The sequence below is a fragment of the Delphinus delphis genome, chromosome 17 (genome assembly GCF_949987515.2).
Source record: "Delphinus delphis chromosome 17, mDelDel1.2, whole genome shotgun sequence".
NCBI lineage: Eukaryota > Metazoa > Chordata > Mammalia > Artiodactyla > Delphinidae > Delphinus > Delphinus delphis.
Window position 1 is genome coordinate 39,697,714 of NC_082699.1, and position 72,089 is coordinate 39,769,802.

At 40.0% G+C, this 72,089-nt stretch overlaps 1 protein-coding gene and 1 non-coding gene across 2 annotated transcripts; both read left to right on the forward strand.

The window, feature by feature from the left end:
• Positions 1-3,256: 3,256 nt before the first annotated feature.
• On the forward strand, positions 3,257-43,346 carry NDUFAF6 (NADH:ubiquinone oxidoreductase complex assembly factor 6). Its single transcript, XM_059994926.1, has 9 exons — positions 3,257-3,464; positions 8,042-8,141; positions 20,367-20,489; positions 25,253-25,309; positions 29,062-29,164; positions 32,547-32,680; positions 33,734-33,835; positions 36,331-36,387; positions 41,008-43,346. Exons 1-9 carry the CDS (start codon positions 3,268-3,270, stop codon positions 41,134-41,136), a joined length of 1,002 nt encoding a protein of 333 aa, XP_059850909.1. The 5' UTR covers positions 3,257-3,267; the 3' UTR covers positions 41,137-43,346.
• LOC132413444 (small nucleolar RNA SNORA14) lies at positions 34,441-34,544 on the forward strand. The gene has a single exon (XR_009516738.1). It is a non-coding gene; the product is annotated as a small nucleolar RNA SNORA14 (small nucleolar RNA).
• Positions 43,347-72,089: the final 28,743 nt, after the last annotated feature.

The following is a 72,089-nucleotide window of genomic DNA, read 5'->3' on the forward strand; positions in this document are numbered from 1 at the left end:
ATACAACAGCAGTTATCATATTTTGTAATTATATATTGATTTGTGATGATTTTTGTTTGTTTAAATGTCTTTACCAGTAAAGAATAAGTTCTTTGAGGACATGGTAGGTATTTGTTCACTCTGGAATCCTAGCAACTGGTACAGTGTAGGCACAGAGTAGATTCTTAATAAATGTTTCAAAACGAATGAAATAATAGCATAAGAAAATGTGTATGAGCATATTAGGCTAATCAAATAACATTGTACAGGCAGTATGTAAAAACAAGCAAAAAGCCTCTGCATAGAAAAAAGGTTGGAAGAAAATACAAAATGTGAATAGTAACTTTGAATTATAGGTTTTAGCATGATGTTTTCCTACTTTTGCCTATATTTTCCAAATTTCCTTTAATGAGATTTAAGCAAAAGAAAACATATATATAATAAAAAACATATAACAAAACAAAATGGACCGAGGAGAAGTTAGTTGATCCCTGAGGGCCATGGAGAAGTTGGAGGAGGTGTGTGGAGTATTCTTGTCTGGGGAGATTTAACCAGCTGTGGTCTGGTGCAGACCCTCTCAGACCCTTTAGATACTCAAGGTGTCATATAAAAGCCAACAGGCCAGCTTGACTCTTAACATAAAGAATGAAACTCACTTCTTAACAGAGGCCATGGAAAAAGTAAGAGGTGGAGTAATATTCTGGAACAATAATGCATAGCTCTTTACAACGTAGCAACAACCATAGGACAATCTTTATTGGGCTAAAGCTTGGAAATAAATTTTATTATATTTCATTCACATTACACAGATGAATCAGTTATAGTCACCATGAAGAGAGTCATAAACTCAAAGATGACAGAGTAAGCAACTGCCACAGCTAAAGGCCAAGTTAACAAATTGTGCTTCTGTGGGCATTCATTTCTTAATGTTAATTTTTTGGTTAGGCACTGAGCTTCTGCCTTGATTATAACCTTGACTGAAGAAAAGTGTACACATATTTCAAATACACTGATTTTAATACCAAGAAATTACACTAAGGAAGTATTTTCATGTATTCATAATTCTAAACAAAATTAACTTCAAGATTGGCAAATAATAGATGTTCAATAAATGTTAATTGGTGACAGTGTGTTATCCATAGAATAATTTTAAAGGTTCTTAACTTTTCCTCTATTGCCATTAATTGAAATTCTGCCTTCAAGTTTAAATATCTAAAGGCTCATAACATCTTTAGTATGCAGTTATGATTATGTGAATTATTAGAAATGGCTATATTTTTTGATATAGATTGACTGTCCTGGAGACAAGAAAACAAATGAAAGAGGTCCATCAGAAAGATGTGAAATTGGGTACGGGAAATAAAACAAGAGAAGTTAATAATAGCCAATGATAACTGTTAAGAAATAATTTTTAACAAAACTGTATAGTCATGATCTCATACAGCTATAAAGTCCACACATGTTAAAAATTTCATTTAACTCATTAATTAGTGGGGGAACCAGTAAGATTTTGCAACCAATTCAAAGAAGTATTAAAAAAAAAGTATTCAAACTACTAGACATCTATAGGCAGTCAGGAATGCTTAAGTAAATCTGCTTAATAGATATGAAACTGGCAAAAACAGATAATATCCATAGAACAATAATCAACTGAATCTCCTATGGATATAATTTGCATAAGTTATGGACAAGAATTATTTGCATTATTGTCAATATTCTGCAACTTACAGAATTGTAAAATAGTTCAAAGACAATGAAAGGCACAAAAACCCCATAAAATCAGATAAACTGGACAATGTCTAACTTTCTCTTAAGACACCCAACAATCCTTTTGGTCCCTTTAAACAGCCTTTCTTCATGGTTTCCCTACACAGATGACTTGTTTTGAGTGCTATTTATGGGCCAGGCATTGCCCTAGATGCCTTGAAGATATTAACTCATTTAATTCTCACAAGAACTTTATGAGGCAGGTTCTATTACTATTACCATTTCACAGGGGAGGGATCTAAAGCACAAGAAAAGGTAAGTCTGTCACCCAAGGTCACAGTGATAGTAGGAGGTAGAACCAGGATCTGAATCCAGGTAGTTTTGCACAAGTTATGCTGCCATGGATGTGAGTATATGAAGATAAAAAAATTCACAGGACCTGACAAGTTAGATAACATTAGATATAGAAGCAGGAAGAGGTAATGGTGACTCCAAAGTGTTTCCCCTGGTTGTGAGAAGGGGGACGCTGTCCAGATAAAAAGACTAAGAAGAGGAGTTAGTTTAATTTGGTTTTTAGACATACACTTTGAAGTAATGGCAAGATGTGGAGATGGAAAAGTCCAGCTAGGCAGGAGGCCAGAACTAGAGATGTAGATGTGATTTTTTTTAATTGAGCAGGTTTATTAAACTTTGGTATCAGAAACACTAGTGTGTGTCTGTCAGAACTAAAGGACTGAAGCCCAGAGAGAAAAGAGAATATTATGCAGGAGGGACTGAGGTCCTGCATAGGCTGAAGAGAGCCAGTGTCAGGGAGTAAAACCAAAGCAGGGTGAATTGGCTAGAGTTCTTGGGTCCAGACAACAAGAGTACTCTCCCATGGGTTTAAGGAGAAACATTAAAATGGAGTCACAAATGCAGATAGCTAGGGTTGAGGCTGAAAGGTAAAAACAGGCTACTATCGTGGAGGAGCTTTATCCAACACGCAGTAAAACTGGTCAAGCAGGGAGGGGTCATGATCAGAGGCACCCTTTAGAAAGAACAAGTGTGGCTGCAGCGCGAAAAATCTGGTCAAATCTGGAGGCAGGAGGTGTTACTGGGATCCAGATGTAGGCAGCTGCTGGCTTGGACCAAGTCAGGTCGTGGCAACTAGACCCAACGATAATATTCGAGGGGCCTGATGGTAAGAGTGCCAAAGGAGGCTCATATACCATGTGAATAAGGGTTTAAAAGTTATAAATCAAGCTAGTAAACTGTCAAATTATTCTCTTTCCTACTGCCCCTCGATGAATATCAATACATCTTCAGAAGGACCTGGAAGGAAAGGGGAGAACCCGGGCGAGATCCGTCGAATTTAGGCGGGGCTTTCCTGGAACCTATAAGGCCGAGGAGCGAGGCGGCGGCGGCGCAGATGCAGGGGACCACAGCGACACCTGTCTCATCTCCGACGGGAGTCCCGCGGTCTCCTTCCCGCCGCTAAGAGGTGCGCAGACAGAGCTGCCGGGGGCGTGGCGCGGCGTGGCGAGGAGAGGCGTGTCCGCGCGCTAACAGCGCGAGGTCGAAGGGCACGGCGGCGTCCCTGTCATGGCGGCCTCCACGCTGCTGTCGGCGTGGGGCCCTCTACGGCCCGGCGTCCCCGGCCTGTGCCGCTGCCGGCAGCCCAGGGGCCTGTGGGCGAACGCATGGCGGCTTCCGGAGCCCGCGGGGTCCGGGCGGAGCGTGGCCGCGGTCAGCGGACCTGGCACCTCGGGCACTGACCGCTACTGCTTGGAGCTGCTGCGGTGAGCGAGCCGGACTGCCCCCGGCCGGGAGGTCGGGGAGCAGGCCGAAAGGGACCCTGGTGGGCGCGGCGGGCCTCGGGGCGGACCTGCACCTTCCCTGTGTCCCTCAGCGTGTGAGCTCGGGTGTATGGGGGAGTGAGGCAACAGGAGCTTTCACACTGGTCACAAATTTGTGGCAAAATGCCTTCGTCTGTCACCTTGCCCGAGCCTTAACTTTACCTAATTAAACGCTTTGCATGAATAGCTTTTTAAAATTCGAAACATGGCTAGTAACTAATTTTAATTAAGCAGTGGTTAACTTTGAGTTCTTCCTATGTGTCAGGCACTATGCAAAGTAGTTTACAAGTAAATTATCTAATTTTCGTTACAAAGTATGAGGGAACAGTTGTAGACCTACCACTTACAGTTATGTGGATTAGAGCATTTAGAACAACGACAACATTCCCATGCATTTCAGTATTTTGTTTCGTTTTTAATCACTTTTTGAAATAGTGTTCCTACCCCACCTTATTTACTTGTTGATTGCTTGTAGGAGAAACAAGGTAGCATTGGTGGAAATCAGGTCATTAAGAATCGTAAAAGCCAAAAAGATTATATTCATCTATATAATTTTTAAGTTATCATTTTTCGATGATAAGACATTTAAGTTACCAAAACGTATACCATCCATATCCACTCGTTCAGTGCAATTTTTCTTTGACACCAGTAGTATCCTAACTTTCCTATCCAGGGTTGAATCACTCTTACTAATTTCTTATATATTCTTTTAGAAATAGTCTGTGGATATCACATAACAGCTTTTCTCAAATATATATTTATAAATGGCCAGATACTTAATCTGTCCATATTGGTATTTAAGTGGAATGGAGGCTGTTGACTCTAGCGATTTATCGAAAAGCAGGCAGCAGGCAGACCTTATCTGAGTCTATTAATCCTAGCTCTGTCACTTGGGAAAGTTAATTACTTTAAGAGTCAGCTATTTCCTCATATGTAGATTTCTACTTCTACTTTATAACATGGTTGTGAGGATTAAATTACATGATGTATATAAAAATGCTGTTACATAACAAATGCTCAATAAATAGTTTAAAATAAAAACAAAATGAACTTGAAAGGAAGATTAGAACTTTTAGCTTCTAATTGTCCATTAATCTTTGCAAGATTTGGCCTCCGAAATTGTGTGTGCAGGGTTGTTTTGGACATGTATCTTATGCAAGGCCTCCAAATATCAGACAAGATATTAGACTATAACTTCAGATTAGCCAGCCGAGGATCTTCTAGGAATCAAGGTTCCTGGGAAAATCTCAAGCCTAATTTACATAGGCTTCTTGGGGTTTGGTTTGAGGAACACCACCTCAGGCCTTGGGATTAGTGTTATAATAAGATGAGGAGGTGGCAGTGGTGATATCTGGAAGTGCAGTTCTCCAGCCTCACTGAGGAACCACTTCTTCTTTTGTGCTTCAGTGGCACAGGTCCGTGGAATTAGCATAGCAGTCCTAGCACTAGATATGCTTACTTCTCATATGTCTGTCTCTCCCTGCTAGATTGAAGTCTATACCTATCTTCAGTGTCTAGTGCAGTGCCTGGCACGTGCTAGGCACTGAATAAATGTTTGAATGAATGAATGAATGAAAGATTATTGACTCTGCTGCTGTATAAAGCCATCATAGCATAGCATTTCTCATTATCTGGAAGAGTTCTTAGGTAACCGGACCTTGGTTAGCTATTTATAGGTTATCCTTGTATACCAGTAGTCAACGTTGATAACAGTGATCCTGATTGATGAAGAAATGGTTAAATAGTATATCCTATTTAATGTAAAGAAGAGGGTAATATTGTTTAGAAAAATTTCCAAAGTATTTTAAAAATTGTTAACAGGGCAAACCATTAGCTGTGTAGAATATCTTATTTCCCAGAGACTGTTACAGTTCTGTTATGTCTTCATTTCATTTTTCATTTTCATGTAAGAAACTTGAAGTACTTCACATGTTGGTTATTTTTAAGGAGACACGAAACAGGTAGACTATCAAGCCTCATTTTTCAAGTTAGGAAATAGACATGACTGGTATCATTTCTGTCAATAACTAGTTGAATGATGGAAATTAAGATTGTAGTTTGATTCCTGTTCAGTGTTTTCTTACTGTCTCATATTAACTTTCACGTGTTTTAAACACTTTTGAAGTTTAGAGACTGTTTATAATAAAATAAAATTTAGAAATGTTTACATCTATATATATTTACAAGTATAAGCTATAAAGTTTTGTCTGAACTCTCCATATTGTAGCTGAAACCGCATATGGTGAGATTTTTTAGTAGAGCTGTCTTGTGATAACAAGGTTACTGCTATCTATTCATGATCTCTCCCTTTTGTTTATGTGGAAGTTGGGGGAATTGTGAAGGTTTAAGTTCTCTGTTAGCCACAGGAATGAGGTTGGACCCATTTTATACTGAGTACTGTTTTATAGGAAATACTGTTATATTAAGGTTCCAGTGTATTACAGTGAAAGTAGCCTTGTCAATAGGCAGTCTGGTAAGCACTTTATATTTATTTATTTATGTATGTATGTATGTATGTATGGCTGCGCTGGGTCTTCGTTGCTGTGCGCAGGCTTTTCTCTAGTTGTGGTCAGCGGGTGCTACTCTTCGTTGTGGTGCGTGGGCATCTCATTGCAGTGGCCTCTCTTGTTGCGGAGCACCGGCTCTAGGCACGCGGGCTTCAGTAGTTGTGGCACATGGACTTCAGTAGCTGTGGCTCATGGGCTCTAGAGCGCAGGCTCAGTAGTGGTGGCGCACGGGCTTAGTTGCTCCGCGGCATGTGGGATCTTCCTGGACCAGGGCTCGAACCCGTGTCCCCTGCATTGGCAGGCAGATTCTTAACCACTGTGCCACCAGGGAAGCCCTGGTAAGCACTTTATACTTAAGTCATCCTAGAATGAATATAGTTAAGGATTATATATTTTTAACTTTTCATTTTAAAGTAATTTCAAATTCACATAAAAGTTACAGAAATAGTACACAGAGCTCCAATGTACTCTTTACCCAAATTCCCTCACTGTTAACGTTTTGAACCACTTGAGAATAAGATGTAGATGCCCCATTACCCCCCTTATTATTTTGGTTAAAATTGATCCAGTATTACCATCTAATCCACAGACTCCATTGACATTTTTCTAATTAGTCTGTTATGTCTTCCGTGTATCCAGGATCACGTGCTACATTTAGTTGTCACGTGTCTTTAGTCTTCTCCAATCTGGAACAGTTTCTCAGTCCTTATCTTTCATGAACTTGACTTTTTTTTTTTTTTTTTTTTAAGAGAACAGGACAGGCTACTTTGTAGACTTTCAGTTTGGGCTTATTTAATGTTTACTCATGATTTACACAATTTTTGCAGGAATATTACAGAAGTTATGCTGTTCTTTTCTCAGTATCATGTCAGAAAGCACATGGTGTTGATTTATCCTATTACTGTGGAGTGAACTTTTTGTTACTTGGTTCTCAAGTGTCTTTCAGGTTTCTCCCTTGTAAATTAATAAGAATGTTAGCAAATAATATTTATTTTGTGAGAAGATACTTTAATACTATGTAAATATTCTTTTTCTATCAAACTTTCACCTGTTTAACATTTTCAGACATTTAGTGATATTTGCTTGAATCAGTTTTTACTTTGATAGTTATCAAGTGGTGATTTTAAAAATTCAATCATGTCTTCTAGGTTTATCAGTTGGCATTGTACTGGTTGTCAAATTTTTCCTTCTCTTTGCATTTATTCATTCATTTATATTGGTATGAGCTCATGGGGTCCTGTTACAATCTTTTACTGTCATTATTTTTTTGATGCTCAAATTGTCCCAGACTTGGCCAATAGAACTTCATCAAGCCAATTTCTTTGTCCTTTTAACAAGTCACTCCATTCTTTGAACATTTGTTTACTTTCTGCTCAAGAAGATGTTTCAGGCTTATTTGGTATTTTCCTTCCACCAGCCCTGGAGACAGTCATTCCTTCAAGGAGCCTTAGTTTCTTTCAGTGGAGAAATCAAGGTGTGTTCACTGATACTGCAGGTATGAGGGCGGATATCATTGTTTCTAGGCTTTGTCAGCAGATGCTGTAGGGAAATAGAAGTAAGTGTGAGTGTGTGCGCATACACACAGGTGCACCCTCCCACACACCCCCCATATTGTTCTCTGTCTTTGTCTTATGTATGTATCTATCTATGCATTCAAAACCGTGAGTTCATACCAATACTTGCTGGCACTGTTTTCTTGATTTCTACATCTGTAACTCATTTGAATTCTTACTAAAACCAAAGTGATTCTGAAACAGTTAAAATTATATATATATATATATATATATATATATATGTCAAAATAAATTAATAGAGATTGATTATTCATTTTAACTGGTCTGGGATTGGAAGCAGATAAATTTTTTATAATTGTAGATAAACAGATATAAAATATAGGAAACTTGGGGGCTATTTTGAGTTGAAGCCTTGTTTTCGGTTCATTTTGGTCAGTATTTTTTTGTGTGCAGTTTGGAAAGTGAAAAGTAATTATCTTGTTTTGCTTATTTATTATAGGAAACGAGATTATGAAGGCTATTTATGCTCCCTGCTACTCCCTGCAGAATCCAGAAGCTCTGCTTGTGCACTGAGAGCTTTCAATGTGGAACTGGCTCAGGCTGGTATTAAAATACCTTAAAAATTATTTGTAAAAATAGTGATGTAATATGTTTAATGCTGAACAATAAAGAAATATAGTAGTAATTTATATGTTAGATGTGTTTAAGGTTTCTGCTGGTGATTTCTTTCTCTTGCTTAACAGTTCAATTCCAACAATAAAACTAGCTAATGAACTTAATGTTTTTGGAAAGACCATCCTGGAATTTCTTTTTTTAAGGATATTATAAAACTATGCAGTTAACATTGCACATTTGTCTGTTAATTGAATAGGTTAATCAGAGTATTACTGCTTATTCTTTACACATTTGCATAATTTACTTGTATATAGCAGTTCTTCAAAGCACTTTTTAAATTGAGTTTTTAGCTTTAAAGTGAAATGGAAATTGAAGCAATTATAGCAAACCCAGACCTTATATCATACTAACTTTTCTAAAGAATTACAAACAAAGGAGCGACTCTTCTTTTTCTTAGACTGGAAAGAATGTGTGCTGATATAAGATAAATTGAAATGGAGAATGTAAATGAGGGAGTTGAGATAGAATTGCATTGATCTTCTCAGTAAATGAAATGGAGAGGTTGGTTATTGAGAGTGAGGGAGCACGGGAGGGTTTGGAGTCTTCAAGAGTATGACAAGTTTTGACACAGCCTCTCTGGTGAATATGATAGGACGGGAAGTAGGAGCACATGAAAGGATGTGAGTATAGAACTGAGGCATAATTGTGGTTAAACACTATAAATCTGCAGAGAGTAATAGAGTCTGGCTGTTTGTCCTCGGTGTATTTCTAGAAGTCATGGGTCTATATTTTTTTACTTCATCCTTTTTCAGGTATAAACTATACTTCAGCATCTTAAGTCAGTCACAATTTAACGATAAATAGTACCCAATGTGATCTTCCATTATAACTGTAAAATAATTAAAATTCCATTTTTAATAAATAAATCTTCCACATTTTCCCTGATTCTCTGTCACCTTATAGGAATGTCTTGCTTTTTTTTTTTTTAATTTAAATAAATTCAACTGTGCAGGTAGCCTTGCACCTGTGTGCCACTCCAGGCAGTGTCCACCTGGCTTCCCCTTGGTCCCACTGCCCTGCACAAGATGCCACTTCCGTCTCCTGATGGCTGTCTGTCTTACTCCTTTTTTGTACACAGTCTTGTTCATTCATTCATTCAACAAGTATTGTCCAAAATATGCTAGGCACTATTTTCGGTACTGGGTTATAGCATTGAATAAAATATACAAAGTCCCTGTATTCAAGGAACAAGTAAATACTGTACAGAAAAATTAAGGAGGATAGGGAAGGCTAGGTATAGCAGGGGTTCCTGTTTTAAGTAGGGTGATCAGGAAAAACCTCACTGAGAGGGTGGCATTTTAGCAAAGATTTGAAGGAGGCAAGGGAGTGAGATATGTGTCTGAAGAGTCTTCTAGACAGAAGGAGCAGCAAGTGCAAAGGCCCTGAGATGTAAGTGTGCCTGACATATTCAAAGACAAGAAGGCCAGTGTGGCACAACAAAGAAAGGAGGGAGAGTGTGGGAGGAGATTAGGTTAGAGGTATCTGGGACAGAAAAGTAAGGTCTTGGAGACCACTTCAGTCACTTTGGCATTTACTCTGAGTGAGATGGAAAACCATTGGAAGGTTCTGAGCAGAGAAAGACATCACATCTTTGTCATGTTTCTAAAGGATTACCCTTAAAAAAATTTTTTTTATTAAAGTATAGTTGATTTACAATACTAGTTTCATGTGTACAACCATGGTTCAATATTTTTGATAGATTATGCTCCATTTAAAATTATTACAAAGTATTGGTTGTATTCCCTGTGCTGTACAGTGTATCCTTGTATCTTATTTATTTTATACATAGTAGTTTGTACTTCTTAATCCCTTATCCCTATCTTGTCTTTCCCCTCATCCCTCTTCCCACTGGTAGCCACTACTTTGTTCTCTATATCTGTGAGTCTGCTTCTCTTTTTTTGTTGTTTTATGTTTATTCGTGTTATTTTTTAGATTCTACATGCAAGTGATAATGTACATTATTTTTGATTAATTTGGATATATATCCAGGATTGGAGTTGCTGAATCATATGGTAGTTCAGTTTTTAGTTTTTTGAGGAACCTCCATACTGCTTTCACAGTGGGTACACCAATTTACATTCCCACCAACAGTGTACTAGAGCTCCGTTTTCTCTACATCCATGCCAACATTTCTTAATGTGTGGTCTTTTCCATGACAGCTATTCTGACAGATGTGAGGTGATATCTCATTGTGGTTTTGATGTGCATTTCCCTGATGCTTAGTGATGTTCAGCATTTTTGCATATACCTCTTGACCGTCTGTATATCTTCTTTGGAAAAGTGTCTATTCAGGTCATCTGCCCATTTTTTAATTGAATTGTTTGTTTTTTTTAATATCGAGTTGTATGAGGTGTTTATATATTTTGGATATTAACCCCTCAACAGACATACCATTTGCAAATATTTGCAAATGTTTTCTCCCATTCAGTAGGTGGTCTTTCCACTTTGTTAATGGTTTCTTTTGCTGTGCAAAAGCTTTTAAGTTTAATTAGGTCCCATTTGTTTATTTTTGCCTTTGTTTTCTTTGCCTGAGGAGAAAGATCCAAAAAAATATTGCTATGACATAGGTCAGAGGGTGATCTGCCTATTTTCTAGGAGTTTTATGGTGTCCAGTCTTACATTTAGGTCTTTAATCCATTTTGAGTTTATTTTCATATATAGTATGAGAAAATGTTCTAATTTCATTCTTTTACATGTAGCTGTCCAGTTTTCTCAGTACCACTTATTGAAGGGACTGTCTTTCCCCATTGTATATTTTTGCCTCTTTTGTCAAAGATTAATTGACCATAAATACATGGGTTTATTTCTGGGCTCTCTATTCTGTTCCATTGATCTATGTGTCTGTTTTAATGCCAGCACCATACTGTTTTGATCACTGTACCTTTGTAGTATAGTCTGAAATCAAGGCATGTGGTATCTCCAGCTTTATGCTTTTTTATCAAGATTGCTTCAGCTGTTCAGGGTCTTTGTGGTTCCATATAAATTTTAGGATTATGTGTTCTAGTTCTGTGAAAAATGTCATGGGTATTTTTATAGGGATTACATTAAATCTGTACATTGCTTTGGGTAGTATTGACATTTTAACAATATTAATTCTTCCAATCCATGGACATGGGATATCTTTCCATTTCTTTGTATTATCTTCAGTTTTCTTCATCAGTAATTTTTAGTTTTCAGAGTATAGGTCTCTCACCTCCTTGGTTAAATTTATTCCTATGATTTTATTCGTTCTGATGTGATTTTAAATGGGATTTTTTTTGCTTTTTATTTCCTATAGTTCATTATTGGTGTATTAGAAAGACAAAAAAATTTCTGTAGATTAATTTTAGATCCTGTAACTTTACTGACTTCATTTCTTAATTCTAATAGCTTTTTGGTGGAGACTTTAGGATTTTCTTTCTTTAGTATCATGTCATCTGCAAATAGTGATAGTTTTACTTCTTACTTTCCAATTTGGATGCCTTTTATTTCTTTTTCTTGTCTAATTGCTGTGACTAGGACTTTCAATACCATATTAAATAGAAGTGGTGAGAGTGGGTATCCTTGTCTTGTTCCTGATTTTAGAGAAGAAACTTCTCACCATTGAGTATGATGTTAGCTATGGGGTTGTCATAATTGGCCTTTATTATGTTGAGATGTTTCCTTTATACCAACTTTGATGAGCGTTTTTATCATGAATGCATGAATGTTGAATTTTGTCGGATGTTTTTTTCTGAGTCTATTGAGATAATCATGTGATTTTTATCCTTTGTTTTATTAATATGGTGTATCACATTAATTGATTTGTGGATATTGAACCATCCTTTCATCATTTTAGTAAATCCCACTTGGCCATGGTGTATGATTCTTTTTACATATTGTTGAATTTGGTTTGCTAATATTTTGTTGAAGATTTTTACATCTACATTCATTAGATATATTGGCCTATAATTTTCTTTTTCTGTAGTGTCTTTGTCTAGTTTTGGTATCAGGGTAATGGTGGCCTCATAATTGGGAATCTTCCCTCTTCTTCAGTACTTTGGAGTAGTTTGAGAAGGATAGGTATTAGTTCCTCTTTGTGTATTTGGTTTAATTCCCCTGTGAAGCTCTCCAGTCCTGGACTTTGATTTGCTGGGAGTTTTTTGGTTACTGATTCAATTTCATTACTAGTGATCTGTCTGTTCAGATTATCTATTTCTTTTGGTCTAGTTTCAGAAGATTGTAGTTTCTAGGAATTTATCCATTTCTTCTAGATTGTCCAATTTATTGGCATATAACTGTTTGTAGTTTTCCCTTCTGATTTTTTTTTGTGTCTGTGATATCAGTTGTAATTTCTTCCCTTTTATTTCTTACTTTGTTTATTTGGGATCTCTCTCTTTTTCTTAATGAGCTTGACTAAGGGCTTATCAATTTTGTTTATCTTTTCAAAAAACCAGCTCTTGGTTTCATTGAACTTTTTTCTTTTTTTTTCCTGGTCTCTATTTTATTTGTTTCTGCTCTGATCTTTATTATTTCTTTCCGTCTGCTGACTTTGGGCTTTGTTTGTTCTTCTTTTTCTAATTCCTTTAGATGGTAGGTTAGGTTGTTTATTTGAGATTTTTCTTGTTTCTTGAGATGGGCCTGTATCACTATAAACTTTCCTCTTAGAACTTCTTTGCTGTGTGTCCTATAGATTTTGGAAAGTTGTGCTTTTATTTTCATTTGTCCTGAGGTATTTTCTGATTTCCTCTTTGATTTCTTCATTGACCCATTGGTTTTTTAGTCTTCATGTGTTAGTGTTTTTCCCATTTTTCTTCCTGTGATAGATCTCTAGTTTCATACTATTGTGGTCAGAAAAGATGCTTGATATAATTTCTATCCTCTTAAATTTTTTCAGACTTGTTTTGTGGCCGAGCATGTGATCTGTCCTAGAGAATGTTCCATGTGCACTTGAAAAGAATTTGTATTCTGTTTTTGTATGGAATGTCTTATAGATATCTATTAATTCTAACTGGTCTAATGTGTCATTTAAGACCATTGTTTACTCATTGATTTTCTTTCTGGATTGTCTGTCCTTTGATGTAAATGGGGTGTTAAAGTCTTCTACTATTACTGTGTGTTTGTCAATTTCTCACTTTATGTCTGTTGATATTTGCTTTATGTATTTAGATGTTCCTATATTACATGCACATATGATAATGAATGTTATATCCTCTTGCTGTATTGGTTCCTTTATCATTATACAATGCTCTTCTTTTTCTTTTGTTATAGCCTTTGTTTTAAAGTCTATTTTGTCTGATATGCGTATTGCTACTCCTGATTTCTGGTCGTTTCTGTTTGCATGAAATATCTTTTTCCATTCCCTCACTTTCACTCTGTGTGTGTCTTTATCCCTGAAGTGAGTCTGTTATAGGCAGCATGTTGAAGGGTCTTGTTTTTTTAATCCAATCAGCCACCCTGTGTCTTTTGACATTTAAAGTAATTGTAGTCCACTGACATTTAAAGTAATTAGTGATAGGTATGTACTTATTGCCATTTTATTACTTGTTTTCCAATTGTTTTTGTAGTTCTTCTCTGTTAATTTCTTCTTCATTTTGTTTCTTCCATTGTGGTTATAGGATTTTCTTTTGTAGTATGCTTGGGTTCGTTTCTTACTGGTTTTCGTGTATCTATTGTAGGGTTTTTGTTGTTGTTTTTTTTGTGTGTGTGGTACGCGGGCCTCTCACTGTTGTGGCCTCTCCCGTTGTGGAGCACAGGCTCCGGACGCGCAGGCTCAGTGGCCATGGCTCACGGGCCCAGCCGCTCTGCGGCACGTGGGATCTTCCCAGACCGGGGCATGAACCCGTGCCCCCTGCATCGGCAGGCGGACTCTCAACCACTGAGCCACCAGGGAAGCCCTCTTATACGTTTTTGATTTGTGGTTACCATGGGGTTCATATATGTTGACCAATAATTATATCTACGTGACTTAAACTGATCGTCTTTTAAGTTAAAACACATTCTAAAAGATCTACGTTTTTTACTCCCCTGCCTCATATTTTGTGTTTTTTATGTCATATTTTACATCTTCATGTCTGTCTCTTTACTGTTTATTATAGTTATGGTTGCTTTTACAGTTTCTTTTTGTTTTATAATCTGCATACTGGCTTTAATATTTAAGTGGTTGATCCACAGCCTTTTCTATATGATTTGTCTTTATTAGTGGGATTTTTTTTTTCACCTATAAATTCTTACTTCTTGTAGCCTTTTCTTTTCCACTTAAAGAAGACCATTTAATACTTCTTGTAAGGTTGGTTTAGTACTGATAATCTTTTAGTTTTTTCCTTATCCAAGAAGTTCTTTATCTCTCTTTCAGTTCTGAAAGATAACCTTCCTGGGTAGAGTATCCTAGGTTGTAGGTTTTTTCCTTTCAGCTGTTTAAGTATATCATGCCACTCACTCCCTTACGGCCTGCAAAGCGTCTGCAGAAAAATCAGCTGATAGCCTTAGGGGGATTCCCTTGTATGTTTTTCTGCTTTTCTCTCTCTCTCTTTTTTTATTTTTCTCTTGCTGCCTCTAAGATTCTCTTTAACTTTTGCCGTTTTAATTATGATGTGTCCTGGGGTGGGTCTCTTTGTGTTCATCTTGCTTGGGACTCTGTGCTTCCTGTACCTGGAAATCTGTTTCCTTCTTCAGCTTCAAGAAGTTTTCAGCCATAATTTCATCAAATACATTTTCTACCCCTTTCTCACTCTCTTCTTCTGGAATCCTTATAATGTGAATGTTCGTACACTTGATGTTGGCTCAGAGGTCCCTTAAACTATCGTCATTTTTTAAAATTTGTTGTTCTTTTTTGCTGTTCTGATTGGGTGATTTCCATTATTCTTTCTTCCAGATCACTTATGTGTTCTTCTCTATCACCTAGTCTGCTGTTCATTCCTTCTAGTGCATTTTTCATTTCATTTATTGTATTTTTCATCTCTGACTGGTTCTTTTTAATATTTTCTAGTTCCTTGTTAAAATTCTCAGTGTGGTCATTCATTCTTTTCCCAAATTTAGTTAGCATTCTTTTTACTATTGCTTTGAATACTTTATGTGGTAAATTATTTATGTCTGTTTCATTAGGGTTTTTTTCAGGGTTTTTTCCTTGTTCTTGCATTTGAAACATATTCCTTTGTTTTCTCATATTGTTTAACTTGCTCTGTCTCTATGAGTTGGGTGATAAGATTGGTTACCTGTCCCAATCTTGAAGGGGTGTCCTTGGGTGGGACTGCCCCTATGCAGTCTGCTTGCCCAGTTACTTTGGTGGGAGGGCTGGATCTGAAGTGAGCATAGGTCATGTCTTCTCCTGGGGTGTGCTGGCAGCTACCACTTTGGTGAGAGGTAGGGCTATAGATGAAGGGGCTATAGCCAGAGCCAGGTGTGAGCTGGAGCTTTTCCTTTGCTCTTCCAGTGGCAGTCACCATCCTGTCTGGGTGGGGTCTGGCGCCCAAGGTGCTGGAGCACAAGCCCTGAGGGTTGGTCTGAACCTCCCATCCTTCTAAGTGTGTGCACTCCTCTAGCAATGGCACCTCAGCCCTAGTCGAGAGCAAGAGGGGCTGGAGCAGGCGCCTGGTGTGGGCTGGGGTGCATGCTGGAATGGTCTGGGAAGCCAGTCAGAGCCCCAGGCAGTTTTCAGCCTGCAGCCTGATGTGCGTGCTGTTAATGGCTGCCTTCACGCTATTCAGAGGCAGAGTCAGGTCCAAGCTGGCTTCCTTTTCTTTAAGTGTGTGTACTCTCCTTAGCAATGACAGGCTTCGCCCTAGTGGAGAGCAGTGCTGGAGCAGGAGAGGCTGGAGCAGGCAGCTGGTCAGAGCCGCAGGCAGTTTTCAGTCTGCAGCCTCCATGCTATTCCCGGGAATAAGTAAGTGTGTGCATACTCTTCACAAGCAGAGTCTTGGTTTCTTACAGCCCTCCAGTAAGTCCCACTGGTTTTCAAACCAGCTAAGGGTAATTGTGTTACCGGTGTCAGACCCTTGGGCTGGGGTGCCTGGTGTGTGGCTCAAACCCCTTGCTTCCCAGGGTGGTTCCCTGAGCCTGTGTGTGATATCCCCCTCCTTTTCTGTGTCCCCTGCTAAGGGCCTGGGTCCTTCTCTTCCTCCCTTCCTCCCCGACTCCATGTGCATCCTTCTTCACAGCCTTGGTTGTAGAAGAGCCTTTTTGCCAGTTTCCAGGTTGTTTTCAGTGATGTAGATGTATTTTTGATGTGTTCATGGGGGCAGGTGGGCTCAGTGTCCTCCTACTCTGCCTTCTTGATCTCCCTCCTAAAGGGATTAACTCTTTTTTAAAAATGTATTTATTTTTTCTTTTCTGTTATGGTTTATTACAAGATACTGAATACAGTTCCCTGTGCTATACAGTAGGACCTTGTTGTTTATCCATTCTGTATATAATAATTTGCATCTGCTAGTCCCAAACTCCCAATCCATCCCTCCCTCTTGGCAACCACAAGTCTGTTCTCTATGTCTGTGAGTTTGTTTCTGTTTCATAGATAAGTTCATTTGTGTCATACTTTAGATTCCACAAATAAATGATATCACTTTGGTAAGTAGTAGTTGTCTTTTCTTCTGACTTACTCTATTTAGTATGATAATCTCTAGGTCCATCCTTATAGCTGCAAATGGCATTGTTTCATTCTTTTTTATGGCTGAGTAATATTCCACTGTGTGTGTGTGTGTGTGTGTGTGTGTGTATGTGTGTGTATATATATATATATACGCCACATCTTCTTTAAAGGATTACTCTTGATGCTGTATTGAGAATAGACCATATGCCATGGGATCTGAACACTAAGCATTGCTAAGAGACCCACCCAGCACCAAGACCATAAAAAAAAAAAAAAAAAAAAAACCCCAACTTTTTATTTGGAAATAATTTCACACACACCAAAGTAAGAATAGTACAAATACCCATATACCCTTTTGTTAATATTTTGCCCTATTTGCTTTATCATATTGTGCCCCTCTCCCCTTCTCCCTCTCTCTCTCCCTCTCTCTCTGGGTACACACACACACACACACACACACACACATACACACACACAAATATGCACACACACACAAATATGCACACACATACATGCACTGGTTTTCTTATGAATCATTTTACAGTAACTTGACTACACCATGGCCCTTATCCCTGTAAACTTGAGCTGTATTTCATTACCATAAGAATATTCTCTTACATAACAGTTATCAGTTTGAGTAAATTTGAGATTGATACAGTACATTTATTTAATCTACCTTCTGGTTTCCACTTTTGTCAGATGATTTCAGTGATGTCCTTTATGGCATTTTTTAACCCTTCTGTACAGGATCCAATCTAGGATAATGTATTGCATTTAGTTTTCATGTCTCTTTGGCCTCCTTTAATCTGGAACATTTCCACAGCCTTTCTTTGTCTTCTATTACATTGACATTTTAAAAACAATATTGTTCCTTTTCAAAAATTGAGTATTTCTCATTTGGAGTTTATTTTTTGTCATGATTATATTTATATATATCTAGTCTAATGCTTAACTACCTAAATGGTATATGTCCTTCTCAGGGAATCACAAGGAGGCATTACATGTCTGTATGCCTCTTACTGGCAATACCAATTTTGGTCACTAGTCAAGATGTTAACATTTTTTTCCTTGTTAAATATAAGGAAACATTTTAAGACCATGGTCCTCATCAAAATTTACCTCACATATGGCAAATAGGTATATGAAAATGTGCTCAGCATCACTAATATCAGAGAAGTGCAAATCAGAACCACAATGACATATCCCCTCACACCTATTAGGATAGCTGTTATCAAAGAGACAAGAAATAACAAGTGTTGTAGAGTGTGTGGAGAAAAGGGAGCCCTTGTGCACTGTTGGTGGAAGTGTAAACAGGTGCAGCCACTGTGGAAAACAGCATGGAGGTGCCTCAAAAAACTAAAACTAGAGCTACCATATAATCCAGTAATTTCATTTCTGGGTATTTATCCAAAGGAAATGAAAATATTAACTTGAAAAGATACATGCACCCCCTTGTTCATTGCAACATTATTTACGATAGCCAAGACATGGAAGCCACCTGAGTGTCCATTAGTGGATGACTGGATAAAGATGTGGTATATCTACACAATGGAATATTACTTAGACATAAAAAAAGAAGGAAATCTTGCCATTTGTGACAACACAGATGGACCTTGAGGGCTTTATGCTAAGTGAAATAAGTTAGAGAAAGGCAAATACCATATCATCTCACGTATATGTGGAATCTAAAACAAAAACAAAAGCAAAACAAAAAAAACCCCAAACTCATAGATACAGAGAACAGATTGCTGGTTGTCAGAGGCAGTGGGTGGGAGATGGGTGAAATGGGTGAGGGTGGTCAAAAGGTAGAAACTTCCTGTTATAAGTAAATAAGTCATGGGAATGTAATGTACAGCTAATACTGTATTATGTGTTTGAAAGTTGCTAATAGAGTAGATCTTGAAAGTTCTCAACATACACAAATTCCTAATTATGTGTGGTGATAGATAGTAACTAGACCTATGGTGATCATTTCACAATATATACATACGTATACAAATCATGTTGTACACTTGAAACTAAGATACTGTTATATGTCAATTATAGCTCAATTAAAAATAAAAAATTTACCTCCTAGATTTAGCATGCATTGGTGATTCTTGCTTGACCCAGTGCCATTCTTAATCAGTAGTAAGTGAGGGAGAGAGTCTAATAATCTTCTTTTAAAAAGTTACTTAGTGAATAAATAAATGAGTTTATTTAAATGCACCACAGTAAAGTTCACTTTTTGTGATGTACAGTCCTAGGTTTTGAGAACTGCTTCGAGTCACGTATTTACCACTAGAGTCATGATACAGAGGAATTCCATCAACCCTTATGTGTCCCTTTGTAGTCAACCCCTCCCCTCTCCCACAATCTTTTACATATCCTTCTGGTTCCATTATAAGAGCTGTGAGTATGCAGAGCATGGGATAAACTTCTACCTTTTTGAGCCATAATTTCTGTGTTTGTAAAATGGGTGTATTCGTAAGGACCCTGTGAGTTTGTTGTGAGGATTGTGATCAGATAACCTCTGGTACAGTACCTGGTACTTGTTGACATTTTTTTTTTTTTTGCGGTACGCGGACCTCTCACTGTTGTGGCCTCTCCCGTTGCGGAGTACAGGCTCCAGACACGCAGGCTCAGCGGCCATGGCGCACGGGCCCAGCCGTTTCGCGGCACGTAGGATCTTCCCAGACCGGGGCATGAACCTGTGTCCCCTGCATTGGCAGGCGGACTCTCAACCACTGTGCCACCAGGGAAGCCCTACTTGTTGACATTTGATAAATAAATATTAGTTCCTTCTCTGCTTCCTCTAAAAAGCCTCTGGTTCTATTTCCTAGGTTTATCTTCAGACTCAAAAATATTTTTACTGTCACTAACCCAGTGAGAATTGTTTTTCTTCTCTTCCACTTATTATTGAAAAACTTTGTTTTGGAAAACTTCAGTCATATACAACATGAAGTATATTCATATGTAGAGAGAGAAGCATAATGAACCCCCATATACCTCATTACCCACCTCCAACTGTTACTAACTCATGGCCAATCTTGTTTTCTCATCTTTACTCCCCACCCTCCTCATCTCCACCTCCAGGTTATTTTGAAGTAAGTCTCAAATTTTTCCATCTGCAGATATTTCAGTTTGCATCTCTAAAAGAACTCACTTAAAAAAATAACCACAATACCATTATTATATATTAAAAATTTAACAATAATTTCTTAATATCATTAAACGTCTGGTGTTCAGATTTTCCTAGTTGTCTCTGTCTCTTTAAACTAGGATTCAAATAGGTCTACATGGGACTGGTTGATCTCTTTCTTAAATTTCTTTTAAACGAAATGATCCCCCTCCCTCTCTTTGTTTTTTCTTGCAATTTTTTTCTAGAAGAATTGCTCCTATTTTTGAATGCAGACCTTGAAAATATTTTTGAATAAGCACCAAATAATTTGTAGCTTTTACTTAGGAAACTCATAATGATGATAATTTAAATGATACATAACTTCAAGGAAAAAATTAAATGTAGAGAAACTTAATTTTTGGCTGAATTATATGATTATGCAGTTACAATGCTGGTTTTTGAGACTGTGAACAGTGCATTTATTAAAGTTTTAAACACTATTTACAGGTTAAGGACTCTGTCTCTGAGAAAACAATTGGACTGATGAGAATGCAGTTTTGGAAAAAAACTGTGGATGATATATACTGTGACAGTCCACCACATCAGCCTGTGGCCATTGAACTATGGAAGGTAAAAAAAAAACAACCCCCCAAAAAGACCCCTACTTTTAATTTGTAAGAATGTTATTTGAGCATACTTTTTGTTACATACAATTTGGATAATGTCAATGGGGAATCTATCCTGAAAATAATTTTAGGCTCATGTAATGTTCAGATATATGTTAGATTTGACAGAATTTAAAATCATCCATGAATAATTTGCACACATCTTCAGTGTATTTCTTTATAAAAGGAGGAAGGAGAAATCTGATCTCTATATGCTATAAGTTATTTTCCACATATTTGATTGCAGAATTTAAGCCCTACAAATTTTGAAGCAGTGGCAGGTACATTTTCTGTCGGCCCTGCAGCTCCTTATTCCAGTGCTTTAATCCGTACTCTGGGCAGTAGAAAATCACGCATTGATCTTTTGTGACAGGAGACGTGCTCTCATCATTGTCCAGACACAAATCTAAAACTGCCTTGTCTAGTTTGATAGAATTGCTTATTTGTTGATGAATTTTAGGTGTCCGAGAATGGAAACCTATGGGCTAGGGTATTATTTGTAAACTAGATGTATTTAGTAATTAGTTTTACATTAAAGCTGTATGGATTCTTCATTCACAAACAGCCATGCACAGTTTAGAAATAACGCTGAACTGTGAACAGAGAAAGGGAATTAGGTACCTTTCATCACTGATCTGTGTCCCTATTGTAATATGATGAATGCCAAAAGATAGTTTCCATCACAGGAGCCACTGACAGACCTGACAGTGGTACGCCTCTTCTCAGGTCTGCGCCCCAGCAGAGGCAGGCCCCATTTGTGGGCCCCAGATTGACTTCACAGAGCCTCAGTAAGGATGGAAAGCCAGGCCCCTCCACTGGGGACTGAGAAGAAAGAGTGGATGGGAAGCTTGTGAGTATTAGACTAGTTGTTTACCTTTATTCATCCCACTTCAAGAATCTCATCCTAGGTGACTCAGTTTAGAAAAAAGTTTCTCTAAAAATCCAGAAACTCTTATTTATTTTATATACAAACCTGACTGCATTAGAGGTTTATGCTAAGACGTGCACTGAAGATTCTGACCTTTGTCAGGAAATAATGTGAAAGGTCAGAGATTTCTTTAACACAAATTTATCTTGCCTTCGCTTCTCTTAAAAAAATTCTGGAAAACATATCTAAATTACACAATGCTTACGTATATGCCAATTTGTCCAGTTTTAATAGCTGCTTAAATTTTGTTGATTAACGTTGACCAGCTTTCTTTTTTTTTTTTAATTTATTAATTTATTTTTGGCTGCATTGGGTCTCTGTTGCTGTGCACGGGCTCCTCTAGTTGTGGTGAGTGGGGGCTACTTTTCGTTGCGGTGCGTGGGCTTTTCATTGCAGTGGCTTCTCTTGTTTTGGAGCACAGGCTCTAGGTGCATGGGCTCAATAGTTGTGGCTTGCGGGCTCTAGAGCGCAGGCTCAGTAGTTGTGGCACATGGGCTTAGTTGCTCTGCAGTATGTGGGATTTTCCCAGACCAGGGATTGAACCCATATCCCTTGCACTGGTAGGCAGATTCTTAACCACTGTGCCACTGGCTGGAAGTCCCTGGCCAGCTTTCTGATATGACAGGTATTGAAGGTTAATATGAGTATTTGAAAGAAGCAGGTAGTGTTCAGACCAGTTGTCCTGATTGCATATTCCCTACCCCTCCCCGTTCTGTTGGAACATACCCTATTGCACCACTGTCCAGTCAAACTTTCAGTTGATTCTTTGAAGAGTTTCAGCTTCTTTAGAAGATTAAATAGGGAAACAGTGACATGTTGTCCAAAGAGTACATTCTTGCCACACTGTTTCATTGGTGCCTTTAGGGTACAAAATAGTTGAGTATCTATAATTTCTAATATTTATAGCCAGGGTTTTTGTTCTATTTGGCTTCTATTTCCAAAGTTTTGATAGTTTTGTTCAGCAGGTTTTCAGCTTCTTATAAATATTTATTTTTTATCTTGATCTCCGATTTCCTTCAGAATCAGACAAGAGAGCTATATTTTGTGGTCAAGGAACTGCAGCTGTTATAGCGTCAGTCTTGAGTAAATAGGAGTCTGACTTTTCAGTGGTTAAGTATTTATTGAGTACTTTTCTATGCCAGGAATGGTGCTTGATGATGTGGTTACAAAGATCAAACAAGTCCTGCCCTACTCAGACATGTGCAAAATAAAACAAGAGCAGAACTCTAATGACTGAGGTATCCCAGGCTGATTCCTGGGACTGGGGAGAGAGGCCTGTAGAGAGTCCTGCTATGTAATTGTAATAATGCTGAGAGCACTTGGAAACCAACTCCATGTAGCCCTTTTAGCTTCTGTTAAGTTCCTGTAGGGCAAAGTGGGCTCATTCTCTACAGATCCACCCTTTGTCACATAAATGTGTATTGATGATCATGTCAGCTTTTAACATTTTAGTATCAGTGACATCTTAGAGTCTCAGTTGAAGTATAGGATATATTCCTAAGACTTTGTTTCACTACTATATTTATTTATTGTGAAAATATATTATACTTAGTGTTGACTTGGTAAGAAAACAATGTTTTAAAAACTTATTTGGAAAAAACTTCAGAATTTCAGAAAGGTTACAAAATTAAAAATAGTATAAGAACATTTCTATATCCTTCGCCTAGAATTACTTGTTGTTAACATTTTATCCCATTTGTTAATCATTTTGTGTGCTCACTCAAGTGTGTGTGTGCTAGCATGCTCTCTCTGTATATATTTTCACACTCATAAGTTTTTAAATCATTTGAGTATAAGTTACATACATCATGTCCCTTTGTCCCGAAATACTTTAGTATTTCCTAATAGAGACATTCTCTTATATAACCAGAATAGTTATTGACTTTAGTAAATTTAACTTTGATATAACACTTTTCATCTAATTTTCCATTCATATTCCAATTTTTTTTTTTTTTTTTTTTGGCGGTACGTGGGCCTCTCACTGTTGTGGCCTCTCCCGTTGTGGAGCACAGGCTCCGGACGCGCAGGCTCAGCAGCCATGGCTCACGGGCCCAGCCGCTCTGCGGCATGTGGGATCTTCCCGGACCGGGGCACAAACCCGTGTCCCCTGCATCAGCAGGCGGTCTCTCAACCACTGCGCCACAAGGGAAGCCCTCATATTCCAATTTTGTCACTTGACCCAATAATATCCACTAATGTATTTTTCCCCTCCAGTGTAGGATCCAGTCAGGTACTTTTTTTTGTTATGTCATTTTAGCTTTAATCTGGAACATTTCCATAGCTTTTCTTTGTTTTCTATGACATTGATATTTTTGAAGAATGTAACCCTTTCTTTTTTTCTTTCTTTTTTTTTTTTTGGTAGTAGAACATTCCTCATTTTGGGTTTGTCTGATGTGTTCTCATGATTAAATGATTCAGGTTATGCATTCTTGGCCAGAATACTGCATAGGTGATGTATTCTCAGGGTATCACATCCAGAGACACATTTTGTCCATCTTTCCTTTATTGGCATTGTTCATTTTCGTTAACAGTCAAGATGTTGCCTGGTTTAATGTGTAATCTACTGTATAATTATAGTTCCCCTTGTAACTAATCAACTTTCAGACAATGCAAATACGCTGTTCCTCATCAACTTCTTGTGAAATTTCCTGCATTCATTGGTGGTTCTTGTCTTATCCAGTCTTTACTATTATGATTGCAGAATGATAATTTCGCAACTCTGATGCTCTGTTCACATTGACCACTTGGCACTCTACTATAGGCAAATGCTCTCGTACTCCTATATTATTTATTTATTAATTATTGGTATAAACTCTACTGTTTTTTTCAGTAGTTTATAACTTATTACTATACTTAATTATTTTGGTGTTCCAATAGTCCCAGATTTGGACAGTGGGAGTCCCTTCAAACTGGCTTCTGTGTCCTGACATGCCTCCCATTGTTCTTTTGAGCACTTTCTATTTTCTGGCGCAATAAAATAGAATCATCTTGAATCTCCCTTGCTCCAGCTCTGGAATCACCCATTTTCTAGACTCTTGTTTCCTTTGCGGGGAGTGGTATTGGAGGCCAAGATCTGAGCACTAGGTGTTCTCTTTCCTACTAGAGTGTCTTTACTTGTAAGATAACACTGTACCCTGCAGATTGTTTTCTTTGGAGCTTTATTACTGTTTTCTTTTTGGAAAGTGTTTATTTTCATTAAATAGAGTCTTCATTTTTATGGAAAAAAGTTTGTGTGTAATAAGTAAGCATAGAAGTTGGGGCATATCACATAGCAGAGAAGCTCTGCTTAATTCTTGTTTTTGTTTTGAAAGTGGAATCACTGAATTACCAATAATATAAGAAAAAAAAGACAAATTAGTGGAAAAGTTTTGGATATATATTATCCTTACTTGGAAATGTTTTGAAATGTTTTCTAGGGACATTCTCTTTTTTTCCCTAGTTCTTTAACATAGCTATCTATCTGGTGATGCGTTATTACGAATGCTCCCTTACCTAGTTTTTTTTTTTTTTTTGCGGTACGCGGGCCTCTCACTGTTGGGGCCTCTCCCGTTGCGGAGCACAGGCTCCGGATGCGCAGGCTCAGCAGCCATGGCTCACGGGCCTAACCACTCCGCGGCATGGGGGATCTTCCCAGACCGGGGCACGAACCCATGTCCCCTGCATCGGCAGGCGTACTCTCAACCACTGCGCCACCAGGGAAACCCCCTTACCTAGTTTTGTATTTGGTTTGTTTATGTTATTCAGGTCTACAGAAGTCATTTCCAGTACTTTCTAAAACTTACAACTCTTGTTTTTTTTAGGCTGTCAAAAGACATAATCTGACTAAAAGATGGCTTATGAAAATCATTGATGAAAGAGTAAGTTGAAATTGCTCAAGTCTTAAGTTTTTTCTTCCTTTTTAATCCTTAAGCTAATCTTCAGGGAGGAAATGTTTTAGTATGTGTATTAATATTTGGAGAAACGAAACTTTTAGAGAACTGTACCATTTTATCCATTCTCCATTACTGCATGCCACCCACCTCAGCCGCCCACCCCCGTACCTAGAGACAGACAAGCAAAGACAGGCACCCAGGCAGAGGTATGCGTGTGCACACCACACTCTACTAGTTTGTTTTTTTAAAACAGAAAGTTTTTACAACAGAAATTTTCAGACTTATATAAAAGTAGAGAGAATAGTGTAATATACTTCCATGTGTATGTCACCCAGCTTTAATAGTTATAAATACATGTCCAATGTTATTTCATCTATATTCTACCAACTTCCCTCCCTATACCCTATTAGATTATTTTAAAGTAAACCCCAGACATGTTATTATTTGATCTGTACATATACATGTATCTTGAAAAGATAAAAACTTGTATAAAATAATCAACAAGAACCTGCTGTATAGCACAGGAAACTCTACTCAATATTCTGTAATAACCTAAAATGGGAAAAGTGTCTGACAATAGATGTATGTATATGTATAACTGAATCACTTTGCTGTATGCCTGAAACTAAACACAACACTGTAAATCAACTATACTCCAGTATAAAATAAAAATTTAAAAAAAAGAGAGAGAAAAAAACTTGTATAAAACATAACTATAATATGATTACCAGACCTTTAAAAAGTATGGATAATTCCTTAATGTCATCAAAACTTGAGTAGTTGTACACATATCATTATGCATACCCAGTGCTTGGATCTCTGTCCAAATAGAGGGAATAAGGAAAGTTCAACAGTTCTAGCAAATGGAATCTTATACTGAGTTCTTAGAACTAAGTTCTAGTTCTAACCAAGCATGCAAATTGCTTGATGACCTGGGCTGATTTGTCTAATCTTTCTGACACATTGTTGGCTAAGTGTCCTTGTTGGCCTGATATTTATTACATATTATTGTCCTGAAAATGTAAGTTTACTTAGTTTATTTGGATACAATCTATTAATAACCATAGGCTATAGTAGTAATAATATAAGCAAAAATGAGATAATGACTTTAACATTTAAAAAATTGCTCAGTTGGCCTATAGAATTAATTAGTACTAAGAAAATGTATTTTTCAGGTGTCTTCAGTTTTCATGAGGTAAAGAAAATTTGAGAACTCAAGACAGAGATAATGGAAAATCTCTTTTTTTCTTAATGAAAAAATAGCAGTTTTTCCATTGTTTAATGGAAAATAACATTTGGCTTTTGTATGGAGGGATATTTAAAAGTAAAGGACTGGGGTCAATCTCCCTGCATTGATCTGAAGATTCAGTATAATCCTTATAAAAATTCCAGCTGCCTTTTTTGGAGAAATTGACAAGCTGATCCTAAAATTCATATGAAAATGCAAGGGACCCAGAATCATCAAAAGAATCTTGAAAAAGAAGAACAAAGTTGGAGGACTCACATTTCCCAATTTTGAGACTTAAGTATAAAGTTACAGTAATCAACTGTGTAGTATTGACCTGCCATAGACATATAGATCAATATATACTGATCATATAGATCATCTATATTGGCATGGAATAGAATTGAGAGTCCAGAAGTAAACCTATATATTGATAGTCAGCTGATTTTTGACAAGGGTATGAAGATAATTCAGTGGGGGAAAGAATAACCTTTTCAACAAGCAATGCTGGGACAACTGGATATCCACATGCGAAAGAAAGAATTTGAACTCCTATCTCATACCATGTACAAAAACTAACTCAAAATGGATCAAAGCCCTAAATGTAAGAGTTAAAGCTGTAAAAGTCTTAGGAGAAAACCTAGGCATAAATCTTTTTAACTTTCTGTTGGGCAGTGACTTCTTAGATATGAGACCAAAAGCACAAGCAATAAAAAAAAAGATAATTGGACTTCATCAAAAGTAAAAACTTCAAGAAAGCAAAAAGACAATCCACAGAATGGGAGAAAATATTTACCAGTTATATATATGATAAGGGACTAGTGTCTAGAATATATAAAGAACTCTTATAATTCAACAATAAAAAGACAAATAACCCAACTTAAACATGGGCAAAGGATTTGAGTAAACATTTCTCTAAGGAAAATATAAGATAAGTAATAAGCACCTTAAAAGATGCTCAGCATCTTTTCATGAGGGAAATGAAAATCCAAACCACAATGAGATACCACTTCATACCAATTAGGATGGCTATTATAAAAAGAATGAACAATAACGAGTGTTGGTGAGGAAGTGGAGAAATTGGAACCCTTCATACGATGCTGACGGAAATGTAAAGTGGTGCAGCTGCTTTGGAAAAACTGTTTGGCAGTTCTTCAGAAAGTTAAACATAGAGTTATCATAGACCTAGCAATTTCACTCCTAGGTTGGTATGAGAAATGAAAACGTATCCACACAAAACTTGTGCACAAATGTTCACTCGTAATAGTCCAAAAGTGGGAACAACTCATAGTTGAATGAATAAACAAAATGTGTGTATCCATACAGTGGAATATTATTCAGATTTTCTTCAATTAAAAGGAATGAGATACTAAAAGATGTGCCAACATGGATGAACCTTGAAAACATGCTAATTGAAAGAAGCCAGATACAAAAAGCCACATATTGTATCATTGCACTTTTATAAAATGTTCACAACAGACAAATCCATGGAGACAAAGTAGGTTAGAGGTTTGTCAGGAGATAAGGAAAGGGAGAACTGGGAAGTGACTGCTTAACAGATACAGGATTCTTTCTGAGGTGATGAAGAGAAAACATTCTGGAATTAGTGGTGATAGTTGCACAACTCTGTGAATATACTACAACCACTGAATTGTATACTTCAAAAGGGTAAATTTTATGGTATATGAATTATGTTCCAGTTTGTTTTTAAATGTAATGGAGCTGGAACATATTTTTTCCCCTGGGATTCATTGTTGGTGCCAGTTTCTCCTGATTGTAAAAAAGGAGGAAGGGGTGGAGGAATAATATTACCTTGGCCATCAAGTCTTTGTAAATGTATTATTATAAAAGTTGCTAGATGTTCTAAGATTTACATTTTTCTGTTTCTTGAATATAGTGTGTTCTGGTAATCAACCGTTGGTTTACTGAGCATAGTTTCTTTTATGGGGAATGGCGTGCAGGGCCTGCTTGTGATCTCCTTTCTTCTTCTAGGCACCTTTTCCCTATTAAGAGCACGGGCTTAATGGTCAAAATATGTGGGTTTGAATCTTTTCCCCACCACTAATTCGCTGTGCGACCTTGGGCGTATTCCTTAACTTGTTGGTAACTCAGTTTCTTCATCTGCGAAATGAAAAAAGTATTAATTCCTTTTGAGGGAGTTGTTAGGATTAAGGAGATAATGTCTGAAGTACTTAAGTAAGAGCTCAGTTGTCAATTTCTCATGCTACCTCAGGCTTTTAGAAGGAAGTAAAAATTAAGCCAACCCCATGTCCGTGGTGATTTGTGCATTGAGGTTATTCCTGAGGTATTATTTTGAGGGGCGATTTGTAAGTATTGAACATGCAGGACTTTAATATTTTAATTTTATTTTAATCTTATTTTATTGTGTAATAAACAACTTATACTAAAAGTTTTTATTCTTTATTACTCAATTCTTTAGGGCAAAAAAATTGTGCCTTTTAAAAATAAAATATTGACAATTCGTCAAGCAAATAAAGCATTTTGTTTGTAGGAAAAAAATTTGGATGACAAAGCATATCGTAACATCCAGGAACTGGAAAATTATGCTGAAAACACACAGAGCTCTCTTCTTTATCTAACACTAGAAATATTGGGTAAGTTTTTTTTTTTAATACTTCTCTTTTTTAAAGAAAACACCTTTTTTTTTTTAAATTGAAGTGTAGTTGGTTTACAGTATTGTGTTAATTTCAGGTGTACAGGAAAGTGATTAATTTCAGATGTACAGGAAAGTGATTCAGTTATACATATATATGTATTTCAGATTCATTTCCATTATAGTTATTAGAATTGTGTTAATTTCAGGTGTACAAGAAAGTGTTAATTTGTGTTAATTTCAGGTGTACGGGAAAGTGATTCAGTTATACATATATATATATGTATTTCAGATTCTTTTCCATTATAGTTATTAGAAGATAATATAGTTCCCTGTGCTACACAGTAAATCCTTGTTGTTTATCTATTTTTTTTTTAACATCTTTATTGGGGTATAATTGCTTTACAATGGTGTGTTAGTTTCTGCTTTATAACAAAGTGAATCAGTCATACATAAACTTATGTTCCCATATGTCTTCCCTCTTGCGTCTCCCTCCCTCCCACCCTCCCTATCCCACCCCTCCAGGCTGTCACAAAGCACCGAGCCAATATCCCTGTGCCATGCGGCTGCTTCCCACTAGCTATCTACCTTACTACGTTTGTTAGTGTGTATATGTCCATGACTCTCTCTCGCCCTGTCACAGCTCACCCTTCCCACTCCCCATAACCTCAAGTCCGTTCTCTAGGAGGTCTGCGTTTTTATTTCTGCCTTACCCCTAGGTTCTTCATGACATTTTTTTTCCTTAAATTCCATATATATGTGTTAGCATACGGTATTTGTCTTTTTCTTTCTGACTTACTTCACTCTGTATGACAGACTCTAGGTCTATCCACCTCATTACAAATAGCTCAATTTCGTTTCTTTTTACGGCTGAGTAATATTCCATTGTATATATGTGCCACATCTTCTTTATCCATTCATCCGATGATGGGCACTTAGGTTGTTTCCATCTCCGGGCTATTGTAAATAGAGCTGCAATGAACATTTTGGTACATGACTCTTTTTGAATTTTGGTTTTCTCAGGGTATATGCCCAGTAGTGGGATTGCTGGGTCATATGGTAGTTCTATTTGTAGTTTTTTAAGGAACCTCCATACTGTTTTCCATAGTGGCTGAACCAATTCACATTCCCACCAGCAGTGCAAGAGTGTTCCCTTTTCTCCACACCCTCTCCAGCATTTATTGTTTCTAGATTTTTTGATGATGGCCATTCTGACTGGTGTGAGATGATATCTCATTGTAGTTTTGATTTGCATTTCTCTAATGATTAATGATGTTGAGCATTCTTTCATGTGTTTGTTGGCAGTCTGTGTATCTTCTTTGGAGAAATGTCTATTTAGGTCTTCTGCCCATTTTTGGATTGGGTTGTTTGTTTTTTTGTTATTGAGCTGCATGAGCTGCTTGTAAATTTTGGAGATTAATCCTTTGTCGGTTGCTTCATTTGCAAATATTTTCTCCCATTCTGAGGGTTGTCTTTTGGTCTTGTTTATGGTTTCCTTTGCTGTGCAAAAGCTTTGAAGTTTCATTAGGTCCCATTTGTTTATTTTTGTTTTTATTTCCATTACTCTAGGAGGTGGGTCAGAAAGGATCTTGCTGTGATTTATGTCATAGAGTGTTCTGCCTATGTTTTCCTCTAAGAGTTTGACAGTTTCTGGCCTTATATTTAGGTCTTTAATCCATTTTGAGCTTATTTTTGTGTATGGTGTTAGAGAGTGATCTAGTCTCATACTTTTACATGTACCTGTTCAGTTTTCCCAGCACCACTTATTGAAGAGGCTGTCCTTTCTCCACTGTACATTCCTGCCACCTTTATCAAAGATAAGGTGTCCATTGTTTATCTATTTTATGTGTAGTGGTGTGTTATCTGTTAATCCTGTACTCCTAATTTATCCCCCTCCCCTTCTTTCCTCTTTGGTAACCATAAGTTTGTTTTCTAAGTCTGTGAGTATGTTTCTGTTTTGTAAATAAGTTCATTTGTATTATTTTTTAGATTCTACATATAAGTGATATTATATAATATTTGTCTTTATCTGATTTACTTCACTCAGTATGATAATCTCTAGGTCCATCTATGTTGCTGCAGATGGTAATATTTCATTCTTTTTTATGGCTGAGTCATATTCCATTGTGTGTGTGTGTGTGTGTGTGTGTATACACACACACACACATGCATGCCCCACATCTTCTTTATTGACTCTTCTGTTGATGGACACTTAGGTTGCTTCCATGTCTTGGCTATTGTAAATAGCACTACTATGAACATTGGAGTGCATGTATCTTTTCGAATTAGTTTTCATCTTTTCCAGATATATATGCCCAGGAGTGGGATTGCTGGATCATGTGGTAACTCTATTTTTGGTTTTTTAAGGAACCTGCATACTGTTAAGAAAACACCTTTTAGACTTCACTCTTTCACAATCTGACAGTCTAACCAGTTTAACACTGAAGTTTTTCTTTGCACCAACTAGAAAGGAATAGCTTTTTTTTTTTTTTTTTTTTTTTGAGTAAGAAGGGGAATATAATATATACCTTTCTTTGGAATGGAATGTAGACTAATCACAATACCCAGGCTCTCATAAAAGGACTTTAGCTGCCTCATGAGAATGCTGTAATTAATAATCTGGTAATTGCAGATGATTCTATTTTTTTATGCATCTCCTACAATTTGGAAGGCCCATGGCCTGACTCCTTCCTTCTCTGTCAATAATACTTCCCCATGTTTAAAAACAAAAGGTAGAAGAAATAAAACTGTATATCTAAAAGTTTTATGAGATTTGTCTTAAAAAAAACCAATTATGCCACTTAGATGGTATTTTTCCTACTTTGATTTTGTTCTAAGTTGGTGAGGTCTTATTGTAATGAGGAAATTATTTGGGACAAGGACAATATCATCCATTTGAGGAAGGTAATATGTCTTTATGTCACCCTAAAAGAACAACCCAAGTCCCTACCAAATTTCCCAGGCCTGTTCTGTCTGCACATTCAGTGACATGTTTGCCAACACAATGAAAGGAGGGAGCAAAGAGCAGAATGTTTGTTAAGCATATACTTAAAATGAGGTCATATGGAAATTGCACTGAGGAGAAGAAATGCAAGACTTGCAGTGTTTTTCCACGATAGCTAATTAAAATTCCAAATGTGCTCTTGGTGTGCTGTACTCTGAGGAAAACTCTTTTATTTAAAAGTTGAAGTTCAGAAACCTGTTTATGGTAAATGGTCAGCTTGTCTTTGTGCCCAGTTTTACTCTCATACATCCTGTTTTTCAGATATAAAACATGGGAGAAACACCTTTTACATGTTTAGGTCATTTCTCTATGCTGCTTCTGTTGACTTGTTATGCATTTAAAGAGAAAAGAGCAGCCCAGTTGATTTCTAAAATCATAGGTATAAAGGATCTTCATGCAGATCATGCCGCAAGTCACATTGGAAAAGCACAAGGCATTGTAACTTGCTTGAGAGCAACGCCGTATCATGGTAGCAGAAGAAGAGTATTCCTTCCCATGGATATTTGTATGCTGGTAAGGCCGTTGTTTGTACCCTCTAATTATTTACCTCAAGAATATGGGGAGGGACGTCCTGTCTTGGTTCTCTGCTTAGTCTATTCAAGTGACCGTTTTGAAACACATGCTTATTGCTTTTTTGCTCCAGAGTTATCAAGTTAGAATTTTATCAGTCAGGCATTTTAGGTCTGTGGTGGAGCTATGAGTAAGAAGGTTCAGAGAACCTCACTTGGTGTACTTACATGTTGATGCCTTACTCCCTTTCAAGCAATTTCAGTAATTATTCCTAGTGGTCACCTTAGCCTGTTCTTTATTTTATTTTAAAGGAGGAAATAATCCATTAAAAAAGAATACTGTTTATGAGAACTTTTGTTTTCTGGAGGAGGTTCATTATTGTCTGTTCTATTAAACTTCTTATCTGTTTGTTTCGTGCTTTATTTTGTTTCACCTACAACTGTCATTAGTTAGCATCTTGTTGCATATTCTTCCAGGAGAGAGAGTGTCTGTGTGTGTGTCTATATACGCACTCACATACATATAGATATATTTTAAAAAGTAAAATAGGGGACTTCCCTCGTGGTCCAGTGGTTAAGAATCCTCCTTCCAATGCAGGGGACGTGGGTTCGATCCCTCGTTAGAGAACTAAGATCCCACATGCCACGGGGTAACTAAGCCTGCATGCTCTAGAGCCTGAGCGCTGTACCTACTGAGCCTGTGCGCTCTGGAGCCCCTGCGCCGCAACTAGAAAGCTCTCGCGCTGCAGCTGCTGAGCCTGCGCACCACAACTAGAGAGAAGCCCGCACACTGCAATGAAAGAGCCTGCATGCCACGTGTGCCACAACTAAGACCTGGTGCAGCCAAACAAAGAAACAAACAAACAAATAAATAAATATTAAAAAAAAAAGAAAGAAAACTGACATCATGCAGGCTGCACGGCGTGGCCAAAAAAAACCAAAAACCAAGAAAACAAAATAGGCATTATACTGTATATACTGTTCTATCACCAGTTTTCTTGAGCTAGTTTTAATTGTGCTTTTTGAATCCTGATGTAATGTACATTTTCCCACACAGCATGGTGTTTCACAAGAGGATTTTCTACGGAAGAGCCAAGATAAAAATGTGAGAGATGTGGTATATGACATGGCCAGCCAGGCACACTTGCACCTAAAGCATGTAAGTAGCCTCTTTTTGCCAAATCATTTAGGAAACTATCATTTCTAGCTGTGGCTACTCCTAGAGCATGGTTGTAGTGTTCTCTGTTTGGCAGTCCATATCCATCGCTCACTGAAATCCCAATAGATTTATCTCAGGGATTATTATAAACTTTTTCTACTTTAAAAAAAATCTCCTTCTCCCTCTCAGCTTCCTCAGTTAGGCTCCTCTCTGATCCATCCGCTCACTATTTCTCTCTCAGGGGACAGTGTGTCTTTCTGCCTTGTTAAGGCTGATGCCTCTTCTACTCTTCCAGGACCTTGCGTCGTCAGCAGTTCCCAGCTGGTATTTTCAGTTGGCCTTTCTGATAACTTGCCCCTTTTATCTTCTGGTTTGTTGCTATTGCCTTCTGAAGTTACAGGCAGCCCATTGGACCCTTCTGTCTCTTATTTTCCCCTCCCAATTAACCTTTTTTGCATAAGTGTTCTACCTTCATTTTACCTCAAGGCCCTCACCACCATGGTACCGTTCACCATACTATAATTTGGCTTTCATCCTGCTTACTCTAATAATAATCTCTAGTATATAATCTCCTTACTGCCACATTTAAAGAAGTGTCTGATTTGTTGCATTCTTAAACCTTCTTGGTAGCTTTATTCTAAATGCTTCCAAGATGTGAGCGAATGTAACTTATCTAGGTTGCTCAGTCAAAATAGCTTTCTGAAACTAAAATTTACATGTAATTTATTAGAGCCCAGAAAGTACAAACAAGTGATTGCCATATTTAATATAACTTAAATATATTAAAGCTATAATACTAAAACTTACCAACTAATTAAGCTATAATAAGTCATTAAAAAATAAAGAGTGATTTAGAGAGGGTAGATGTTTTATATGTATATGTATGTATGTGAATGTGTGTGTGTGTGTGTGCATATATATATATATATATATATACACACACATACATATACGTACACACATATAACAGAGGAAGAATCAGCTGGACCTGATAACTGTTTGGATTGTAGCAGAATCAGGAAGCAGGAAAGTCGCAGGCTGCATGGAGTTCAAATATAGATGGTGATGATGCCAGTCAGAGACTACAATAAAAAAGCAGTGGTGTGCTGGGTGCTGATCAGTAGCTGCTGGACATCATTGAATGTAAGGGGATTAGAGGGCATTTAGGGAGGTGGGCTAAAATGCAGATTGTAGGATTGTGACTTTAAGAGGAGATCAGAACTGGAGGTACAGATTGGGGAGTCATCCAGGTGGAAGGCTTATGTTTAAAGCTCTAAGTGTGGCTATGCTGTTGTCCAAGGAGAATATACATTTAAACCATAAGACCAAAGGCAGAACCTTGAGCCCACCTCCATTTCTCAGGTAGGAGGAGGAAGGGCCATTTAATAGGAAGAAGCAGAAGGAAAGAATGATCAAAAGAAGTGGGAGAACTCAGAGTCAGTGTCTTGGAAACCTAGGGAGGAGCAAGTTCCAAGAATGGGGAATACTGAAATTTTGCATTTCTTGGAGAGATTGAGAGAAAAGATAGGTACGATGATTAGTAAATTGTGGATGGTCTTGAAGAGAGCAATTGTAGTAGGTGGGGTAAGTGAGTCAGGAGTAAGAAGCAGTATCTGACAGTATAAGCAAAGACCTTCAGACAGAAGTGGGCGTGGTGAGGGCTGGATGATGGGCGTCAGCCTAAGTGCATCAGGGCTCTGTAGTCTGGAGTAGTAGGGTGTTAGGTTGGATAGATGAGGTTAGATTCAAGATGTGTAGGCCTTTGAATTCCAAGATGAATATTTGGGACATGATCTATCAGGGAGTTAAGTTAAAGAAAGGAAAAGTAAAACAGTGACTTTAGGACATGAATTTGGCTGGCTCTGGCTCTGGGGCATGAATTAAAGGTTGGGGAACACAGAGGCAGGAAGATCAGCTAGAAGGATCTTATATTCATCAAGACAGGAGGGAGTGACATCCAAGCTGGGAAGGTGCTGGGACTTGTATGTAAGTACAGTTGACCCTTGAACAATCACGGGGGTTAAGGGCTCCAACCTTCCACGCAGTTGGAAATCCATGTATAATTTATAGGTGGTCTTCTGTATCCAAGGTGGAGTCAACCAACCAAGGATCATGTAGTGCTGTAGTATTTACTGTTGAAAAAAATCTGCATGTAAGTGAACCCATGTTATTCTAGGGTCACCTGTATGTCTTCATTTGCCCCTTACCACAGAGCTGGGGGGGGGTCAAAGTTATAAGGCAGTTGGAAATGTCAAAACCAAATGTAAGAAAGAAGAGAATTCTTAATATAGTACCTTTTCCTGATTCCTTTAGGTTTGGCAAATTAATCTCAACCGACAGGAGATGAGAACTATTTTCTTGCTTTCGAGAGCGTCCCTAGCAGTGCTGATAATTTAAACTGCTGGTGTTGCTTTGTGTTCACTTTCAGAGGGAGAGTGTTTATTTCCAGAAATATTTGTATTTCAAACCAGTTTCCTTTTGTCTTCCTTTTTTAGGCTAGGTCCTTCCACAAAAGTGTTCCTGTGAAAGCATTTCCTGCTTTCCTTCAGACGGTAAGTAGATTAACAGAGAAGGTTGTTTAATTAATGAAGCAGATGTGTATAATTTTTTTTTTCTATTTTATAAGGTTCCCAGTGCAGTTCTTTAGTTTGGAATCTTTGTTTTGTTTTCCTCCCTGTGGTATGTTTTGTTAGTTACATTCTGCTTTTGGTGAAGGTCATGCCTCTGTTCCCCAGAGGCAGGTGAGTGGAATTGTCATTAGCACTGGCTGCAGCCATACTGCATCGTTTTGAATCTGTTTTGCCACTTACTAGCTGTGGAACAAGTTCCTTAATCACTATGTACCTCAGTTTATTCATAGGTAAGATGGGAATCATAGGAGAAACCACCTCATAGGAGTGTTAGGCTACTTATGGCTATATAAATATGACTTAATAGTCTATTATATTTTTTCTCCTTAGTGACCATATTGTAGCACTGGTTCCCGAAAGTGGTTCACAGACCAGTGCCGAGCTGGCTGCATCAGAATAATCTGGAAGGCTTCTTCAAAAATACAGATTCCTGGGGTCTTCTTACTAAATAAGACTCTTGAGGTTGGGGAGGGGAGCATTTCTAAGAGGATCTGTGATTTTTAAAAATTCTCCAGGTGATTCTGATGTGTAGCCTGGTTCAGGAACCATTGTGGTAAAATACATAAAGAAATGAGAATAGCTTCCAGTTAGTAGCACCTACTGTGGGACAGGTTCTGAGCTAGGTCATTACATACGTTATTCCTAGGTGTGGTTTACTTCATTTTATAGATAGAAACCAAGGTTCAAAGATCTGTGATGTTTGAAAATGGAAAATTCATGCATTTTCTACGGTACCAAACATACCTTCTACATTTTTCCCTAAAATATATTTAAAGATTCATTTCTATCCTTTCACATCTTCTATCCTGGGTCTCAGTTCTGAGTGTTTGAAATCATTTTCTTTCTTTTCTGGGTTCACTTATTATAAAAGTAATATGTTAACGTTTTAGATGTTCACATAAGAGGAGGCAAAAGAAATTAGAATGCTCTCACAATTCTATCCTTTCCAGAGATAATGTCTGTTCATCTTTCTGGACTTCTTATGTTCATGTAATTATATATGTATTTTTTGTATAAATGAGGTGTCGAGCATCTCTTTCTGTGTCAACACATTGTTCTGTATCACCATTTTTAATTGTTATTTATTTGGTTATTTGGTGATGTACTATCATCTCTTTTGTCTCTCTTTTTTTTTTTCTATTTTTTTCTTTTCTTTTCTTTTCTTTTTTTTTTGGCTGCACCACACAGCATGCAGGATCCTAGTTCCCCAACCAGGGATCAAATCCACACCCCATGCAGTGGAAGTGTGGAGTCCCAACCACTGGACCTCTGGGGAAGTACCCATCACCTGTCTTGACTTATAAGCTCTAAGAAAGTTCAAGACTTTGTCTGTTTTGTTCACTTTTGTGAAATAGGTTGTTCTCAACTCTGCTTGTCCATTAGAATCACTTGGGGAACTTTTAAAGCAAAACAAAGCAATATTGGGCCTGTCCCCAAACCAGTTAAATCATATCAAAGAGGTTGGATCTAGGCACTGATACTTCTTAAAAGTTCCCCCAGTAATAATGAAGTGCAGCTAGGCCTAAGAACCACTATCTTAGGCTAGTGGTGTGGTCCCCGGGCCAGCAATATATGCCTCGGATATTGTTAGAAATGTAGATCTTGGGATCCACCACAGACCTAATGGATCAGAAACTCTAGGGGCTGGAGCCCAGCTCTGTTTCCGTCCTGTGCCAGGAGAAAGTAGAGGGACTACATGGTAATTTCCGAGGAGCTCCTTCTATCCTACACCCTCATTCCAGCTGGGGCACATCTCTTCTCATTTGTTTTATATATGGAGCATCTGTTAATTACTTTGTTCAAAGAAAAGGTTTTGCTGTTTAAAAATGGTTTGAAAATGACTAGTCTAGGGTAGAGTATGTTGTGCTCTATAGATGAGGTTTTAAGAAGCTATATTCAGAAATTGTAACATCTTTTTTTTTTTAAGTGTCGGTTCATTGGTTTATTTATTTATTTTTGGCTGTGTGGGGTCTTAGTTTCTGTGCAAGGGCTTTCTCCAGTTGCAGCAAGCGGGGGCCACTCTTCATCACGGTGCGCGGGCCTCTCACTATCGTGGCCTCTCTTGTTGCGGAGCACAGGCTCCAGATGCGCAGGCTCAGTAGTTGTGGCTCACGGGCCCAGTCGCCCCGTGGCATGTGGGATCCTCCCAGACCAGGGCTCGAACCCGTGTTCCCTGCATCGGCAGGCAGATTCTCAACCACTGCCCCAGGGAAGCCCAGAAATTGTAACGTCTTTGAGAATTTTGCAATGAATTTGTTACTTTGAACAATTTATTTACCATTAACCATGAACCAAATCCTAATTTGTGAATGCCCAGTTGAGCTCTAATTTTGAGGTCATGTTTCATCTGTATTTTAATGGAATTTTCTCCTAATTATAAAAGCATTACATTCTCATAATAGAGATTTGGAAAATATAAAAAGAATATTAGAAGAAAATAACAATCACCTACAATTCCCAGACCCAGAGGTAAATGCTATGTACACTGTTCTTTCTTTTAAATGAATTTCTGTGTATATTTAAAGTCACACTTTATATGGCAGTGTCCTATTTATCAAACATTTAACCACATCATTAGAGATATTAATACAATATTTGATGGCTGTATAATACTCTCGTGCTTGTATCTTAATTTCATTAACTATTCTTTATAATTGGATATTATAAAACTATTAAAATGAACATAATAAAGTTCTTAGAGATGGAAAGTTAATAACAGTATATGAATTAATTTTTTAAAAAAGCAGGTTACAGAACATTATGAATAACATGAGCTCTTTTTTCCAAAAATAAAAGAGAACATGTGAAAGTACACTAAAATATCTTCAAAGTTTTTTCTCTTAACGTGTTTTTTATTTGATATCTACAAATGAATATATATGTATGCATGTATTATAAAGGATAACATAATGAACACCCATGAACTCACCACTTAATCCAGAAACTAGAATGTCACCATTAAATTGCACTCATGTGTTTTCCCAATCTCATCCCCTTGACTCTGCCTTCCTCCTCCAAGTAGCTATCCTGAATTTTGTATTTATTATCTTGCTTTTATTCTAGAAAAGCTTTTCCCTATTTTATGTATTCCTAACCAAAATGTTGCTTCTTTTTGGCTGCATTGGGTCTTCATTGCTGCACGTGGGCTTTCCCTAGTTGCGTAGAGCGGGGGCTACTCTGTTGTGGTGTGCGGGCTTCTCATTGCGGTGGCTTCTCTTGTTGTGGAGCACGGGCTCTAGGCATGCGAGCTTCAGTAGTTGTGGCATGTGGGCTCAGTAGTTGTGGCTTGTGGGCTCTAGAGCACAGGCTCAGTAGTGGCACATGGGCTTAGTTGCCCTGCGGCATGTGGGATCTTCCTGGACCAGGGATCGAACCCATGTCCCCTGCATTGGCAGGAGGATTCTTAACCACTGCACCACGAGGGAAGTCCCTTAGGTTTTTTTTTTTTTTTTTTTTTGAGCTGTTTATGTCTTCTGGGTTACACACACACACACACACACACACACACACAAACAGTGTTTCTAAGATTTATCCATATTATTGCATCTAGCTACATTTATTTCATGGCAGCTTAATATTTCATTGTGTGAACATTTATTTTTTTGTCAAAGAACTTCTGGATTGTTTCCAGAGTTTTTGCATTTGTGCACATTAATGCACATGTTTCTTGCCATACATATATATAAGTGCAGGGTTTCAAAAGTAGAGAGTGAATTTGTATGTACACTCATCCGTTTATAGTGTATAGAAGTCTGGGAGAACACACAGTCCTTTGGACAAGCATATGCTCTCTGTGGGTCACACAGGTTGCGCTGCAGAACTCTAAGGGGAGCTGTACACGTGGGCTGAGAAGGCGGTGGGGCCGCTTCACATTGTGCAGTGCAAAAGTAGGTGGCTTCTCTGTTTAATAAAAATTTACAAATTAATAAGATTGAAAAACATAAAGAGCACTGCCCATCATCAGTGTTTTCCATCGTGGCCCCCGGTCCCAGAGAAAGCTTTGTCAAGTTTTGTGTGATGGGGGGAGCATGGTGTGACGTTTATAGGGACCTGTGATTGTTCTCCCTGGCTGCAAATTGTTTTCCAGCAAGAACATGGACACCCTTTAAACTTTTTCACAAAATAATTTTTTAAAGAAACAACTTGAGCTCCCCCTCATGGCACTGTGTGTTTCTGTGTGTGTGTGTGGGGCGGGGTTCATTTTCCTCAAATGAAACACCCCTTTTGTATTCTACAGAATCTAGTAATAAGACCTGGCAAATAATTTCTCTGTCACATTTTGACCAGAACACTAAATTATGATCAGAATTGGCTTGATGTTTCTAGTACTAGATCTGTGACATAGTTTTACTGGCTTCATAGAAAACTTCTTAGAAGATGTCTTTATTCTCTGTCTCTTTTAAAATTTTCATTTACATTCTTAGTATGTAGAAGACCATCTCAGGAAAACTAAAATAGCCTTAATACCTGCTGGGTTTGTTTTTGTTTCTTTTAAAGACTTAATCATTCTGTGATCTAGTGACCATTATTCTCTTTTTTCAGGTTGCTCTGGAGGATTATTTAAAGAAAATTCAACAAGTGGATTTTGATATATTCCACCCATCTTTACAGCAGAAGAATACTTTACTTCCATTATCTTTGTATATTCAGTCATGGAGAAAAAGATATTAAAATAATTTCGTGGCACTGATATTTACTTTTATTAGTTTTACAAAAGTGTACTAGTTTAGGGTTCTTGTTTACAAACAACAGGAACTGTTTACTGCTTAAGGAGAAAATTCACTTATTGGATGAGTGTGTAGGTCACAGAATTAATGAGAAGTTGCTGTACACTAGTACAAAAGTGTACTAGTTTAGGGTTCTTGTTTACAAACAACAGGAACTGTTTACTGTTTAAGGAGAAAATTCACTTATTGGATGAGTGTGTAGGTCACAGAATTAATGAGAAGTTGCTGTGGGGCCGTGATGCCCAGATTCTGCTGCAGGCACCGCCCTTGTCACCAGCAGCCCAGACAGTGTCTGCTGTGCCATCCTTGCAGAGTCCGAGCCCCAGGAAGGAGTATCGTTTTAGCTGTGTTTAGGCTGCAGGCCATGCTTCAGCCACCAGAGGGCAGGGGGAAGCACGTCTCCTCCCGTCCTCACCCTTGGAGAAGAATGGGGAAGGGGCTCAAGAAGTACTAGGTTTGCATGCTGAGCAGCCAAAACCCAGGCGTCCAGGACAGCTGGGAAATGCGTTTATTTAGGGATCATGAAGAGTGAAGTTAATATTTGAGGAGTGTCAGTCGCTGTGTTGAGGGCCTTGTATCTCTAACATTTAATCTTTACCACCCTGTGAAAATTTGTCCATGATGATAAAATAACTTCTTTCAAGAGCTCGAACCCTAACTTGACTTTAGATCTGGCCGATTTGAAGGCTTTTACTTTTTTGTTTACCCTTTTGCTTCACTCTCTATTACTGAGCATTATCATCATGAACAAAACTGTATTAACAAAATGTGTATTAATGTAGGGCTTCCCTGGTGGCGCAGTGGTTGGGAGTCCGCCTGCCGATGCAGGGGACACGGGTTCGTGCCCCGGTCCGGGAAGATCCCACGTGCCGCGGAGCGTCTGGGCCCGTGAGCCATGGCCGGTAAGCCTGCGCATCCGGAGCCTGTGCTCCGCAACGGGAGAGGCCACAACAGTGAGAGGCCCGCGTACCACAAAAAAAAAAAAAAAAAGTGTATTAATGTAAATTAAATTAACAAAATTGTATTGAACATTCATTAAGGGGATACTACATTTTTAAAAACTACTATACTAGTTGAGCTTCCCACTAAAAAGCTCTGTGCTGTATACTTTACAGTGTTCTCATCTGATCTTCAAAACTGTGAAACAAGGAACATTTTTGGTAATTAAAAATTTTTAATTATAACATACATACTAATTGCAAAAACCAAAATTGTTTACATTGCTGGTAGTTGGCAGATCTGGACTCTGAATGAGTCTCTGACTCCTAAAACCAGAATTATGCCCTAGTTTCCTTTTCCTTTCTTTTTAGTGGTCATGTTTCCTGCGCACTCCCACCTCCGCTGTACCATTTCTCTATGCCATCTCAAGCCTTTGGTTTCAGCTATGGGTTAGTGCCTACTTCAATTGTGAATTAATGATGGCTTAAAGTATTACACTTTTGTAAATAAAATTCAAATGGAGAACTGCCTGAGGGCAAGAATACATAGTTTTATTCATCTTAGGATTCCCCCCAGCACCTCGTATGGCTTCTGATTTAGAGCAAGTGGAGATTAATAAATGTATAAATGAATGAACATACAGTGCTGTTGTTTATGTTAGTGTACTTTTGGTTTATACTGATGCCGAAAGAATATCCTCTTATTTAATCCTGTGGCTTTAGAGAGCTTAAAGCTTATCTAAAAGAGGAAAATCCAGGGAAGTGGGACACATTTCCTCTTGGGATTCTGAATGGTCCAGAGTTGAAAATTCATTAGAGATAGTCTTTATTAGTAAGAATTGTCTGTGGCTCTTAGCAGGTTAAATCTGGCAGCAATCAATCGCTAAGCATCTTAGTTCCTATGTAAGAAGGGTTAAAAAGAGGGGTTTAAACACTCAACTGGATTACTGGATTTTTTACTGGCTCAGAAGCCAATTTACTTTAAGTAAATAATTTCAAAATACTTTCTAAGCTGTTTGAAATTTGATGCTTAGAGAGTTGGATGAACTGACGTTTCCAGTCTCCTAGAGATTAAGATAGGGTCTTATTCGGTGACATTTACTGTACTATTAATTTCCTGGCATAAAAGATACTCCCGTAGATGGTGCCAACATTGTTTTTCATTTTTCAGATCTCTTTTTTAGAGCATTTAAAGGAGTCAGATACATTTTCAAACCATTTAAGATGTATTTTGATATTGAATAGGTAGAGAGCAACAGATAACAAATGTTAAGTATTAATCTCAATGTAGGTAAAGTTGCTTATCATAAAATGCATTTGAGTAGTTCCAAATCAGCTGGCATTATTTTTTCTATTGGTTAAATCTCTCCTTTTGATGAAATTAAATTACTCTTGAGAAATACAACAGCAGTTAACCCTTAGCACGAACTTGGACAGGTGATGTGCTCTTGTGCTCCTAAGCTTTAATATTCACAGAGCAGTAGGTCTTTATTTTCCAAAGGATAAAACTGCCTCAGTTCAAGGTCACACAGCCATTAGAACTAGAGCTGGATGCCAAACCCACATTAGTTCAATGCCAAAGCCCACAACCCATATATTTTTACTATTCTTGAGATTGTAAAATGAACAGCCAAGTTAAAAAGCTCAAGGGCACAACTTTTTTCCAGAAATAAGTGTTACTGCATAAATTTCAGGTACAAATTAGGTTAAGAAGTATAATTACTACATAAATTCCAACTACAAATTAGAGAAATAAGTAAACAACTGAAATAGATATTAAGTGCTGGTCACTGGGTATATATAGGAAGGACATGTAACCACTTTGGAGGTCAAAGTTTTCTCAGAGGAGGGGGCGTGTGAGGAGTTTCAGGAAGGTCTGGTAGGAAGCAGGGTTTGGGAAGGGGGTGCAGATGTTGTGGGGAGGTCCTGGCCGAGGAAGCAGTCGCAACAAAGGCCAGGAGGCCGAACCAATAGCCTCTCTAAGATTTCATGTTTTGGCTTCAACTTACCTAAGTAAAAAGAATATAATGTAACGTCCAGAGTTCTTAGGAAAGTTTGTGAATAAAAAGTGGCTACATCTCCTGGTCTAGTGAAACATTTTGACTTAAGATCACAGACTTGGGAGTTTATATTTTGCCTGTTTCACCAAATGCCTAGGTGTCCTTGGATTTGTTTTAGCTCATATAAATAGGACTTCCCTGAAGACATGGCCTGATTGATTGCCTTGTCCAGAAAGATCCACAGAGTTGTAAACATTATGCTGACAATTATTGAAAACAAAACAAAACATTGTCCTACTGTTTGGAGGACTAATAATCCACATACACCCAGAATTGGGAAGGATGTCGGAGGTAGACTGGAGGGAACAGAGAGGAGATGGGGAGTCATTGTGAAAATACCTTAAATAACACTTAACTCTACCTGCTTTCTCCTATAATGAATATGTATTTCTTGGAGTATAACTGCAAAGTTCTTTCTAAAGAATTAAGATCTTCAAATGAGAAAGATGGTGGTAAGCAAGGACTGTAATGAAATTTATGGAGAGGTGAACAGATAGATGGTCAAATTTTTACATCATGTCTGTTTATACCAATTAAAAAAGTTTGATCCAAAAGAATAATGTTTGGCACATTTTAAAATATGTAATTCATTATGTAGTTTAAGCTGAATAAAGGAATTTTGGAAGTTTAGATACAGAGCAGTATAGTGCTATGAAGTACTTCTTTTAAGAGTGTGGGCTGTGAAGGAGCCTGACTGGGTTCAGTTCCCAGTTTCACGACCCTAATAGATGTGTGACCTCAGCAAGTTATGAGAACCCTCCTGTCCCTAAGTTGTGCCTTTGTAAAATGGGCAAAATCATAATATCCACCTACACAGTTGCTGTGAGGAGTAAGTTAATACTTGCAAAGTGCCTAGAAGAGGGACCTACACGTAGTAAACATTAAACGACGTTGTTAATCTTAGTATACAGAAGTCGCAAACCGGCAGCCTGAACCAAGTCAGGCCTTCAGGCATATTCTGTTATCCGGGCATGGCATTTGAAAAAGAGTGAGAAATTGAATGCCTTTAGACAGGACAGGTACTCTCCATTTGGCTACAGGTCTCAGCATGAGCTACTGTCTCACACCCAACCTGATTCATAAATTCGTGTTCCCTGCTTACTCTGTAAGCACTCGAGTCTGCAAGCAGTGGTTTAGGAGAATTTGTGGATGATGGATTAATAAGTGATCACCAACCAGAGGCTGGTTTCACTAAGCATAGCCGTGCTTTCTCCCTGCAAGCCAAGTGTATTTTAACTATTGTTTACACATCTGTCCCTCACTCAGCCAAAGTTCTTTTGAGTGCAAGACAATGTTCTATTCATCGTTGTGTCCCCAGAACCTATCATAGATCCTGATGCTACTCCACAAACCTTTATGGTCTGAATGGACATACCAGAGTATAAGGTGGGATAGTGGGATCCGAGGAAATGGGTTGGGGCTGATATGTACAGGACAAACTGGAAGTTCATGTCAAAGATGTGGTGGGCAGGGCTTCCCTGGTGACACAGTGGTTAAGAATCCGCCTGCCAATGCAGGGGACAAGGGTTTGAGCCCTCGTCCGGGAAGATCCCACATGCCATGGAGCAACTAAGCCCGTGTGCTACAACTGCTGGGCCTGCGTGCCACAACTACTGAAGCCTGTGCCCCTAGAGCCCATGCTCTGCAACAAAGAGAAGCCACTGCAATGAGAAGCACATGCACCGCAACGAAGAGTAGCCCCCATTTGTCGCAACTACAGGAAGCCCGTGAGCAGCAGCGAAGACCCAATGCAGCCAAAAAAAAAAAAAAATGTGAGTAGACAGTGTATATGGTGTTCAAGCAACTATTATCAGGTATAATTGGAAAGCAGGGTGTGAGGAAAGAAAAGTAAGGCTGGAAAGGTAAATCATAGACATATTACAGTGTTTGGATTTGAATAATGGCATGAGATTTGGAAATAAATCACGAAAGGTCCATAATACATTTTGTGTATATGCTTATGAATATTGTTTGCGTTATTTCTAGTGTAATCGTATCTTTGATAAGCGTACCTTTTGAATCAGATATGAGATAGAATATTTTTATTCTTATTTGATAAGTCTGTGGGTTGACTTTTTATTACCCTGTACAAATACTGTTTTCCTTTGAGTTACCCTTCTCTCATTAAACAAGTCCTGCCTTGGTGTTCTGTGTGTTTTCCTTTTTATTTTTAATCACGATTAATCTTCCCAGCTGCTTAGTTATATAATAATAACCTGTGTGTTTAAACACAGGCCTACAGATCGAATTTCTCGGAGAGCAAGTTTTAGAGCTTTTTAAAACCACAAGATCTCTTTTATGGGTGCTACAAAGATTCTTTAGGACTCAACATTAATGATTTGAGAAGCTATTTTACTATATCTTACATTTGTTTCTTGCTGCAGTGGTTTTAGCCTATGTTAATCTTCTAAGTGGACTAATAAGCTGAGAAAGTTCTCAGGCAGTATAAAGACACCTCCTCCACTCCTTTCTTATAAGCTATTCCATGTGGTCGTTAGAATTAGATCTGTTTGAGTCTTGGTTAGGGAGAGTGTGTAATTCTCTCTTTACTGAGAGATCATTTTCTAAAATTAATGTTTTTTTTTCTTTTTACACAAGTAACTTACATGTGCTCATTGCAGAAATCTTGGGGGAAAAATAAACACAAAAGCATAAAGGAAAACCTTTAAAATCAACTATAATTTTACCAGGTAAGAAATAACCACCATTAACGTTTTAGTCTCTGTCCTTCCAATATTTTCCTTGGCATACATGGAGTATCACAAAAGGTGATAATTGGTATATTTTGTGTAGTTTTTTTTAGTCTGCATTTTAGCTTACTAATACAATTTGAAAAAGATCATATTGGAAAAATATTCTTAATTTTTATCCTAAGAACATTATTTTAATTTAGTGGGAATATGTTATCTTTCTTATTTTGCAATTGTAATCCAAATACAGCTAAGGCCTCCAGCCTTCTGAAGTCAAACCTTCCTTTAATAACTGAAGTCATTTAAGCCACCATTCCATGTAGTGTTCTGTGAAAAGCCAGCATAATAGCCTTTGTCAATATTTATAAGGATTTCCTGGGTAGAATGGAACACAGGATTTATGTACTTACATCACTTCTCAGAATAGTTTACTTTGTCTTATTACGGATGAATTTGAACACCTTTTCATATATGTAAAAGCCATTTGATTATCCTTTGATTTAATTCTTTATATTCTTTGCCTACTTGAAGATTATAAGAAAATCTTTTCTCCCATGATTTCTTTTAGTATTTTTTGTGTTTTGATTTCTTACATGGAATGAATTTGAAGCAAGATGTGAGGTATAGATTCACGTGAACCAATATCATCAGCCATCTTAGGCATATATTCAATTTCCATCTGTATTTGACTCTGAAGTGTATTTTAAATACATTAGAGGAGGTCACTTCTTGAAGAAATGTTCTCATAACCCCCTTTTATTAAAAATAAAAAACTCTTGGAGAAGTGAGTGGTCACACTTGATCATTCTTCATAAATCTTTTTTTTTAAAGTACTGTTTGTCCAAAATGGTATATTCTGAAGCATCAATCCAACTTTAGTCCACCCCATCAGCTTTCTCTTTCACCCTCTTGGTTTCCTTTTTTTTCCCCTCCTCAAACAGTGAAGAGGCAACAGAAGAGAGGAGGAGAATAAATTAGAAGCCAGTAAACCACACTGCAAGTTACCATGCCTCTGAGCAAAAACTTGAAATAGAGTTCTAAATCATCTTGACACTCTTTTAAAATTTTTTTTTCTCTTGGCTTTGGACAGATACGAAGTAAAACAAGATTTCCATTTTGTTTTCTGATTGGTTAGCTCAGATATGAACCATAATAAACAAGAGAAGTGGGCACTTGTAGTCGACCAAGGAATATGAGGCAGACTAATAATTTAGCCCGTCCAAACTCATATTCATTTAAATAAATTTTCAAGATTAAATTTTCTGTGGACGTGGGACCAGTTCACATCTACTGGTTATGTGAGGAATTGCTTGTGGGACCTGAGTTAATAGAAACGCATTTCTGAGTTATTCTAGTGATGTCCTGTGTGCACTGATGCCCCACACAGCTGCTCAGCTCACCTTGTAAACTTGCTTTGGGGAGCTAGTTCTTATTCTCTCTGACTTTTTCATGTCTGTGCCTGTAAGTGAGAGTGAGAAAGGATGGATGAGCAATAGAGGAATTTATGCTGTGTTGCCTGAACGTCAGAGGGAAAATTAAGCCACTGTGTGCCTTGGAGTATGGGCTCTGACGGACCAATCCAGCTAGGTCCTGGTGAAAAACTGGAGGTCAAAGATACCTATTTTGCTCCCACCAGAGAAGATTTACTATTGCAACTAATCCGCCCCCCAAGTCAGCTGCACTGGTCCAGGTTCATAGAATGTTCCTAGAAAATGCATCGAGCAGGATGGAGAAACAGGAGGGAAAAGGAAATTGGGGCAGGCGTGGCTCTGAGGGATGGCTGCTTTGCTGAAAGGCCACTCTCCTGTCTTATCCACAGAGCAGTCCATAGGCCACTGGGAGGCCTGAGCTTGGTTCTGCAGTTGCCCAGAGCTCCTAGATGTGGAGAACTTATTATCTGGGGCAAAGGGCATCTCTCGTCCGTGGTAAATTTTCTCCCACTATTAAAGAAAAAAAAAAATCACTTGGCTCTTCCTTCATCTTTTCCCCTCTTTGTTCAAAGGGGAAAGGGGAAGGGTCCTTTTTGCTTTGTGTGTGTGTGTGTCTTGAGTTTTGAATTTTTTAATCTTGATGCAGACTCCCTAGATGGGAATTTTTTTCAATGACATTTCTGGGATGTAACTGCTTAGATATTTAGTAGTGATTTAAATCACCATTGAGGTTGACATGACACTTTCTGTTTGGAGTTTTATCTCTCCTGAACCAAGGAAACCACACTAGGGAGTAGAGAATGCAAATTAAATGCTAAGTGTGACCCTAGCCTGGGGCAGGCCTTTTCATTCTTCCTGGGTGAACATCAGCGATTTCTTCTGCTACTGTAGTCACTACTTCATGCACATTAGTGAGCACATTGGTGGTTCCAACTACTCATTGTCTACACCTGGAATGAGTTGTGCAATGGGTTTTGTTTAAAAAAAAAAAATCGTCGGCAGTCATTCAGCAAACTAGCTGCCCTGTTAGGGTGGGAAAGCAAAGATGTCTATGATGCCAGGGTGCAGTAGAAAGAGAGCTGTAAACAAATAAGCAAAATAAAGCATCACCGGATCCATGATAGAGGTAAATACATAGAAGGTATGTAGGGATCCAAAGAACAGTGTTAATCTATATTGTAAGGAGAAGACTCTAGAAAGGAATTTCTTAGAGGAAATGATGCTTAAATGGAACCTATAAAGTAAACTAGGTATTCACCATGGGGATTAGGGTTTGAAGAGGTGTTTGTGGCGGATGGAACCGTGAGACTATAGCATACATCTACCACCTGCTGTCTTATGAACCAGGATCTCTCTCATTTCCCGAAATTATTTGAGCTGGAGCTGGGAAAACAGACACATAGATGGCAAGAGATGTGAGTCTCAAGAACCACTGGTGGCCATGCTTTCAGCCACGTGGAAATCTGAGAAATGAAATTCCTATTTAGAAAGAAGTAGAAATAAAGGAAAGAGAGTGGAAGAGAAAGTCCTAAAGACATCTAATTCATGGTTCCATTGTACCTGATTTCCACTGGCACCCCTTGTCCTGCCGACAGTTGGGTTTTATGGGCCTTCCAGGAAGTTCCTCCCTTTCCCTTAAGCAAGTTTGATTTGAATTTCTGTCACTCATAACCAGAGCAGTCTGGTCAGTTGAGGGGCTGAGAGCTTGAAGACATGAAATGTATGTGCATATATCTTTTGCTGAATAACAGGCTCAAATTTCATCTTGCTGCTGTGTGACAATAGTGATCAAATGTGTGCTTATGAGTTTGTGTTCCCAGAGAAGGTAAATGACAAACTTTCATCGGAGTCACTGTACATGTGCTTTAATGTAGGAAACTGTAAACAGTACTATTCAGTTAGGAGAGAGAATTTAGGCTAAAATTGGGGAGCTTCCAATAAAACAATATTTTGGCCAACCTTTTGCGAAAACATCTGGGAATGTGAAAGTATCTTCTCTGTAAATCCAGATTTTCATAACTTTTGTTTATTTAAAGTGAGTGCCTCCCCTGCCTTAACTTGCTGTGCCCTCTCTGGGCAAGAAAGAAAGAAGTTATCAGAGATGGCAGATGCAGTCAACATCATTCCCAATGAACGTGAAATAAATTTCATTTGAAATCTTTGCTTTTGATAAAATAACTCCAAAAAACCCCAGTATTTATATCTAGATATTTAAAGTATCAATAGATCTGATTAGTGGATTTTTTTAAATGTGAAATTTGGATATAATCCTATCTTTGCATATGTTCTATGAGCACTTGAAAAGAATATGTATTCTGCTCTTGTTGGGTGAAATGTTTTATAAACGTCAATTAAATTCTGTTGCTTGATGATCTATATTCTTGCTGACTCTATGTCTAGTTCTATCAATAGTTGAGAGAGGGATGTTGAATTCTCCAACTATAATTGTGTATTTGTCCATTTCTTCTTTTAATTCTATCTTTTGTAGTTTGTAGCTCTTATCGTTTGGTGCTTCCATCATATTTAATATTGATATGTCTCCTTGGTGGATTAATCCTTCTGTCATTATGTCATGTCCCTCTGAATCGCTGGTAAACTTCTTTGCTCTAAAGTGTTCTTTATTGATATTATTATAGCCACTCTGGCTTTCTTTTGATTAATATTTGGATGATATGTCTTTTTCTATCTTTTTACTTTCAACCTACATATATAGTCATATTTAAGTGAGTTTCTTGTAGACAACATTCGATTGGGTCATATTTTCTAATCCATTTTGCCAATTTCTGTCTTTTAGTTGGTATATTTATTTTTAAATTTTTTTTAATGTTTATTTATTTATTTGGTTGTGCTGGGTCTTAGTTGTGGCAGGAGGGCTCCTTAGTTGTGGCTCGAGGGCTCCTTAGTTGTGACTCAACGGCTCCTTAGTTGTGGCATGCAAACTCTTAGTTGCGGCATGCATGTGGGATCTAGTTCCCTGACCAGAGATTGAACCCAGGCCCCCTGCATTGGGAGCATGGAGTCTTAATCACTGTGCCACCAGGGAAGTCCCTCAGTTGGTATATTTGGATCATTTATGCTTAATGTAATTATTGATGTTAGAATTTAAATCTGCCATTTTATTTTCTGTTTGTTCTATTTCTTATTTTTCTGTTTTATTTTCCTTGCTTTTTTATGGATTACTTGAACTTTTTCTTGAATTATGTTTTATTTATACTGTTTTAATTTAATTTCATAATTACGTTAATCTGTACATTTTCCTATGGCTATAGTGTTTTTTTTTTTTTTTTTTTTTTATAAGAGACGGGGTCTCGCTATGTTGCCCAGGCTGGAGTGCAGTGGCTATTCACAGGCGCGATCCCACTACTGATCAGCACGGGAGTTTTGACCTGCTCCGTTTCCGACCTGGGGCGGTTCACCCCTCCTTAGGCAACCTGGTGGTCCCCCGCTCCCGGGAGGTCACCATATTGATGCCGAACTTAGTGCGGACACCCGATCGGCATAGCGCACTACAGCCCAGAACTCCTGGGCTCAAGCGATCCTCCTGCCTCAGCCTCCCGAGTAGCTGGGACTACAGGCACGCGCCACCGCACCCGGCAGCTATAGTGTTTTTGAGTGTATCTCTTTGTAGCTTTTGTAGTAGTTGCTCCAGGTATTACTTTACATATGCATAATTTATTACAACCTAATGGTGTCAATACGTTATCAGTTCAAGTCAAGTGTAGAAACCTTATCTCCCTTTACATTTCTTTGCCTTCCCCTGCTTCTAATTGTCTTAAATATTTCATCTACATAGAAGAACATCATACAGTGTTATAATTTTTGTTTCAATGTTCAAAAGTAATTCAGAAAACCTAGGAGGAGGAGGAAATGTATTTACTCATATTTTTTACTCTTTTTGTGCTATCTTCCTTTTTTATATTCCAAGATTTCTTCCTTTTCCATTTCCTTTCTGTTTAGAGAACTTCTTTTAGCCATTTTCTTAAGATAAGTCTGCTGCTGCTGAACTTTCTTAGTTTTTCTTCAGCTGAGGTCTTGATTTCCCCTTCATTCTTGAAGGATAGTTTCACTAGATATAGAATTCTGGGTTGACAGTTCTTTTATTTCAGCACTTCAAAAATGTTATGCCGGGCTTCCCTGGTGGCGCAGTGGTTGAGAGTCCGCCTGCTGATGCAGGGGACATGGGTTCATGCCCCGGTCCGGGAAGATCCCACATGCCGCAGAGCGGCTGGGCCCGTGAGCCATGGCCGCTGGGCCTGCGCGTCCGGAGCCTGTGCTCCGCGACGGGAGAGGCCACAACAGTGAGAGGCCCGCGTACCGGAAAAAAAAAAAAAATGTTATGCCATTTCCTTCTGGCTTCCATGGTTTCAGATGAGAAATCTACTGTTATTCAAGTTGTTTTTCTTCTTTATGTAAGGTATTGTTTCTCTTAGCTTTCAAGAGTTTTTGTCTTTAGGGGTTTTTGTTGTTGCTGTTGAAATTTTATTATTATATTCAATGGCATAAAATTACATTTAAATAAATATAAGAAGAAATACTGTGTTTAGTTTTGAGAAGTGTAGCTTGGTATGGGGTTTCTTTGGGTTTATCCTGTTCGTGATTTACTTACATCTTGAAACTGTAGGTTTATGTCTTTTGCCAAATTTGGAAAGTTTTCAGCCATTATTTCTTCAAGTGATTTTTCAGCCTTGCTCTCTTTCTTCTCTCCTACTGGGATTTGGACAACATCACTGTTAGAGTTTTGTTATGGGCCCATAGGTCCCTGAGCCTCTGTTCATTTTTTTTTTTCCCAATCTATTTTCTCTGTATTGTTCGAACTGGGCAGTTACTATTGCTCTATATTCCAGTTCACAGATTTTTTTCCCCTTCTGACCCTTCCATTCTGTTGTTGAGCCCATTCACTGACTTTTTAACTTTAGCTGTATTTTTCAGTTCTTAAATTTCCACTTTGTTCTTCTTTACATTTTCTATTTCTGTGCTGAGACGTTACATTTCTTTGCTCAGACTATTTTTTCATGTTTTAAGCATGTTCATAATTGCTTGTTAAAGCATTGTTGAGATGGCTGCCCTAGAATCTTTGTCAGATAACTGTAATATCGCTGTCATTTTAGTGTTGACACCTATTGATGATCTTTTCTCTTTCAAGATTAAATTTTCCTGATTCTTGGTGTGATGAGTAATTTTCAGTTGAAAACTGGACATTTTGGATATTATGTTATGAGACTCTGGATCTTACTTAAACTTTCTGTTTTAACTGGCTCTTCTGATTCCTGGCAGAGGAAGGGAGGGGCACTGCCTTGTTGCTTCCAGGTTGGGGTAGAAGTCCAGATTCACAACTTGATCTCTGTTGACACTGGAGAGGAAAGGGGCTCCTAGTTACTGCTGGGCAGGGGTGGGAGGTTTGGTTACCATGAGGCATCCACCAATATATATTACCCTGGCTGGGAGGGGTAGGACGCCTTGTTATTTTTCCCCATGTGGCCACTACTGACACCAGAGAAAGGTGGCCTCATTACCTCTGGGCAGCAGTGAAAGTTCTGACTCTCTGCTGCCTTTGACACCACGCCAGCAGGGATGGAGAGGGGTGCCTTGTTACTGCTGCTGTGGGTGGAATTCAGATGCCCCATGTGGTCTCTACTGACATCATAGGGGCACAACCCATTACTGTCAGGTGGGGATGAAAGTCTGGCTCCCTATGGGCTTCTCTTATACCATTTCAATGTGTGTGTGTGGCGGGGGGTTGCAGTTGGGGTCTTTTGATATACCCTGCTGGGCAGGAAGTCTAGGCTTCCACTCCCCCTTTGCTGGTGTGGGTGGGAGTGGAGCCACCATTCTTTCTGTGGCTCTTGGCTGGGGTAAGTGGTTACAGTTTAAAAGTTTTTACTCTTGTTAAGTTGCCCCTTTCCTGGTCTTTTGACTTTTGTGGGGGACTTTTTGTTTGTTTGCTCCTTTGGGCATTTCTAGGGGATGCCAGCTTCTTCAGCTCCAGATCTGAGAACCACGAGGCTAAAAGAAAACCCAGGGAACTCATCACCAGGTTGTGCCTCAGATCCCAAAGTCCCTAGCCTGTCTGTCTTTTTCTCTCCACCTTTCAGAGTCTTCTCATGTCTTATATACAATGTCCAGGGTTTTAAGTTTTACTTAGCAACAGGGAAAAGTATATCTACTCCATCTTCCCGGAAACAGAAGTCAAGATACAATTTTAAAATATTAGTTAGTTTCATGTTTTTGGAATAGTACCGAGATCTATTTTTCGCTGGTGTGTTAACTCCCTCACTAGAATTGTGTCGGGCACATGGTAGAAACTTAATAATATTCAGTGACTGAATCTCTACTTTACCAATGAGAAAACTTAGGGACTTAAGTCATTTCTTCTTCTTCAACTGGTAATAGGAAGAACTAGGATCTGAACCTGGATGGTCTGATTCCAAAGCCTGAGCTCTCAGAAGCATCATTGGGGCACTCATGAAATTCAAGGCCCCTTTTGTTCTTTTAGGACAAAGGACAAGTGAGAGGGAGCCCCCACTTGAGACAGTGACAAAGTGGCAACATGACACTTTTCTACTGAATTAACAATGTCCTTGCATTCTGCAAGCAAATGCCCAGTGCTGTCAACTCTCTTTCCTTCTATTCACTGCCAAGCTTCCTGCCTAGTGTCCTAATTATTCCTTAATTCCTGTGCAAATGGGGTTCCACTCCAATTTCTCTTCTGCAGCTGCCTTTTTTTCAGCCCCAAAGACCAAATGCAACAGTGCCTTCCCTTTATCACCCTTTAAATTTTTTCTGCAGTGTTTCCTAATGCTATTCACCACTTCCCAAACTTCTCCCTACTCTTGACTTTCATGATCCTTCACTTTCTTGCTTTGCTCTCCATCCCACTGATTACTTTCTGACTCCAGTTTTTACTCCCATCCTCTGAATGGCAGAATTCCTCGAGATTCTTCCTTTCTTTTCATTGTCCACAGACTCACAGAGTTTATCCAAGCTCACAGCCTCAACAAGGCTGGTAAATACACTCATTCATTCATACATTCAATATTCATTTATTGAGCACCTGCCATGTACCAGGCATTGTTCTACAGCAGGGAACAAGGTAAACAAGGTCTTTATTCTCATGGAGTTTATATTCTAGTGGAAGACACAGAAAGCAACAAACAACAACAACAGATCAGTTAGTTATGGAGCCATATGACATTTTTCAACAATGTGAATCAAACGTGTAAACTTTCATGTACATTATCTCAATTATCTGTTAATTCTAAAATTACTGAGGGTAAAAACTGTGTTACTTCCATAAACCTAATGCTACCACCTTATTTTGATGTATAAGGTTTACTTTAAAGATGTGCTTTAACATAGTTGGTGATTTAAAAAAATCTGTTGATTTTAAAATATTGCTGATTGTCACATATTAATTTTTTCTAAGGACTTTACAAATATCTAAAAGCAGTTTAATATGTTCTTGATGTTACACAATGACTCTGAAACCTGTGCAGCCACGTACCACCCACACAGGCTGGGGCAAGCTACTCAGCATCTCTGCACCTTCATTATTCTTGCCTCCAGGAGCCCGTCAACTCATAAACCTCATATCCAGACAAGGACTCAGCTCGAGTTCAAGGCAGCTCCCCTGAGGGACCACTGTGCCCTAAGGGAAGCTCTTTGTAGTTTTGCAAGTCATAGCATATGGGACAAGAATGTGGCTCTGACACCAGGCAGCTTGAATTTATGTGCTGGCTCCTCTGCTTCCTAGAGTGTGACCCTTAGCAAGTTATCTAACCTCTCTGTGCCTCTATTTTTTCACCCTTAATATGGAGTAATGATAGTGCCTAGTCTGTAGAATCTTTACGATGATGAAATGAGTCAATACCTATGAAGTGCTTAGAACAGTGCCTAGTACTTAATAAGTGCTCCATGAGCGTTTGCTATTTTAATCTATTTATATACATACTTCTGTCACTTTAAGAGAAAACCAGGTCACTGGACTTCATCTGTTGGGATCTCACTGCCATTAAAGTTTGAATCTTGGACTTTTACGTTTTGGATGCTTTAATAAATTGAGGTTATCAAACTAATAAACTTAAGAGAAGAAACACATTTTTATCTCTTGAACTTTAGAGAATGAGCTTCTAAAAATGAATGCTGGGTTTCTTTCCACTTTGAATTTTGAGAAAAAAAAAAGATTTGTATAAACAAAACAAAAGGCACATAAAACTCCATTAATTCAGAGATATGTTTAAAAGAAATAGGCCAGATGGCAGGTAATTAATATACACTAAAACTGTTCATGTCACACATAAGAATTAAAATGTATCAACACCCAGAAGCTGGGCAGAGAATTTCTGGTGGTAATTCACTTCTATAGCACTGTGCTGTGCAGTTCAACTGCAATTAAAAACAGAAAAACCCTCTCTCCCTCACTTCCCCTTTTCCTCAGGTTTGTGGTTTTGAAGCATATCTCCCATGATTCCCCCCTCCCCTTTTTTCCCCCTCTAATCACCTTCCCTATGTTATTTGTCTAAGTCAGAGGGAGAAAATAACTTCAGAAAAGCAACAAGCAGTAAAAAGTAACTTCTGTAACAAGGAAACAACATTGATGATAATCCAGGTCACTTAGAAGTTAAACATACCCTCCTTGCCCAGTCAAACCAACTAGCTTTGCATCTGTTAGTACCATATGGCTGTTTAGCTGAAAGCCTAAGGCTGACGTCATCAGCACAGGGCCCCTAGCCAGCCAGGCTTGCAGGCTAGCATAGCATTCAGGCCTTTCCTGGGGGCTCCTGGGCCTGCAGAGGGTTTAAGACATTGGCCATTTACCAGGCCTGACCCAGTGACCTTTGCAGCTTCTTTGTGAGGGCTTCAGGGAACCTGCATCCTGTCCAGTGGGCACAGGGAGAATGGTTCATGTGCTGGAAATACCTAGCTTGGCTCCGTTTGCCGGTAAGTAGTTCCTGCAGAGATGAGTTTGGATGTGAGACACGTCCTTCCTTCTTTAAGAGGTGGGGACTGAGGGGCCTGCGGGAATCTCGAGAGCATGGGGCTGAAGTCATTCCTGAGCCACGGCTCAGCTCCAGCAGCGCCCCAGGGCACCTCCGAAGCAGCTGCGTCAACAGTGCCAGCCCTACGCCCTGTGCCTTGTTTGAGGCTGAGATCCTATTAAGGGGCTTTTGCTGAGGAAATGAGCTGTGTTGGCAGGGGGTTCAGTGCCAGACAGAGGGGTCTCCTGCTGCTGGCATCCACTTTCTTTCAAGACCTTTTTCACTCTGCACAGATTGGCTTTATTTTATCGGGAGAGGAGTAACAAAAAGTGCCCGTTTCCACCTCCATAGTTTTTAACGCTCTCCTTCCCAGAAGTTAGTCTTTGCATGTATCTCAGCACCAGCATAATGCCTGTCTCGATGTTCAGTAAAATGACAGTTTCCTTTCCTTCCACATCTCCTGCCTCCCCCCATCCTGGCCATTTACTAAGAGCCAGGGCCTTCATGTTAGGGTACCCCCATCTGCAGACACACCCAGACCTGTGCAGGGCTGCTCCCCGTGCCAGAACCCTATCTGCCCCCATCCTTTATTCCATTTCCTGAAAGTCTAGATATTCATGGTTAAGGCAATCAAACTTTATACTAATCTACATTGGGGGTTAACGAGTGCTATCCGGCATCTGTTGGTATCGAGTTAACCTCGTCACAGCGGCCTTAGATGCCAAGCAAAGCAGCGACTGACGCTGAGATTTGGGGATGCCTGGGCAGTTAGAGAAGGGAAACTGATTGACAGTGCTGGTCAGCTCACAGGCTTCCTGCTAGGGCTCAGAAGCCCTGTGTAGCATTTTCCTCTGAAGAGAGACCTTTGTGGCAGACCCAGCCTCTTTCCAGGACTTTCCAAAGCAGAGAAGGACATGTTGCTCCTGGCTCTCCAGCGAGGCTGGCCCAGCCAAATGGGCATTGCTGGGGCACAGGTGGCCAAGTTGGTCTGATCCACTGACCCGAGGCCAGGTGTCTGTGTGGTGGTGCAACCCACTGATTTTGTAGGAGTCCAAAGGTTTTATCATTGAAAGCCTAGCACAAAGGTGACTATAAATACTGCCATAGGCAGCAGTAAGTGGTACACGGCAGTGAGGATACTGCGTAGGGGACACCTTGAAAAAGAGCAGGGTCCCTGAGTAGTGAGGGAAGGCAGGCCAATTGCCAGGATCTCTCTAGCACCTGAAGGAGAAGCCGCTGGAGAAGCAGGAGCCCTCTGCAGGGAGCTGCCAGGCCGGCCAGTGGGCGAGGGTGTAATTGCAAAGGCAGATGCAGGGACTGTTTCAAGAGATGGCCACGCTGAGGGCCAGGAGGACACCGCCTGGCCTCGTCATATGGCGGGCCATCCGGCAGCGAGCCTCCTCCCCTCCCCCACTCCCCCCGGGTGCCGGATCAAAGCCAGGAGCTGTGCGTGTTTGCTTCTTAGCCCTGTCCCCGAGGCTCGTGTTGCCCATGCATCCCGCAGTGTTTCGGCCTGTTTTCTCTCTGGGGCCACCAGAAGCCCCTGCAGAAGAAAGGTTACTTTCTACTGTAGGTAAAGAGGGGTCAGCAGCTCTGCCACTGCCCGGGTCTGGGGTGAAGACACCCGCACACTCTACCACCCGATCTGAGCCTCAAGGTCCTACCTCAGCCTTGGCCCGGCTGCGCCTCTGCCCCTCCTTACCAGAAGTGTCCTCCTCTGCCGGCCCCTTAAATGTCACCCTCCCTAAGGGGCCTCAGGGGTTCTCAGAACCCTTCTGCTTTACACTGTTTCCCGCTGATCCCATCCGCTGCCGTGGCTCCCTCCAACACCTTCACTGGGCATCTTTTTGCATAACATTTGAAATTAAAGTGGGTCTGAATCTGATCAAGGCTTCCAACATATAGACATAGCGAGCCAGAGGAGCATGCCAACATACACCAAGGGAATGCAACCAGCAAAGTCCAGACTGTGGGAAATTCTATGGGCAAACAAATTCATTTCTTCACAAATAAATTGGAAGGGGGGTAGGGAGTGGGGATGGGGTTAGGAATGAGGATGGGGGGAGAGAGAGAATCCATAGAGTAAAAGAGACTTAAGAGCCTATCAACCAATCCCAATCTGTAAACTAATTTGAATCCCAATTGAAATAAACTTTTTTAAAAAATTAAAATTTTAACCTGACTTGGTATTTGGTAATAGAAGAAATCATTGCTAATTTTTAAGGCATGATAATGGTATTGTGCTTATGTTTTTTGTTTTTTTTTTTTAAAGACTCCTTATCTTTTGAAATTCATACTGAAATATTTATTGTGAAAGCTATGATGTCTGGAGCTTGCTTCAAAATAATAATGCAGGGAGAAGTGGGTGAGGGTTGGGATGAAAAAGATTAACCACAATCTGATCATTATGGAGGCTGGGTGATAGAGACATGGCGGTTCATTATATTATTCTTACTTTTGTTTATTTTAAAAGTGTTCCATAATAAGAAGTTAAAAAAAATAAAAGAAGGAGAAAAGGAGAGAAAAAATAGACCTATTCCCACTGATTAATCTCAACATTTCCAGGGCCACGTACAAGTATGTGAAGATCACCTGGGAATCCTTTCTGTCACTGACTTATGTGGCCCCTCTGGTGCCCTCTGACCCCTAACTGGGTTGGTCTTTGACCTGGTGCTGGGGTTTCCACCTCTCTGCACTTCCCCTCCTGAATGTTAACTACAAGTGATGCTGGGTTTCCAACCACCTGAGATGGTTTTCTGTCTCGTCCGATCTCAGTATGTCTAAAACTGTACAGTCCCGTGCTCTCACTCCCAGCTTCTCCATTTCTATTAAAGGTTGAGCATTTCCTTTGCCTCTACCACAGATTAAAGCCGTTTAGCAGTCTCTGACTCTCCCTTCCTCTTCTCTCTGGAAGTCCACTTAGTCACCAAGTTCTACGGATTCTTCTTTCACAGTGTTTCTCAGGCTTGTCTCTTCCTTTCCACTCTCACACCTATTGTCTAATGCCAGGTGTGGTTTTCCCCTGTGTGCATTAACTTCCTTGCCCATTTCCTGCCCTTACTGTCCTCCTTCCAGCCATTCCTCCCTGCCATCAACCATTAGAGATGCCGTTAGATCAAGAGCTTTGTATTTAGTTGCAGCCTAAGAGGGGATATCATGATTTGGACTCTGCGAACCCCAAATTCCTGCCCTCACAATCTCAAGAGAGTCTCATTCAAAGCAGTTTGGAATGATGATTATCAGTCAGCCAGCAAAAAAGCCTCACACACCAAATAGAGTCTAATGTGGAAAACGTTATTTCTCAATTGCTTAGCAAACATATCTTTCACCGATTGTTTGTAGGTCAACAACACCTAGACCTGGACGATCAACAGAATCTAAGGTCATGAGGATCCCATTCAAGTGGGTCAACAGACAGATGAAGAGATCAAATGACAGAAGTAAAGAAAGATCATGGGCTTCCCTGGTGGCACAGTGGTTGAGAGTCTGCCTGCCGATGCAGGGGACATGGGTTCGTGCCCTGGTCCGAGAGGATCCCACATGCCGCGGAGCGGCTGGGCCCGTGAGCCATGGCCGCTGAGCCTGCGCGTCCGGAGCCTGTGCTCCGCAACAGGAGAGGCCACAACAGTGAGAGGCCCGCGTACCGCAAAAAAAAAAAACAAAACAGAAGAACGATCATGAGATTCTTGCTGATTTTGCCAGTGTGCTCAACAGTAGAGCAACCCACCCAGTTTTCTGAAACTAAGGGCACAAGATTTGACAAATGACTTTCAGATTTAGTCACTCACTCATTCATATGAAATTGTACAAAGGTGTACACAAATCATATTTAGTTATACACTTTATTGAGAAAAAAATTACATTAAATGAAGTTGAGGCTGTCTTGGAAAATTTAACCTATCAGGTCACAAGGACCAAACATGTAACCTCAAAATGCTTGAAAATAAAAATAATTTCTTTGAGGCCCCAAAACAGACATTTATTATTTTATCAGTCTAGGTTAGCACCCCCCTTTTTTGAAGAGGGATTTTCTCCTCCCCAGGTCAAATAAGCATCTTTTTGGGCAGGAGTGGGTACATGACCTAATCAGTGTTTCTCTGGAATTTTCCAGTTGGTTCTGGTGAAGAAGGGTCCTCTTTAATCTTGTTTCACCCAACCCTCACCCACTTCTCCCTGCATTATTATTTAGGAGCAAATGCCCAACATCGTAGCTTTCACAATAAACATTTCAGTATGAATTTCAAAAGATAAGGACTCTTTCAAAAAAATAAGCACAATACTATCACCCTGCCTTAAAAATTAACAAAGATTTCTTACATTATCAAATACCAAGTCAGGTGCAAATTTTCATTTTTTAAAACAGTTTATTTGAACTGGGATTCAAATTAGACCAGAGGTTGGGGTTGGTTGATAGACTCTTAAATTTTCCCCTGGTGAGGAAGGGAAGGAAGTTAATGATGTAACCATTGAGGTTGGGAGTCCTGTACAGCCAGGCAGCCTGAGAGAACAAAGCCAGCACAAGAGAGGTTTGAAGGACCAAAGTTCCTGGTTGCAGGCATGCCTGAGGCCAGCTGCACCCCTATCTCACCAGTTACTTAAGCCTAGAAATCTTTCTGCCTTACTAGCTCCAGGGTTTTTTTGGTTAATTACCACGAGAGAATCTTTGTCAAACACAGATCAGTGGTCTTGTGAGGAGGGCGATATAAAATCAAACCAATAAAAGAAGACAGAGCCACTTGCTGGGATCTCCCAGAAGGCCAGTGGAATGAACCCTTTGAAAGCTCTAAACAAGGGTGGTGACCCACCCCTCTAGAAATTGACCTGGTTATATCATAAAAAAGATCAATTTTTAAATGAGGTCTTAATGGTCCTGTTACCTAATGCTTTATTATTAGAAAAATCAACCTTTGACCACAAAGAGTCAGGTTTGGTTTTGTTTTTTCCTTGCACTATTCACGATTTTCTGGAATTCTTAATAAAAATTGCATGTCTCTAGGCAGAAGCTCTCCAATTTCCACTAACATTCAAAGTTCTTCCTCCGCTCATGACCTCTCAGGGCAGCTCTGTTGCTCGCAGTGTAAATTCCAAGTGCCTCATCTGGGCACTCAGGACTTCAAGTATTGGGCCTAACCTTCAGTTTCATTTCCCACAGCTCAACAAAATGAACATTTGTCTTGGTCGTGCCGTTCTCTGTATTGCTTCACACTGGCCGTCTCACTTTTTTCCACGCCTTGAGTTAAGCTGCCAACTCTGAACCATCCCTCCCACATGTGCTCTTTCTCTTCATCTTAGTCTCTTTTCCTGCCTTCAGAAAAATTGAGTGCACACTGTGTGTCAGGTGGTCCTGAGGGCTGGGTATAACATGACTTACAGCATAAGGTTTTGTGTCCTTGAGAGATATTTTGGGCTGAATCACATCCGCCACAAATTCACATGCTGAAGTCCTAACCCCGAGTACCTCAGGATGGGTCTGTATTTGGAGACAGAGCCTCCAGTGAGCTCCTGTGGGTGGGCCTTAATCCGACATAACTGGTGTCCTTATAAGAAGGGGAGGTTAGGACACAGACACTGCACAGAGAGAAGACCATGTGAGGATACCTGAGGATGACAACCACGTATAAGCCAAGGAGAGAGGCCTCAGAGGAGATGCTTCCTGCCCATGCCTTGATCTTGGACTTCTAGCCTCCAAAACTGTGGGAAGATAAATGTGTGTTGTTTAAGTCACCCAGTCTGTGGTACTTTGTTATGGCCACCCTATCAAACTAACACACTCCAGGGAGGGAGACAAATGAGAAAAGAAGCAAATATAATACAGCCTTGTGAGTGCCATGACCCCGATTGTGGGAGGTGAAGGGGAGTTACTTTGGGTTGTGAAGCTCTTGAGAAGTGCGTGCCTCGCCAAAGGAGCAAGAGTGGCCAGAGGCAGGCCCTCAGATGCAAGAGGTCTTGACGCCTGTCTCACTTTTCCTGCTCCCACCGACCTAAATGCAGCGGCTCCAGCCAGGCCATGGGTGCAGACCTGCACCCATGGGAGGGCGCTTATGGACGGTGATCAGCTGAGCCAAGTGCATCTCCCTCAACAGGTGGGGGAGCCAACAGGGCAGAAGCAGCTGAGAGCCTCAGAAAGGTGGCAGCGAACAGCAGCCAGCAGCCAGCAGAGGCCACTCATAAAGCAAAGCCACGCGGCGCAGCAGAGATCAGAACAAGCAGTCAACAGGCCAGAAGCAGCCGCAGAGAGACTGAGAGGTGGAAGCGCAGCCGCAGGCACCCTGGGGCTGCTGGAGCCCAGGGCAGGGCTGTGAGGGCTCCTGCTGGGACCAGTGCCCACGTCTAAGGCTGGCTCTGCTGCTGAGAAGCCTGTTTGGAGTCTTTGCTTCTTTTCCTCAGTGGTAGGGAGAGGACTTCAAGTGTGGCTAGTTAAGTTTGAGACACTTGTCCCTTTCTGTGTCCTTCTTCCCAGACTCAGCGCATTGGACGAACTGGCTAGATGACCGGAGCGGTGAAGGGGAGGCGGAGGCCAGGGCATTTGCTCACCAGGCTCCCTGAGCTCTACCTGGCAGGACTTTCTGTCCCGTCTCGTCCCTTGGATCTCTCCAGAGCCTCACTTCCCCCAGGGCAGCACATCCTGTCCCTTGTACCTTGGTAGTGTGTATTGAAGTTGTGATCATTTTGCTTTTGCTCATAACTTGATTATTAGTAATATTAATTATCGTGGACCATAAACTCCATGGGGGACAGAGGCCATTTTGCACTTGTCTGTCTTCCCATGACTTAGCACAGTGTCTGGTACACAGTGGGTTCTCAGTACATATTCACTGAATGAAGGACTAGATTCCAATCATGCATCTAAGGGAAAGATAGGTAATTTGCTCACATATCTAACAAGTGACCTGAAGGGAAAGTCAGACGAATGCTACTTAACCAGCACTTAGGCAAACACACGGGCACACACACACACAGCCAAACCAAAACCCTCCAATGGGCCTTTTCTCAAGAGAATGGAATATATTATGATTAAAGTAATTAGCTGACAGATGGAGGTGAAGGGGCCCATTTGTGGCAAAAGCAGTACTTAATTTTTAACAAATGACAATGCAAAGCTTTGACAGTTTAAACATATGCCCTAAAAGAAAATGAAATCAATCAAGAGAAAACTGTCCCCAAAAGTCCCTGTGGTAATGAAGTGTACAGGGGTGTTTAGCCTTTTTAATTTTTTTTGGAGGGGAGGGGTAGAAACACACACGCCGTTTTAAAAATAAACTTCTAATTACATTATTATTAACTAAAGTCCATAGTTGATTCAGATTTCCTTAGTTTTTACCTGATGTCTTTTTTCTGTTCCGGGATCCCATCCAGATACCGTATTAAATACATTTAGTTATCACGTCTCCTTAGGCTCCTCTTGGCTGTGACAATTTCTGACTTCCCTTGTCTTTGGTGACCTTCACAGTTTGGAGGAGGGCTGTATTTTGTTGACTTTATCAGTACTTTGTAGAATGTCCCTCAAGTGATATTTGTCTGGTGTTTTTCTCATAGATTAGGGTTATGGGTTTTCTGGAGGAAGATCAAAGGAGTAAAGCGCCATTCTTATCACATCTTATCCAGGGTACCATCAATAAGACTTACCACTGCTGATGTATCTGGATCACTCCGGCTGAGGTAGTTTTGTCAGGTTTCTCCACTGTAAAGTTACTTTCCGCCCCTGTCTTTTCACTGTGTTCTTTGAAAGGAGTCACCGTGTGCAGTTCACATTTCAGGAGGGAGCATTATGTTCCACTTCTTGAGGGAAAGTATCTACATAAATGCTTTGAAATCCTTCTGCATGGGAGATTTGTCTTTTCTCTCCCATTTTTTCATTTATTCAATCATTTATTTATATCAGCATAGACTCATGGATATTTATTTTATACTTTGAGTTATAATCTAACAGTACCTTATTTTCTTGATCAAATTTTTCCAGGGGCTTCCCTGGTGGCGCAGTGGTTGAGAGTCCGCCTGCCGATGCAGCGGACACGGGTTCGTGCCCCGGTCCGGGAAGATCCCACGTGCCGTGGAGCGGCTGGGCCCATGAGCCATGGCCGCTGGGCCTGCGCGTCCGGAGCCTGTGCTCCGCAACGGGAGAGGCCACAACGGTGAGAGGCCCGCGTACCGCAAAAAAAAAAAAAAAAAATTTTTCCAGCTTTGGCCATCGGGAGAGCTGGAACTTTCCCAATGACCAAAGTTTTCAGTTGACCTGTGTCCCTTCATTGTGTGTGCGTGTGTGTTTTCTTTCTCTCTCTCTTCCTCCCTCTCTCCTTCCTTATTTCCTTTTGGAACACCTATTTACTTTCTGGCACTGCAGGCTGTTCCAGGTTTATCTTGTATTTTCTGCCCCAGTCCTAGAATCAGCTATTTCTCCAAAAAGCCCTGATTTCTTTGATTAGAGAATGGTATTAGAAACCCAAATCTGGGCAATAGGTGTACTCATGGTTAGTGGAGTGTTGCTTCTAGGCCTCCCCAGCTGACAGAGCAAAGAAAAATGTGTATAATTAGCCATGTATGTATTATATTTATGTAAATATTTCTACATGTAACCTTCTGTATCTGTATTAAGCTAAACATGAGTCCATACTCAGCTCACTTTAGCTAATACCCCTGTGTTTGGTTCTACAGGCTCTGCAGAATGGGGACGGTACCTGTTCTTGATACAATTCTGAGTCAATCTGGCTCTTGGTTAAGAAATAGATTATACGCCCTGATCATAATGTATTCTGCTAGTGTTGTCTGTGTTGCAGTATTCAAACGTGTGGCCTCTAGAATCCAAAGGCTAACGCACAGCCATTGTCCTATGAGATGACCCACAGTTTATTGGACAACAGAAGGAATGAGAAGCTTTCTTTTACCTGACCATACAGGAGGTTCTCTGAACTGCCTTTAGGTCGACCCAGATTATGAGGAAGATCTGGATTTCACAGATTAATGTCCTAAGGGCTGACATTGGTTACCCTTGGCCAAGACAGGATTGAAAGAGAAAAACCTAACCAATAATGAAAGAATAAAAATCAGCTCAAACTGAGAAAGCAAAAAGCAGCCCTGCCTTTAACCAGGCTGGGGGGACAGAGACGGATAAAAGCATACTGCAATTAGCAGAAAACATCTTTCGTTCTCAAGGATGCAAAATGCCATAATAACCCTCCCTTGGAGTGATTGACTTGTACCAATGACACCCCCAGACCCAGTTTCCTATTTTCACTTATTGCCGTGGATAGCCCATTGCTTAGCCACAAATAGCACTCAATCCTTAGTTAATCCCTGCTTCTCCTAATCCTGCCTGAGAAATGGCAACCAATCCGGAAGTGGTCCCTTCCCTTAGACCCTCCTCAGAATCCTTTGGTGGGAATGCAAGGCTGACAAAAGATGCTTCCCTCTGTACTCAGTACTCAGCTCCTCTGTAGTGCCCTCCCTGCATGCAATCAGCAGGCAGTACATTCTAAAGTCCTCAAATGAAGTCTATGGCTGTGGGGTGGTGGCTGTCATTACCTGAGGGAAGGGTGTACCATCCACTGGGTGTGCCAGCAGCAGATTAGAGGAGTTACCAGGAGCCAAATAAAACTTTTCATTCTTACCTTGGCCCACGCTTGCATTTAAAATTCTGTGCAGCCAGAAATCTATTTACTGTTTAAAAACTTTCTTTGACTTTCTCCTTTTCTTAGCACTTTTATTTTAAAACATTTAAAGAATATTTCTCATCATTCTGTGCCTCCTTGAAAAGAGATCCCTAATTCCTTCCCTTGTCCTTTTATTTTACTTTGCATTTCTAACACGCAGTTGCTAAGTGCTCCATGACGCTGGCCCCTCACCCGGCTTTTGAGACCTTTTATTTCCACTCTTAACACAGAACTGCAGGCAGCGACTTCTGAGTTGTATTTCACAACCTCCAGTCTTTCTCTCACATTCGATTCAGGGCTGGGGAGTGGCACACGCAAGATTACAACAAAACTCACTGTTTCTTAAGATGCCCCTCCCCGCGGTTAACTGGAAACCTCAGCCTTCACCTGCATGGTTGGGAGTGGCTTTGGAAGCAGAGGGTAGTCGATGATCAGCGCTCATCAACTCTCCCTGGCAGTGCTGAGCAGCTAACCCTGCAGGTGCTGCGTGGGCCTGGTGCCTCGGGCCAGCTGCCATCCACCAGCAAGGGGTTTCCACTCAGGTGCCTGCCCTTGGGGCCCTGCCATCTGCAGTGCCACCTGCAGCCCTCATTGCTGCAAGGATGCTAGAGTCCAGGCCGCCCACCTGGGTTGACAGCCTCACAGATGCGACTGCTTCTCCCACCTCTGCTGCACACTCGCCAGTCTTGGACCTCCAGTGCCCTGGCAGGAGAGAGACAGGCATGCCCATCACATGGGGTCCTAACGTGAGGCTGCCCTTGCCCACTCTAGGTTCTTTCCAGATTCCCTCTGGAAACTGGAACTGGTGGAATCAAAGTCGTTACCACCCCCAAGTTGTACAAGAGTGAATATTCTTCCACTGTGCCTCCTCTGGCTGGTGTCTGATCCTTTCTACCCCAACTTCGCTTATTCCCACCCCTGAAACACACCTGCTCCGCAGGCCGTCTCCCACACTTTGTAACCCCACCAGGATGGGCCTGCAGGGGCAGCTCCTCTCCGCCAATTTCCCTTTGATATGGGCCCTGTATTCTCACATAATGACTTAAGGCTTGGCTTCAGAAGTCAGCTTTCGGTTATCTTCAGCCACTTTCCTAATGATCCCTTTGAAATTCCCTTCCGGTATCACTTTCTATAGAAGAAATGTCAATACAATATAAACAGTATTTAGGAGAAAAAGGAAGGGGGGGAGTTATCAGTGTTCTTACTTTTTACATCTCGTAACAGAATCTCTCCCCCCACAATTTTTATCTCCAGCCATTCTCTTAAACCTCAGAGCTTTAGTGCTGTGAGGACTCCCATCGTGGGGAGAACCCCTCAGCTGCCTCTCTGTGTCCTCTTTGTATGGCATCGGAGTTCTCCCCTCTTGAAGCTCCCTCTCTAGAATTTTCCTTTCCTACACGTGGTACTCTTGCTACTTAAGTGTTACAATGTTTATATCTGTGTGATTGTATTTACTTTGTTCTTTAGTTCATGCTCTGGATTTCTCTTCTCCTCCTGTATTTGGCTAATCCTGTTCTGCCTTTATTTCAGGTTCTACTGGTGTCTCCAGCTCTTGGTCTAACACCTCTTTTCTTGGAGACTTGAGATTCCTACAGGGAAGCTGTGACTCTTCTCCTCCCTCACCTCTTCCTATTAATTCCTCCTCTCCTCCCCTTCTCCTTTTCTGCAGGCTTGAGACAAACTTCAGTCACGGTCCTCTCGTTTCCTCTCAAGAGCTATTTTCTCCCACTTACATTTCTTACTGCCACTCCGGTTCATTGCTTAATATTACGAAAGTCATCTGTTCTATCTCCAAATACCCACCACAAGCTGAAATATATCTTATTTTCCCCTGGAAGCTCTTCCAGAAAACCTCCCTTTATCTTACTTACCCCTCCCGCCCCCCAAAAAAACCTCTTCCCTGCATTCTTCAGACAAATGAAAATAACTCCTTGGTTCCTCTTCCACTTTCTTTTGTATGCCCTTAAAGCAAGCCCAACTCTGCCCACCTCCTTCCTATTATGTAATGCTCTTGGGCAGTTTGCCTAACTGCATTTTATCTGTAAACAGATGGTGGCATCACCTTTCACATTTACACCTTTCTTATTTACACCTGGGCCAGTGTTCCCACCTTCATATTGCACTCAAGAGTTTTGAATCACACTGGTGTGTCTTCCACTGTCTCTATCTTTTTTTCATAAATTTGTTTATTTATTTACTTGTTTATTTATTTTTGGCTGTGTTGAGTCTTCGTTGATGCGCGTGGGCTTTCTCTAGTTGCAGCGAGGGGGGCTACTCTTCGTTGTGGTGCACGAACTTCTCATTGCACTGGCTTCTCTTGTTGCCAAGCACAGGCTCTAGGCATGCAGGCTCAGTAGTTGTGGCTCACGGGCTTAGTTGCTCCATAGCATGTGTGATCTTCCCAGACCAGGGATCAAACCCGTGTCCCCTGCATTGGCAGGCAGACTCCCAACCACTGTACCACTAGAGAAGTCCCTTCCACTGTCTCTAAATGGAATTGTCTGGCATGTGGTCAACCCCAAGTTCCCCTTTGACATAATTAGATTCCATACTAATCATCTCCAGGCCAGACCCCAAACTGGTCAGCATCTTTTGTTAGGGTTATTTAATACCTCAGGAAGCCTTTTTAGTAAATAACAAAGTCTCCTGTATCCATTCTTACATGCAGAAATAGTATCCAGAATAAATCCATTTTCTCTGCTAATCTGCAATTTCATGGGAACATTTGCCCTTAAAGAATCTGAATTATAGAAAACATGTTGAGTTTACTGAGTTTCTTCTAAATAAGTTCATGACCACAGTGCCCACCCTGTGCTTCTCACTGGGTAGCTTTCCTTATCCCTGGAACAGCCAACTGGGAAGAGTGGGGAGGGGGGAGTATGGAGGACAGATGTCGCTCAGGTTCTAGTCAGCCTTGGTGGGCTTGCATCCTGACCCCACCGGGACCTTGAACAACTGACTTCATCTATGCCTCCATTTCCTCATCAGCAAAACCCCCAAATAACCTATCTTTTGCAGTTGTTGGGAGGCCTAAATGAGATAAGATGCAAAGTCCTTAAAACAATTCTTAACACAGTAAGTGTTCAGTAAATCTTAGCTAGGTTCTTCCCTCTCTTAATTAGCCTAAGCTATTCTCTTTGGTTTTCCCTTCATCAAGTCTTTTTTTTTTCTTTTGCGGTACGCGGGCCTCTCACTGTTGTGGCCTCTCCCGTTGCAGAGCACAGGCTCCGGACGCGCAGGCTCAGCGGCCATGGCTCACGGGCCCAGCCGCTCTGCGGCATGTGGGATCTTCCTGGACCGGGGCACGAACCCGCGTCCCCTGCATCGGCAGGCGGACTCTCAACCACTGCGCCACCAGGGAAGCCCCATCAAGTCCTTCTTTAGACCTTAAAGAAATACCTTTTTTCTCCCCTTCCCCCTCCACTTCTTTCTGGCCACCCTGTCCCTATTTTTTCCACATCTTTCTACGAGTCCTCTCTTAAGTGTGTTTGCACCTGACAGGTGACAACCACCATCTAATTAGAGTCGGGGGTTGGAGGGGGAAGAAAAAAGAAAAATATGTGACTTCACATGTCTGAGTTTGACCCGTGATTGTAGAGGGTTCTCTCCATCTTGCATGCAGGCATCTATGTTTAATTTACAAAGTATGCCTCAGTGGGTGAATGAGGAGAGGAAGGTGATTTGGGCAAACCCAGAGACTTAGGGCAGAGATCCATGAGAAGACTGTCACCTTTGTGCTGCCAGAGGAAGAAGGATATCAAGGTTGGGTGGGACATGGGTCATCCTAATGGGGAAAGGGATCAGGGTCAGTAACCCACAGCCACTCCCATGGCCTTATTCTCTTAGCAAAGTGACAATCTAACTGCAATTGACTTTTTTGATCCCCAGGGTGGAGCGCCAGAGCAGGCAGGGCATAGGAAAGTCAGTCCACCAAGACTGTCCCAGGCTCTAGCCCAAGGCCGGTAAATCCCTGGGGGAGGTCGACTGCTCCTTCCAAGTTCTGTGTGATCTGTGCCCTCCTCCACCCAGATTAGTCAATGTCAGGGCTTCTTGTGTATCTGCAAAAAGCTGATGGAGTCTTTAAATTTAAAATGGATATTCTGTTTATTATAGTAACATCTTTTAAAACCTAGCTTCAATTTAAGTTTTTAAGTTCAGCTTACAAATCGTTTTTATAAATGTAGCAGGTTTGAGCACTCACTTTTATGAGGTGTTTGTAACTTGACCCAATTTACACATAATTTAATTGCCCATTACAAGTCAAATCAGGATGCAAGTGCTCCTTATTTAGAAGAGCGTGCACATGTGGGAGCCCTGGGCAGTGGGCACAGAAACTTGGGGTGGGAGAGGGTCAGAGGGGAAGAATGCTGGGGGAGGGGCACCACAGCCAGGACTTAGAAGAAATTACTGGACCTAGCAGGAGGTCAGGCTGAGGAGTTCTGTTTCTCACCCACCTGCAACACCACCTCCACGCCTGGGGCTGGTCACCGGCCCCACATGTACAGAGCTGAAACCACCTACACGTTTATGAACAATTCAAGTGATCACAATGAATAGGGATGAAAAAGAGTCCTTAGTTAGCAGACGAAGGAACAAGAGCTGATAAAACAGAGAATTAATATTATTAAGCATATGTTGCTCATTAGGCCTCCCTATCACCCTAAGAGGCCAGCATTATTCTTCCCATTTTATGGATACGGAAACTGCACTTCAAAACTACACAGCTAGCGAACAGTGGAGACTAGATTCAACCTGTACATTTTAAGACACACACATCTTAATAAAAACCATTTATAAATATCTTGCAAAAGTGTTGGAACTGGGGCTTCCCTGGTGGCGCAGTGGTTGAGAGTCCGCCTGCCGATGCAGGGGACACGGGCTCGCGCCCCGGTCTGGGAAGATCCCACATGCCGCGGAGCAGCTGGGCCCGTGAGCCATGGCCGCTGAGCCTGCGCAGCCGGAGCCTGTGCTCTGCAATGGGAGAAGCCACAACAGTGAGAGGCCCGTGTACCACCAAAAAAAAGTGTTGGAACTATCTAATCCAAATTGGAGCATATGGTGATTTTTTCGCCTTTATCATCTTCTCTCAGCCCCTAGTCCACATTGACTTTTTCCAAAATTGCCATCTCAGGCTCATTATCTGAGACTCTATGGACC

What these genes read in the sequence shown, in the direction of transcription:
- NDUFAF6 (XM_059994926.1), top strand. Translation starts at nt 3,268, where the DNA reads ATGGCGGCCTCCACGCTGCTGTCGGCGTGGGGCCCTCTACGGCCCGGC. An exon ending in TCTAACACTAGAAATATTGG is followed by an intron (nt 29,165 to 32,546) that starts GTAAGTTTTTTT and finishes CTAAAATCATAG; the next exon opens with GTATAAAGGATCTTCATGCA. An exon ending in CACACTTGCACCTAAAGCAT is followed by an intron (nt 33,836 to 36,330) that starts GTAAGTAGCCTC and finishes TTCCTTTTTTAG; the next exon opens with GCTAGGTCCTTCCACAAAAG.